Raw genomic sequence first — 72,089 nt, forward strand, 5'->3', positions numbered from 1 at the left:
AACATGGACAAAAGAGCCGAATTCCAGAGGTGAGGTCAGAGTGACTGGCCTTGACATCAAGGCAGCATTTGACTGAGTGTGGTACCAAGGACCCTAGTAAAATTGAAGTCAATGGGGATCAGGGATAAAACTCTCCACTGGCTGGAGTCATCCCTAGCACAAAGGAAGATGGTTGTGGTTGTTGGATGTCAATCATCCAAGGCCCAAGACATCACTGCAGGAGTTCCTCAAGGTTGTGTCCTAGGTCCAACCATCTTCAGCTGCTTCATCAATGACGTTCCCTCCATCATAAGGTCAGAAGTGAGTATGTACGTTTGTAATTGCACTGTGTCAGTTCCATTCGCAACTCCTCAGATAATGAAGCAATCCATGCTCACATGCAACAAGACCTGGATGACATTCATGCTTGGACTGGTAAGTGGCAATTCATATTCATGCCACAAAAGTGTCAATCAATGACTATTTCCAACAAGAGAGAATTTAACCAGCACCCCTTGACATCAACAGCATTACCATTGCCAAATTCCCCACCATCAATAGCCATGGGCTCACCATTGACAAGAAACTTAATTGGATCAGCTACATAACTACTGTGGCTACAAGAGTAGGTTAGAGGCTACGTATTCTGTGGTGAGTGTCTCACCTGCTGACTCCCCAAAGCCTTTCCACCATCTGCAAGCCACAAGTCAGGAGTGTAATGTAATACTCTCCACTTGCCGAGATGAGGGCATTCAAGTACCTCGACACCATCCAGGACAAAGCAGCCCGCTTGATTGGTACCCCATCCATCACCTTAAACATTCACTCCCTCCATCACCAGCGCACCGTGGCTGCAGTGTGTACCATCTACAAGATGCATTGCAGCAATTCGCCACGGCTTCTTCAGCAGTAGATCCCAAACCCGCGACCTCTACCACCTTAGAAGGACAAGGGCAGCAGGCGCATGGGAACACCACCATCTGCAAGTCCCCTCAAAGTCACACACCATCCTGACTTGGAAATATATCGCCATTCCTACATTGTCACTGTATCAAAATCCTGGAACTCCCTCCCAAACAACAGTGTGTGAGTAACCTTCACCACACGGACTGCAGCAGTTCAAGAAGGCGGCTCACCACCACCTTCTCAAGGGCAATTAGGGATGGGCAATAATTGTTGGCCTTGCCAGCGACGCCCACATCCCAAGATTGAATAAATAAATTTTTAAATTCCGTTATTTAAAATCGGGTTACTCACGGGTGATGGACTGGACACTAAATGCTTATTTTTGGTGATAACCCCATTTTCAGCTGTATTAATCAAACTGCACTAGGTTATCACTCTTAAATAAATCAAGGAATATTTTATAATGCAAAAAACATTTTTTTTAATTACATTCTAAAGCGCTTCCCGATGGAAGTTCATGGAAGATTTCCTGTTCATGGAAGATTTCCTGTTCAACAATATATAAATGACTTTGAGCAGAAACTTGAGCAAAAAAAAGACACCTCTAAAAACTAGCAGAGTTTTGAGCGCAATTTACACGTGGATTGCCGATTGCATCCAAAGCGGAAACTCCTGGCCTTTGTTCCTGTCTCCTGTTATGTGCGGCATTGGTGTGGAAATTCCTACATTCTGGGCCCGTACAAAGTTTGTACGGACCCGGGAAGGCATCGGACGATCCGCATCTTGGGAGCGAGGACATTTGTACGGGCAAGATTGCAGTATTTACCCATTATCTTGCCCGGCAAATGTCCTCAAAACTCTTGCACCTGATAGAAGCAGGCGCCTAGCCTACTTTTACAGGCGTAAGAGTTTAAAAACATATCAAAAACATGATTAAAATAACATTTTTTAAAACATATTTATGTTAAAACCCTGCCCACTCGGGTAATGTTATTTTAAACCCTAACCCTAACTTTTTTTTTAAATCAGCAATTTTGTTTTCTTTAAAAAACATTTATAACAACTTTAATTTCTATTAGTGTATTATGTGAGGTGTTTTTTAATTGTTTTATGTAGTGTTTGTGCGTTTTGGGTTTTTTCTCATTCATATTACTATGAATGAGAAAATACTGACCTGCGATTGGGTGTCCAGGCTCACGTGACACCTGCGGACGTCCCAACGTGAACGCGCTGCGACGCACAATCACAAGAGGCCTCCGGGCCGGGATCTCAAGCGGGCGCAGCAGCTTAAGGTAAGTGTGCATTTTATTTCTATTCTACCGTGCTTTGCCCGTGGGAATTCCTCGAGAGGAATTTCTGGGCCACTATCTCAATCAAGAATATCTGTTACTTTGGATCGGCTGTGCCATAGTACAACACAGTTCTGGTCTCCATATTAAAACATAGACTCTGGTGATGGTGCAGACATGATTAACAAGGATGATACCAGAACTGAGAAGTTATAACTATCAGGAAAGATTGAACAGCCTGGGGCTTCTTTTTCCGTAGAGAAGAGAAGGCTGAGAGGTGACCTAATAGAGGTCTTTAAAATTATGAAGGGGTTTGATAGGTAGACGTAGAAAAGATGTTTCTACTTGTGGGGGGGGTCATCAACATAAATATAAGTCACTACTAAATACAGTAAGGAATTCAGGAGAAACGTCGTTACCGAGATTGTGGTTAGAATGTGCAACTCGCTGCCACACGGAGTAGTTGTGGTAAACAGCACAAATGCATTTAAGGGGAATTGAGATAAACACATCAGGGAGAAAGGAATAGAAGGATATGCTGATAGGTTGGGAGAAAGTTGGGTGAGAGGAGGCTCGTGTGGAGTGTAATCAACGGCATGGACTAGTTGGGCCAAATGACCTGTTTCGGTGCTGTAAGTTCCATGTTATTCGATGTAAGATATGTCATATACAGTAAAAAATTGGGTCACATCTAACTCAAAACATAGAAGAAAAAATACGGAAGAGTATCACATTTTTTCATCAGTTTAAAAGAAACATTCTGCAAAGATTGTAACTCTTAAAATCTATTCCTTTACTGTTTTCATCCGTAAAACTGCTTCTCCGATCTTTGGTCTGAAACATTGTGGCTGTATTGCATAGAAATATAGAAAATAGGTGCAGGAGTAGGCCATTCGGCCCTTCGAGCCTGCACCACCATTCAATAAGATCTTAGCTGATCATTCACCTTAGTACCCCTTTCCTGCTTTCTCTCCATACCCCTTGATCCCTTTAGCCGTAAGGGCCATATCTAACTCCCTCTTGAATATATCCAATGAACTGGCATCAACAACTCTCTGCGGTAGGGAATTCCACAGGTTAACAACTCTCTGAGTGAAGACGTTTTTCCTCATCTCAGTCCTAAATGGCTTACCCCTTATCCTTAGACTGTGTCCCTTGGTTCTGGGCTTCCCCAACATCGGGAACATTCTTCCTGTATCTAACCTGTCCAGTCCCGTCAGAATTTTATAAGTTTCAATGAGAACCCCTCTCATCCTTCTAAACTACAGTGAATACAGGCCCAGTCGATCCAGTCTCTCCTCATATGACAGTCCTGCCACCCGAGAATCAGTCTGGTGAACCTTCGCTGCACTCCCTCAATAGCAAGAACGTCCTTCCTCAGATTAGGAGACCAAAACTGAACATAATATTCCAGGTGAGGCCTCACCGAGGCCCTGTACAACTGCAGCAAGACCTCCCTGCTCCTATACTCAAATCCCCTAGCTATGAAGGCCAGCATACCATTTGCCTTCTTCACCATCTGCTGTACTTGCATGCCAACTTTCAATGACTGATGTAACATGACACCCAGGTCTCGTTGCACCTCCCCTTTTCCTAATCTGCCGCTATTCAGATAATATTCTGCCTTTGTGTTTTTGCCACCAAAGTGGATAACCTCACATTTATCCATACACACAGTCAGTTACTCCAGTGGTTAGAAGACATAAAGCACCCTTTACTGACAATTAGGTGACACAGCATTTTACTCCCCTGCAACATGTCACAAAACATGCACTGGGATGAACGGAAGGGAGAAAAGATGTTTGGACTGAAACATAGAAACATAGAAACATAGAAAATAGGTGCAGGAGTAGGCCATTCGGCCCTTCGAGCCTGCACCGCCATTCAATGAGTTCATGGCTGAATATGCAACTTCAGTACCCCATTCCTGCTTTCTCGCCATACCCAGTGATCCCCCTAGTAGTAAGGACTACATCTAACTCCTTTTTGAATATATTTAGTGAATTGGCCTCAACAACTTTCTGTGGTAGAGAATTCCACAGGTTCACCACTTTCTGGGTGAAGAAGTTTCTCCTCATCTCGGTCCTAAATGGCTTACCCCTTATCCTTAGACTATGACCCCTGGTTCTGGACTTCTCCAATATTGGGAACATTCTTCCTGCTTCTAACCTGTCTAAACCCATCAGAATTTTAAACGTTTCTATGAGGTCCCCTCTCATTCTTCTGAACTCCAGTGAATACAAGCCCAGTTGATTCCAGTCTTTCTTGATAGGCCAGTCCCGCCATCCCGGGAATCAGTCTGGTGAACCTTCGCTGCACTCCCTCAATAGCAAGAATGTCCTTCCTCAGGTTAGGAGACCAAAACTGTACACAATACTCCAGGTGTGGCCTCACCAAGGCCCTGTACAACTGTAGCAACACCTCCCTGCCACTGTACTCAAATCCCCTCGCTATGAAGGCCAACATGCCATTTGCTTTCTTAACCGCCTGCTGTACCTGCATGCCAACCTTCAATGACTGATGTACCATGACACCCAGGTCTCGTTGCACCTCCCCTTTTCCTAATCTGTCACCATTCAGATAATAGTCTGTCTCTCTGTTTTTACCACCAAAGTGGATAACCTCACATTTATCCACATTATACTTCATCTGCCGTGCATTTGCCCACTCACCTAACCTATCCAAGTCGCTCTGCAGCCTCATAGCATCCTTCTCGCAGCTCACACTGCCACCTAACTTAGTGTCATCCGCAAATTTGGAGATACTACATTTAATCCCCTCGTCTAAATCATTAATGTACAGTGTAAACAGCTGGGGCCCCAGCATAGAACCTTGCGGTACCCCACTAGTCACTGCCTGCCATTCTGAAAAGTACCCATTTACTCCTACTCTTTGCTTCCTGTCTGACAACCAGTTCTCAATCCATGTCAGCACACTACCCCCAATCCCATGTGCTTTAACTTTGCACATTAATCTCTTGTGTGGGACCTTGTCGAAAGCCTTCTGAAAGTCCAAATATACCACATCAACTGGTTCTCCCTTGTCCACTCTACTGGAACCATCCTCAAAAAATTCCAGAAGATTTGTCAAACATGATTTCCCTTTCACAAATCCATGCTGACTTGGACCTATCATGTCACCTCTTTCCAAATGCGCTGCTATGACATCCTTAATAATTGATTATAATTCCCTGTTTTCTCTCTCCCTCCTTTTTTAAAAAGTGGGGTTACATTGGCTACCCTCCACTCCATAGGAACTGATCCAGAGTCAATGGAATATTGGAAAATGACTGTCAATGCATCCGCTATTTCCAAGGCCACCTCCTTAAGTACTCTGGGATGCAGTCCATCAGGCCCTGGGGATTTATCGGCCTTCAATCCCATCAATTTCCCCAACACAATTTCCCGACTAATAAGGATTTCCCTCAGTTCCTCCTCCTTACTAGACCCTCTGACCCCTTTAAATCCAGAAGGTTGTTAGTGTCCTCCCTAGTGAATACCAAACCAAAGTACTTGTTCAATTGGTCCGCCATTTCTTTGTTCCCCGTTATGACTTCCCCTGATTCTGACTGCAGGGAACCTATGTTTGTCTTTACTAACCTTTTATTTTTTACATATCTATAGAAACTTTTGCAATCCGCCTTAATATTCCCTGCAAGCTTCTTCTCGTACTCCATTTTCCCTGCCCTAATCAAACCCTTTGTCCTCCTCTGCTGAGTTCTAAATTTCTCCCAGTCTCCGGGTTCGCTGCTATTTCTGGCCAATTTGTATGCCACTTCCTTGGCTTTAATACTATCCCTGAGTTCCCTTGATAGTCACGGTTGAGCCACCTTCCCTTTTTTATTTTTACACCAGACAGGAATGTACAATTGTTGTAGTTCATCCATGCGGTCTCTAAATGTCTGCCATTGCCCATCCACTGACAACCCCTTAAGTATCATTCGCCAATCAATCCTAGCCAATTCACGCCTCATACCTTCAAAGTTACCCTTCTTTAAGTTCTAGACCATGGTCTCTGAATTAACTGTTTCATTCTCCATCCTAATGCAGAATTCCACCATATTATGGTCACTCTTCCCCAAGGGGCCTCGCACAACGAGATTGCTAATTAATCCTCTCTCATTACACAACACCCACTCTAAGATGGCCTCCCCCCTAGTTGGTTCCTCGACATATTGGTCTCGAAAACCATCCCTTATGCACTCCAGGAAATCCTCCTCCACCGTATTGTTTCCAGTTTGGTTAGCCCAATCTATGTGCATATTAAAGTCACCCATTATAGCTGCTGCACCCTTATTGCATGCAGCCCTAATTTCCTGTTTGATGCCCTCCCCAACATCACTACTACTCTTTGGAGGTCTGTACACAACTCCCACTCACGTTTTTTGCCCTTTGGTGTTCTTCAGCTCTACCCATATAGATTCCACATCATCCAAGCTAATGTCCTTCCTAACTATTGCATTAATCTCCTCTTTAACCAGCAATGCTACCCCACCTCCTTTTCCTTTTATTCTATCCTTCCTGAATGTTGAATACCCCTGGATGTTGAGTTCCCAGCCCTGATCATCCTGGAGCCACGTCTCCGTAATCCCAATCACATCATATTTGTTAACATCTATTTGCACAGTTAATTCATCCACCTTATTACGGATACTCCTTGCTTTAAGACACAAAGCCTTCAGGCTTGTTTTTTTAACACCCTTTGTCCTTTTAGAATTTTGCTCTACAGTGGCCCTTTTTGTTCTTTGCCTTGGGTTTCTCTGCCCTCCACTTTTCCTCATCTCCTTTCTTTCTTTTGCTTTTGTCTCCTTTTTGTTTCCCTCTCTCTCCCTGCATTGGTTCCCAGCCCCCTGCCATATTAGTTTAACTCCTCCCCAACAGCACTAGCAAACACTCCCCCTAGGACATTGGTTCCAGTCCTGCCCAGGTGCAGACCGTCCGGTCTGTACTGGTCCCACCTCCCCCAGAACCGGTTCCAATGCCCCAGGAATTTGAATCCCTCCCTGCTGCACCACTGCTCAAGCCATGTATTCATCTGTGCTATCCTGCGATTCCTACTCTGACTAGCACGTGGCACTGGTAGCAATCCCGAGATTACTACTTTTGAGGTCCTACTTTTTAATTTAGCTCCTAGCTCCTTAAATCCGTTTCGTAGGACCTCATCCCTTTTTTTACCTATATCGTTGGTACCTATATGTACCACGACAACTGGCAGTTCTCCCTCCCTTTTTAGAATGTCCTTGACCCTTGCACCAGGGAGGCAACATACCATCCTGGAGTCTCGGTTGCGGCCGCAGAAACGCCTATCTATTCACCTCACAATTGAATCCCCTATCACTATCGCTCTCCCACTCTTTTTCCTGCCCTCCTGTGCAGCAGAGCCAGCCACGGTGCCATGAACTTGGCTGCTGCTGCCCTCCCCTGATGAGTCATCCCCCTCAACAGTACTCAAAGCAGTGTATCTGTTTTGCAGGGGGATGACCACAGGGTACCCCTGCACTACCTTCCTTGCACTACTCTTCCTGCTGGTCTTCCATTCCCTATCTGGCTGTGGACCCTTCTCCTGCGGTACGACCAGCTCGCTACTCACGTCATTCTCAGCATCGTGGATGCTCCAGAGTGAATCCACCCTCAGCTCCAACTCCACAACGCGGTCCGTCAGGAGCTGGAGGCGGATACACTTCCTGCACACGTAGTCGTCAGGGACACTGGAGTCGTCCCTGAGTTCCCACATGGTACAGGAGGAGCATCACACGTGACCGAGCTGTCCTGCCATGACTTAACCCTTAGATAAGCAACAACAATGCTAAAGTTTACTCACTGTTATAGAAGAGAAAAAAGAAAACTACTCACCAATCACCAGCCAATCACTTACCCCCTTGGCTGTGACGTCACCTTTCTGTTTCTTTATCTCTAGTCATAAGCTGTGTGCTTCACGGGAGCAATGCAAAAATGCAAAAATAAATCATACAAGGATCGTGTAAATAATCTGGATGAAAGCTAATCATTATCAGCTGCCATTTCAGGATTTTATTTTGTAGCGCATTATTTAACAGTTGGAGTTGTGATTCCCTGGGGGAGGGGTCAGCACTGAGATCAAGCATTCATAGGAACCCAAAAAAATTGGACCGAGATAAAGGATCGAAGTATTGGGAATGAAGCAAAAGGCAAAGTCAAGGTTCCTGACAGAGGGAATGTTTGTGTGTTTGTTGAATAGATTGGAAAACAGAATGGGTAAGCTTAAGGGTAGGTTTAGTGGGGTTTTTTGTCAGAATTGTTTAATTTTTTTCCATGTCTTCTTCCTCCAGTTTGAAGGAATTACGAATTCCTTTGCCTCAACATTGGGATGATCGAAGCCATCACCCTCAGTCCACATCACAAACTCTGCTTCCTTGCCACCTGTGATATATTCTTTACGACATCACAACACACACAGACTCCAAGATGGCTCCATTCCTTTTCTTGTAAACAGCAGAGGCTGCATTACCGCAGCAGTCCACTAGGTGGAGCAGTAGTCCACTAGGTGGATCTATATATTACACTTCTCCCTCCTTAAAGAAGAAGTAATTAAAACAATCATCATACATAACTTGCATGGTTATATATAACAAAAGATATGGACTTATTTTGCCATATTTACAAATCAAACTTAACCACTTGTTTTCTGTTTCGTAGAGGATACCTTCACTCTCGAACAGAACGTCCTAAACATGGTGTCAAACTTAGATTCATTTTAGGCTGATCCTGAGGAAAGTTTTCCTCCAAAGAATGTCCTTTGTTGTGTATGGAGAAAGAGTCAGACTGTGAGCTCAAAGTAAAGTGTGACCTTAGACTTTTATTGCAGGTCTCCAGTGTGCCTCTCCAATCTGTGAAACCTCCTTCAATACCTGTGCTCCCAAGGGATTATGGGGAAGAGCCCTCTGGTGGCTGTACAGAATAAATACAAGTCCACATATATAACAACACTCCCCCGCCCAAAGTCAATAGTATAACTATTTACAATGTGAGTCGATCTGGGGACCTTCTTGCCCTGGTTGATCGTCTCGGTGTGAAAGCTGGTGTTGTTGAATCATTTGTTGGGCCCTCGTTGGGCTGCTGTGTGGCTGGCCTTGCTGGGCTGCCCGGTGTGTTGGACCTGCTGGGCTGCTGTGGATGATGGGTTCTGCTTCCTGGTCAACCGTGGTGCCGGTTGCCACTGGTGTGTATGTTGGTAGGGTCCAAGGTGGGTTGCTCAGCATAGTCCATGAATCTGAGTTTGATTTGGTCCAAGTGTTTCTGGTGAATGAGTCCATTTGAAAGTTTGACCCGAAACACCCTGCTTCCCTCTTTGGCCACGACAGTGCCGGGAAGCCACTTGGGACCTTGTCATTAATTTAATACAAATACAGGATCAGTGATTTCAATCTCGCGTGACACATTTGCGCTATCATGGTATGCACTTTGTTGAAGCCGCCTGCTCTCTACCTATTCATGTAGATCAGGGTGAACTAACAAGAGCCTTGTCTTAAGTGCTCTTTTCATGAGCAGTTCAGCGGGTGGGGTCCCAGTGAGTGAGTGTGGTCTCGTGCGGTAGCTAAGCAGGACTCGGGATAGGCGAGTCTGCAGTGAGCCTTCAGTTACCCTCTTCAAACCTTGCTTGATGGTTTGCACTGCTCTCTCTGCCTGACCATTGGATGCTGGTTTAAACGGGGCAGATATGACATATTTGATCCTGTTACGGATCATGAATTCTTTGAACTCAGCACTGGTAAAATATGACCCATTGTCGCTCACCAGGACATCGGATAAGCTGTGTGTGGCAAACATGGCCCACAGGCTTTCAGTGGTGGCAGTGGAAGTTCAGTCCACTTGGAGTACACGTCTACAACCACAAGGAACATTTTAGCCATGAACGGGCCTGCATAGTCGACGTGTACCCTAGACTACAGTTTGGAGGCCAAGACCATAAACTTAGCATCGCCTCCCTGGGTACATTGCTTAACTGCGAGCATGTATTACATCTGTGAACGGAGGACTCTAAGTCCGCATCGATACCGGGCCACTACACGTGGGATCTAGCTTTCGCTTTCATCATTACGATGCCTGGGTGGGTACTGTGGAGGTCATTGATGAAGGTGTCTCTGCCCTTCTTGGGGACCACTACTCGATTGCCCCACAGAAGGCAGTCTGCCTGCATAGACATTTCATCTTTGCACCACTGGAACGGCTTTATCTCTTCCTGCATTTCCACTGGGACACTGGACCAGCTCCCGTGAAGCACACAGCTTGTGACTAGAGATAATAAGGGGTCCTGGCTTGTCCAGGTTTTGATCTGCCGGGTAGTGATGGGTGATTGCTCACTCTCAAATGTTTTCATAACAATGGCTAGATTTGCAGGCTGTGCCATTTCCACCCCCATGGTGGGCAGTGGCAGCCTACTGAGAGCATCGCCGCAGTGTTCTGTGCCTGGCCTGTCGCAGATGGCGTAGTTGTATGCGGACAACGTGAGCGCCCATCTCTGGATGCGGGCAAATGCGTTGTTATTTATCCCTTTACTCTCGGAAAACAGGGATATGTGGCTTATGGTCAGTTTCCAATTCGAATTTAAGCCCAAACAGGTATTGATGCATTTTCTTTACCCCACAGACACACACTAATGCTTCTTTTTCAATCTTGCTGTCGGCTCTCTCAGCCTTAGACAGACTCCTGGATGCATAAGCAACCAGTTGCAGTTTCCCAAAATCATTAACTTGTTGCAATACACACCCGATGCCAGAAGAACATAAGAATTAGGAACAGGAGTAGGCCATCTATCCCCTCGAGCCTGCTCCGCCATTCAACAAGATCATGGCTGATCTGGCCGTGGATTCAGCTCCACTTACCCGCCTGCTGCCCGTAACCTTTAATTCCCTTATTGGTTAAAAATCTATCTATCTGTGATTTGAATACATTCAATGAGCTAGCCTCAACTGCTTCCTTGGGCAGAGAATTCCACAGATTCACAACCCTCTGGGAGAAGAAATTCCTTCTCAACTTGGTTTTAAATTGGCTCCCCCTTATTTTGAGGCTGTGCCCCCTAGTTCGAGTCTCCCCGACCAGTGAAAACAACCTCTCTGCCTCTATCTTGTCTATCCCTTTCATTATTTTAAATGTTTCTACAAGATCACCCCTCATCCTTCTGAACTCCAACGAGTAAAGACCCAGTCTACTCAATCTATCATCATAAGGTAACCCCCTCATCTCCGGAATCAGCCGAATGAATCGTCTCTGTACCCCCTCCAAAGCTAGTATATCCTTCCTTAAGTAAGGTAACCAAAACTGCACGCAGTACTCCAGGTGCGGCCTCACCAATACCCTATACAGTTGCAGAAGGACCTCCCTGCTTTTGTACTCCATCCCTCTCGCAATGAAGTCCAACATTCCATTCGCCTTCCTGATTACCTGCTGCACCTGCAAACTAACTTTTTGGGATTCATGCACAAGGACCCCCAGGTCCCTCTGCACCGCAGCATGTTGTAATTTCTCCCCATTCAAATAATATTCTCTTTTACTGTTTTTTTTCCCAAGGTGGATGACCTCACATTTTCCGACATTGTATTCCATCTGCCAAACCTTAGCCCATTCGCTTAATCTATCTAAATCTCTTTTCAGCTTCTCTGTGTCCTCTACACAACCCGCTTTCCCACTAACCTTTGTGTCATCTGCAAATTTTGTTACACTACACTCTGTCCCCTCTTCCAGGTCATCTATGTATATTGTAAACAGTTGTGGCCCCAGCACCGATCCCTGTGGCACACCACTAACCACCGATTTCCAACCTGAAAAGGACCCATTTATCCCGACTCTCTGCTTTCTGTCAGCCAGCCAATTCTCAATCCATGCTAATACATTTCCTCTGACTCCGCGTACCTTTATCTTCTGCAGTACCTTTATCTTTTGTGTGGCACCTTATCGAATGCCTTTTGGAAATCTAAATACACCACATCCATCGGTACACCTCCATCCACCATGCTCGTTATATCCTCAAAGAATTCCAGTAAATTAGTTAAACATGATTTCCCCTTCATGAATCCATGTTGCGTCTGCTTGATTGCACTATTCCTATCTCGATGTCCCGCTATTTCTTCCTTAATGATAGCTTCAAGCATTTTCCCCACTACAGATGTTAAACTAACCGGCCTATAGTTACCTGCCTTTTGTCTGCCCCCTTTTTTAAACAGAGGCATTACATTAGCTGCTTTCCAATCCGCTGGTACCTCCCCAGAGTCCAGAGAAATTTGATAGATTATAATGAATGCATCTGCTATAACTTCCGCCATCTCTTTTAATACCCTGGGATGCATTTCATCAGGACCAGTGAACTTGTCTACCTTGAGTCGCATTAGCCTATCCAGCACTACCCCCCGAGTGATAGTGATTATCTCAAGGTCCTCCCTTCCCACATTCCCGTGACCAGCAATTTTTGGCATGGTTTTTGTGTCTTCCACTGTGAAGACCAAAGCAAAATAATTGTTTAAGGTCTCAGCCATTTCCACATTTCCCATTATTAAATTCCACTTCTCATCTTCTAAGGGACCAACATTTACTTTAGTCACTCTTTTCCGTTTTATATATTGGTAAAAGCTTTTACTATCTGTTTTTATATTTTGCGCAAGTTTACTTTCGTAATCTATCTTTCCTTCCTTTATTGCTTTCTTAGTCATTCTTTGCTGTCGTTTAAAATTTTCCCAATCTTCTAGTTTCCCACTAACCTTGGCCACCTTATACGCATTGGTTTTTAATTTGATACTCTCCCTTATTTCCTTGGTTATCCACGGCTGGTTATCCCTTCTCTTACCACCCTTCTTTTTCACTGGAATCTATTTTTGTTGAGCGCTATGAAAGAGCTCCTTAAAAGTCCTCCACTGTTCCTCAATTGTGCCACTGTTTAGTCTGTGTTTCCAGTCTACTTCAGCCAACTCTGCCCTCATCCCACTGTAGTCCCCTTTGTTTAAGCATAGTACGCTCGTTTGAGACACTACTTCCACACCCTCAATCTGTATTACAAATTCAACCATACTGTGATCACTCATTCCGAGAGGATCTTTTACTAGGAGATCGTTTATTATTCCTGTCTCATTACACAGGACCAGATCTAAGATAGTTTGCTCCCTTGTAGATGCTGTAATATACTGTTCTAAGAAAGAATCCCGTATGCATTTTATGAATTCCTCCTCAAGGCTACCCCGTGCGATTTGATTTGACCAATCGATATGTAGGTTAAAATCCCCCATGATTACTGCCGTTCCTTTTTCACATGCCTCCATTATTCCCTTGATTATTGCCCGCCCCACCGTGAAGTTATTATTTGGGGGCCTATAAACTACGCCCACCAGTGACTTTTTCCCCTTACTATCTCTAATCTCCACCCACAATGATTCAACATTTTGTTCATTAGAGCCAATATCGTCTCTCACAACTGTCCTGATATCATCCTTTATTAACAGAGCTACCCCACCTCCTTTCCCTTCTTGCCTATCTTTCCGAATTGTCAGATACCTCTGTATGTTTAATTCTCAGTCTTGGCCCCCCTGCAACCACGTTTCTGTAATGGCCACCAAATCATACCCATTTGTAATGATTTGTGCCATCAACTCATTTACTTTATTTCGAATGCTGCGTGCGTTTAGGTAGAGTGTTTTAATACTAGTTTTTAAACCATGATTTTTAGTTTTGACCCCTCCTGCAGCCCCTTTATATTCATACATATTGTCCCTTCCTGTCACCTTGTGGTTTACACTCACCCCAGTGCTACTCTGCTCTGTTGCCTCCTGCCTTTTACATTCTTTCTTGGGGTCCTGTTCATCTGAGATCTCACCAACTCTAACCAGCTCAGAGCCCTCTCCTGTGTTCTGAATACTACTTGCATTGAGGCACCGAGCTTTCATGCTTGACTTTTTATTACACTTTGATGCTTTAGAATTTTGCTGTACAGTGGCCATTTTTGTTTTTTGCCTTGGGTTTCTCTGCCCTGCACTTTTACTTAACTCCTTCCTATCTTTTGCTTTTGTCTCCATTTTGTTTCCCTCTGTCTCCCTGCATTGGTTCCCATCCCCCTGCCATATTAGTTTAACTCCTCCCTAACAGCACTAACAAACACTCCCTCCTAGGACATTAGTTCCGGTCCTGCCCAGGTGCAGACCGTCCAGTTTGTACTGGTCCCACCTCCCCCAGAACCGGTTCCAATGCCCCAGGAATTTGAATCCCTCCCTGCTGCACCACTGCTCAAGCCATATGACATGTTGGTACCAAACGCTTACATGCAACATACAACACAAGCAATTTGTTTGAGCAGAACAATTTTCTTGCTTTTACAAAGGCATTTTCTTGGCTTTTGCCCTAAATCCTATCGCCCCCTTTTCGTAGTAAGACATGTAGTGATTCTAGCAGTGTGCTGAGACATGGTAAGAAGTTACCAAAGTAGCTCAAGAGTCCCAGAAACGACCGCAGCTCCATCACGTTCTGTGGCCTCGGTGTGTTCTCGATTGCCTCCGTCTTCGCATTGGTGGGCATGATGCCGTCCGCCACAATCCTCCTTCCCAAGAACTCCACTTCAGGCGCCAGGAAAACGCATTTTGAGTGTTTTAACCTGAGCCCCACACGGTTGAGTCGATTAAGAACCTACTCCAGGTTCTGCAAGTGCTCGACTGTGTTCCGACCTGTGACCAAGATGTCGTCCTGGAAGACCACAGTGTGCGGGACCAACTTCAGTAAACTTTCCATGTTTCTCTGGAATATCGCCACCACTGATCGGATTCCAAATGGGCATCTGTTATAAACAAAAAGACATTTGTGCGTGTTGATGCAGGTGAGGGCCATCGATGATTCCTCCAGTTCCTGCGACATATAGGCTGAAGTCAGATCCAACTTCGTGAACGTCTTTCCTCCCGCCAGCATTGCAAAGAGGTCGTCGGCCTTTGGTAGTGGGTATTGGTCCTGCAGGGAGAAATGATTGATAGTTACATTGTAATCGCCACAGATTGCAACGGTGCCGTCTCCCTTGAGGACTGGGACAATAGGACTGGCCCACTCACTGAACTCGATTGGTGAAATGATGCCCTCTCTTTGCAGCCGGTCTAGCTCGATCTCTACCCTTCTCTCATCATGTACGGAACTGCTCTCGCCTTGTGATGGATGGGTCGCGCCCCCGGAATTAGATGGATCTGCATTTTTGTTCCTTGGAATTTCCCTTGCCTGGTTCGAACAGCGAAGGAAATTTGTTTAAGACCTGGGCACACAAAGTGTCATCAGCGGGCAATAGTGCTTGGACGCCGTCCCCATTCCAACGTATCTTTCCCAGCCAGCTCCTGCCATCGCCCGGTACCACCCAGAGTGGTAGCTTGTGCACCGCTCCATCGTAGGAGACCTTTACGGTAGCACTGCCGATTACAGGAATCAGTTTTTTAGTGTAGGTTCTTAGTTTCGTGCGAACTGGAGTTAAGACTGGTCTTGAGACCTTGATGCACCACAACCTTTCGAAAGTCTTTTTGCCCATGGTGAACTGGCTCGCACCCATGTCCAGCTCCATTGACACTGGGAATCCATTTAGTTTAACATTCAGCATTGTCGGGAGATAATTCATGGTGAATGTGTGCACCCCATGTACCTCTGCCTCCTCGATCCGAAGCTCTTGTTCGTCATGATCCTGCGTGGATCTGTCCTCCTCTGCAACATGGTGGTTTGCAGCTTTAACAAGCTTTGCAGCTCGCCTGCACACTCATTGGAGGTGTCCCATTCTTCCACAGCCCTTGAAAACGTACTCTTTGAATCGGCATGAATGGAAACGATGATCACTCCCGCAGTGCCAACAAGTTGTTAATGGCTTTGCAGTCATCACCCTTGATGGTGGACTCTGAGTCATCTGCTGACGTGCAGCTGCAGGTATGTGTCAAATTCGCAATGTCCTGAAAGGCGTCTTAGTTCGGCGCCATAATTCGCCACTTCCTGGCCTTCAGACCTTTTGTAGGTGTAGAACTGGTACCTCGCCATAAGAACACTGTCTTTCGGGTTCAAATGCTCTCGGACCAGTGTGCACAAATCGTCGTACGATTTCTCCGTGGGTTTCGCTGAAGTGAGCAGATTCTTCATGAGGCCATACATTGGTGCCCCACAGACGGTGAGGAGGATCGCCCTTCATTTGGCAACGCTCTCTTCCCCATCTAGCTCGTTGGCCACGAAGTATTGGTCGAGTCGCTCCACAAAGGTTTCCCAATCATCTCCCCCCGAAAATTTCTCCTAAAAATGATCGAAGTTCAGTGACATTCGTGGGAGTGGGTACATTTCTGATTGCATCCAGATTTCCTTTGGTTGGATGTAAACCATCTTTGTCTACTCTGTACCCTAAGTACTCCACTGAGCTTTGAAATAACTCACACATGCGAGCAGTCACTCATACTCTGTGCTTCTCTAGCCGTTTGAGCACATCATTCACTACCTTACTATGGATTTGCCTGTTTGGTGCTGAAATGAGTATGTCATCTAAATAACATACTACCCCTTCAATGCCTGGCAGAATCTGGTTCATCACCCCTTGGAATATGGCGGGGGCGGAAGACACTCCAAATTACCCTATTAAATTGATATAGGCCTAGATGAGTATTTATAGTCAAGCTAGGCTTGGACTCCTCATCTAGTTCAAGTTGTAAGTAGGCATTTGTGAGATCTAACTTTGAGAAGATCTGACCACCTGTCAGTGTTGTGAACAAATCTACATTGAGCAATGTATTGGGTAGATTATCCTCTAGAACCTGGTTTAGGGTTACTTTATAATCACCACACAACCTTACCTTACCATCGGACTTAGGTACAACAACAATGGGTGCAGCCCAATTACATAGAGATAATGTTCTCAGTTTCTATTCTTTTGAGTTCTTGCCCAACTCTCTTCTTGAGTGTATATGGTACGGAACGTAGCTTGCAGTAAACTGGTCTTGTGTCCTTCTGTACCCTGACACTCGCCTTGAAGCCTTGCATCGGACTGCCTGTTTTGCAGAACACCTTCAGATACTTCTTGATGACATCATCTTTCGATGCAAATCTTGTATCAATACACAAAATCTCACTCCAATCCAGCTTCAGTGATAGAAACATAGAAACATAGAAAATAGGTGCAGGAGTAGGCCATTCGGCCCTTCAAGCCTGCACCACCATTCAATAAGATCATGGCTGATCATCACCTCAGTACCCCTTTCCCGCTTTCTCTCCATACCCTCGATCCCTTTAGCCGTAAGGGCCATATCTAACTCCCTCTTGAATATATCCAACGAACTGGCATCAACAACTCTCTGCAGTAGAGAATTCCACAGGTTAACAATTCTCTGAGTGAAGAAGTTTCTCCTCATCTCGGTCTTAAATGGCTTACCCCTTATCCTTAAACTGTGTCCCCTGGTTCTGGACTTTCCCAACATCGGGAACATTCTTCCTGCATCTAACCTGTCCAGTCCCTTCAGAATTTTATATGTTTCTATGAGATTATAGAAACATAGAAACATAGAAAATAGGTGCAGGAGTAGGCCATTCGGCCCTTCGAGCCTTAACAACCATTCAATAAGATCATGGCTGATCATTCACCTCAGTACCCCTTTCCTGCTTTCTCTCCATACCCCTTGATCCCTTTAGCTGTAAGGGCCATATCTAACTCCCTCTTGAATATATCCAATGAACTGGCATCAACAACTCTCTGTGGTAGGGAATTCCACAGGTTAACAACTCTCTGAGTGAAGAAGTTTCTCCTCATCTCAGTCCTAAATGGCCTATCCCTTATCCTAAGACTGTGTCCCCTGATTCTGGACTTCCCCATCATCAGGAAAATTCTTCCCGCATCTAACCTGTCCAGTCCCGTCAGAATCTTATAAGTTTCTATGAAATACTCTCTCATCCTTCTAAACTCCAGTTTATAAAGGCCCAGTTGATCTAGTCTCTCCTCATATGTCAGTCCCGCCATCCTGGGAATCAGTCTGGTGAACCTTCGCTACACTCCCTCAATAGCAAGAATGTCCTTCCTCAGATTAGGAGACCAAAACTGAACACAATATTCCAGGTGAGGCTTCACCAAGGCCCTGTACAACTGCAGTAAGACCTCTCTGCTCCTATATTCAAATCCCCTAGCTATGAAAGCCAGCATACCATTTGCCGCCTTCACTGCCTGCTGTACCTGCATGCCAACTTTCAATGACTGATGAACCATGACACCCAGGTCTCGTTGCACCTCCTCCTTTCCTAATCTGCCGCCATTCAGATAATATTCTGCCTTCGTGTTTTTGCCCCAAAGTGGATAACTTCACATTCATCCACATTATACTGCGTCTGCCATGCATTTGCCCACTCACCTAACCTGTCCAAGTCAACCTGCAGCCTTTTAGCATCCTCCTCACAGCTCACACCGCCCCCAGTTTAGTGTCATCTGCAAACTTGGAGATATTACACTCAATTCCTTCATCTAAATCATTAATGTATATTGTAAAGAGCTGGGGTCCCAGCACTGATCCCTGCAGCACTCCACTAGTCACTGCTTGCCATTCTGAAAAGGACCCATTTATCCCGACTCTCTGCTTCCTGTCTGCCAACCAGTTCTCTATCCATGTCAGTACATTACCTCCAATACTATGTGCTTTGATTTTGCACACCAATCTCTATGTGTGGGACCTTGTCAAAAGCCTTTTGAAAGTCCAAATACACCACATCCACAGGTTCTCCCTTGTCCACTCTACTAGTTACATCCTCAAAAAATTCCAGAAGATTTGTCAAGCATGATTTCCCTTTCATAAATCCATGCTGACTTGGACCAATCCTGTCACTGCTTTCCAAATGCGTTGCTATTTCATCTTTGATAAGTGATTCCAACATTTTCCCCACTACTGATGTCAGGCTAACCGGTCTATAATTACCCGTTTTCTCTCTCCCTCCTTTTTTAAACAGTGGTGTTACATTAGCTACCCTCCAGTCCATAGGAACTGATCCAGATTCGATAGACTGTTGGAAAATGATCACCAATGCATCCACTATTTCTAGGGCCACTTCTTTAAGTACTCTGGGATGCAGACTATCAGGCCCCGGGGATATATCGGCCTTCAATCCCATCAATTTCCTAACACAATTTCTCGCTTTATAAGGATATCCTTCAGTTCCTCTTTCTCACTAGACCCTCGGTCCCCTAGTATTTCCGGAAGGTTATTTGTGTCTTCCTTCGTGAAAACAGAACCAAAGTATTTGTTTAACTGGTCCACCATTTCTTTGTTTCCCATTATAAATTCACCTGAATCTGACTGCAAGGGACCTATTTTTGTTTCCACTAATTTTTTTTTCTTCACATATCTATTGGTCCCAATCAATTTCTTCCTAGTAAGGCAGGCTTGCTTCCTGCCACTACTAAGAGAGGCAAGCTCTGAAATTGATCCTTGTATTTCACTGGTACGGTGATACGACCTACCACAGGAATGTTCTCTCCTGTGTAGTCTCGTAGCTCTATCTTGGATTTTTCCAATGGGAAATCACATAATTTGTCGAGCTATAGCGTTTCCAGTACCACACTCATGCCAGTGTTGATTTCCATGGGTATCTTGGTTCCTGCAACAGCTACTTGAATAATGACACGTTTTGAATCGCTGTTAGATACCCTCGTGCTCCTGATGATGTTTATCTTTATCCTGTTCTTCCACGCTATGTAGTCTCTGGGGATTTCTACTTATAGCCTCTTCAGTTTGCATGCCTTTGCAAGATGTACAGTTTTCCTGCAGAAGAAACACTCTGCCTTCACAGATGGACAACTTTGAGCAATGTGTTGTCCCAGCAACCGATAGCAGGACTTCAATGTATTGTGGCCAGTTGCTGAGGCCTTGGGGCCCAACTGCCTTTTTCTTTTAATCTGCAGCCAATTCACCTCGGATGTCTGATGACTGGAAATGGTACGAAATCCTTCGGAATATTGGTCGGCCACATCCATTGAAATAGCTGACTGACAAGCTCAATCAAAAGTCAAAAATCAACATAGGGGTTGTCAACAGCTTTCTTTTGATTCCTTCATTTTTCATCCCACAAACAACGCAGTCACGCAATGCTCAATCCTGAAAGTTTACGAAATGCTACAATGTACTCACTGATACTTTCATCAAATAACTGATCTCGTATTCTGAAACGATAACTTTCAGCAATTTTCAGGGGCTCAGGACTATAGAGCTGTTCACCTGCTTCAGTGGCGTGTCCTTTGGCTTGATGGGAATAAGCACATTTTTCAGGGTTTTATTCACCTCGGGTCCTGCTTCAGTCAAGAAAATAGCCCGTTTTCTTTCTAACACCCCCCTGCTACGGTTTCCATCATCGGGGACTTCAATGATAATATTCGCAGTGAAAAACATTTCTAGCCACTCCACATACGCTCCGAAAGTCACTCGGTCACATTGAAACTTACCCAAGTGCCCTATTATTCCCATAGGCACAGCCATCTGGACTCAGGGGGCAGTTCAGCCAAATGTGCTTGTAATTTACCTTCGATTGTTAGCTGTTCCACAAACAAAGGACCTCTCTCGTCTCTCTGTTGTTTGGTTGGAATCATCCAACAACAAAAATTTCAGCTAGGGAATCCGATTATCCTATCCTTCATTGTCAATGTGATACATTCTTTACAACAGCACAACACACACGGACTCTAAGATGGCACCATTCCTTTTATTCTTGTTGTAAACAGAAGAGGCTGCATTACCGCAGTTGTCTACCAGGTTGAACATTAGTTCACTTGATGGATCGATATGTTACACCATCAAAGACCCCTCTGCTTCCCTGCCACTGTGTCACTCAAATAGATAATTCACTATCTTGGTACCGTATTTGACTCAAACCTGAGTTTCAGACTCCATATTCTCTCCACCACAAAGACCGTCACTGCCACAGTATTGTCACCCCTATGCCCTTTCACTGCTGAAACCCTCATGCATGTGTTCCATCACCTGCAGACCCCATGGCTCAGTGGGTAGCACACTCACCTCTAAGTCAGAAAGTCGTGGGTTCCAGTCCCACTCCAGACATTTGAACACAAAATTTAGACTAACACTCCAGTGGAGTGCTGCACTGTCAGAGATGCTGTCTTTCAGACTACATGTTAAACTGAGGCCCTGTCTGCTATCTCAGCTGGATGTAAAAGATACCACGGCACTACTTCAAAGGAGAGTTCTCACCTGGTGTCCTGGCCAATATTTACCCCTCAACCAACTCTTAAAAACATTATCTGGTCATTGCCACATTGCTGTTTGTGGGAGTTTGCTGTGTGCAAATTGGCTGCTGCGTTTCCTAGGTTACAACAGTGACGACATTCCAAAAGTATTAAATTAGCTTTAAAGCATTTTGAGATGTCCTGAGCTTGTGATGTAAAAAAGGCTTTATTTTTCTTTATGTCTTTAAATGCCTCCATGGCTTCACTCTACTTCTGCAATTTCCTCTATCGCCAAACATTCGGTTCCGCTGTCACTTGTCCATTCCCCCTCCCTGTATCCCACCATTAACAGCAGTCTTTAGCCACTGGGTCCTACTCTGTGGAACTACCCCCTAAATCTCTCCACCTCCCTCTCCTGTTTCAAAACCCATCTCAAAACCCATCACTTCAGCCAAGTTTTTGGTCATCGCTCTTACAAATCTCGCTATCTAGCTCAGTATCTGACTTCCTTACAACTCTCACTTAGGCACTATGGGATGTTTTTTGCAAAACAGGGAGTGTAGAAATGTAGAGTGCAGAAACGTTGGTGCTTGTATCCTAACTCACACCAAGTCCCGCTCACCAATCACTCCTGTGCTCGCTGACCTACATTGGCTCCCGGACTGACAATCTTTCAATTTTAAAATTCTCAACTTTATTTTCAAATCTCTCCATGGCTTCCCCCCTCCCAATCTCTGTAATCTCCTCCAGCCCCACAATTCCCCAGGATATCTGCGCTCCGCCAATTCTGGCCTCTTGCGCATCTCCGATTTTCATGGCCGCACCTTTGGCAGCCGTGCCTTCAGCTGCTTGGGCCCTATGCTTTGAAATTCCTTCCCTAAACCTCTCCACCTCTCTACCTCTCTCTGCTTCTTTTAAATGATCCTTAAAATGATGCTCCTTAAAAATGATCTCTTTGAGCAAGTTTTTGGTCATCCGCCCTAATATCTCCTTATGTGGCTCGGTGTTAAATTCTGTTTGATAACGTTCCTATGAAGCACTTTAAGATGTTTTACAACTTTAAAAGCGCTATATAAATGCAAGTGTTTGTTGTTCTTGTTTGAACTGTCCTTAACTTCTCAACACAGGGTAAATATTACACAATAAAAACATAAGAAATAGGAGCAGGAGTAGACCATTTGGCCCCTCGAGCCTGTTCCACCATTCAATAAGATCATGGCTGATCTGATCACGGACTCAGCTCCACTTCCTGCCCTCTCCCATTAACACTTTACTCCCTTATCGCTAAAAAATCTATCTATCTCCGCCTTAAATATATTCAATGACCCAGCCTCTACAGCTCTCTGGGGCAGAGAATTCCACAGATTTACAACCCTCTGAGAGAAGAAATTCATCTCAGTTTTAAATGGTGGCCCCTTATTCTGAGACTATGTCCCCTAGTTGTAGTTTCCCCTATGAGTGGAAATTACCTCTTTGCATCCATCTTGTCGAGCCCCCTCATTATCTTATAAGTCTCAATAAGATCACCTCTCATTCTTCTGTACTCCAATGTGTATAGACCCAACCTACTCAACATATCCTCATAACACTGCCTAGGCAGTGGCCTGGTGAAGTGGAACGTCTGCCCATTGTACAGCTCGCACTATTTCCATTCCATTGAATAGTTTACACCCCATTTTATATAAAAAAACACCCTAAGGAAAATTCACCCCTATGACCCAGATGAAAATGGAAGGCAAGCGAGCAATCGGTATTTTAACAATAAACGATTACGATGTGAGTAAGATATGCTTGGTAGCTCTATGTTCAAAACTTGGACTATACTTCCATCAATTTGCCTTCAGTTATTCACTGCGTTTGGCTAATTATTTTTATGATCACACTACAAGCAGTAAGATGCAATATCATCTAGTTGCCAGTAGAGGGTGCTTTATATCTTCTCAACACTGGAGAAATGGACATTTCAATACAGTACTCCAAAATTTCAGGCCAAAGATTAAAGTTTTTTTAATAAATAAAATAATTAAACAACCATGGGTTACAACCACTGCAGAATTCAGCACATTCCTTTTTAACTGGTGAAAAAATGTGATACTTGGCATCTTTTCGCTACTTTTGCTTCTGTGTTAAATGATGGGTGTGAACCAATTTCGCATCCTTGACGTTCTGTGGCACAGCAGTTCCAAGGGAATCTTCTTGATTGAGATAGTGCCACAGAAGATGACAGGAACCTGTAGGATGGTGCTTTTATATTGATTTTCGGCTATAGTACTGCCTTCCTGATTCATCATCCTTTGTTTACAGCATTATATAGGGCTAGAAATTCGGGTACATATCACCAACCAGTAAGGGCACCCGATTCATGAAAAACATGGCGGCTGCCTCACTTCCTGCCCGCCTCTGGCATGGGACTCAGCGGCCGCCATTTTGGTGAGGGCCATAGCAGCGCTGGCCTGAGACATGCAAATCTGCAGGGTGCGATGTCAGTCGTTGTGCAACACTGACTTGACACAACGGTCTGCGAACTTGGACCATTGTGCTGAGTTTAACGCTGGGTCCTAAGCGCGCGCACATCTTTCAGGTAATTTTGCATTTAAGCTTTTGAACTGGATTTTTTACATGTTATTAAAGTAGTGGCTTGGTGCAATAGACGTTAAAAGTTTTCAACGTGTGCAGAGAGTGCTGCTGGATGTTTGCAAGGCCTCGGATGGCAAAGGAAGGCCTCTGAGAAGACAGAAAATGCTGGAAATACTCAACAGGTCTGGCAGCATCCATGGAGAGAGAAACAGAGTTCACGTCTCAAGTCAAGATGCTGCCTGACCTGCTGAGTATTTCCAGCATTTTCTGCTTTTATTTCAGATTTACAACATCCGCTCGAAGACGGACGAGGAAGACGCAGAAGGAAGGATGCAGCCCAGACAGCTCCTTTCTGGCCGGGATATCTTGCATGGAATTATCCACCTGCAGTACCAGTGAGCACAACCCCAATTCCCCTTTCAACATTTGACCCACACCTTCCCTTCCCTCTGTCACTGACCATTGCAGCGTCCTCTTGGCCACGATAAAAGCCACCACAAAGCAAACTTTCCAGTCCAACTTTATACATCAATTCATCCAATATGACATCAAGAAATCAACTAATCACCCTTATGCATTCCCTTAGTGCTTGTCTTGTGTGTGTATTTGCGTATCCTACTGATGTCACGCAGTGCTGCCCAGTAGCTGCAGCAAGGCTGCTGGAAGGCTGCTGACTTTCACCTTGCTGGTCAACCTTGAGGAGCTGGTGGCTCGGAGTGTGAAATTAAGTGATGGTGTTTCTTTTTTTTCTTCTTCTTCTCGTCCTCCTCCTCCACAGTCTTGGGTGTGTGAAATGAGGAAGGCACGTGGGTGAAGTTGTGGTGAGGGGGGGACGACGGGAAAGCAAGAGGCGCATGCCAGAAGGAGGATACCTTATGGAGATCTTGTATCCGTTCATCCCCGCCGCTGGCCAAGGGCTCAGCCATGCCCCTTGCCATGGAATCATACATTGTGCATTACATAGTATAATGTTACTGTCATATAATCATAGGGGTGGGTTTTCAGCATCCCACCGCCCACTGCCACCCACTGCCACTGACATTCCTCCTGAAGACCCCGCCCAGTTTCGGGGTGGCCTGGAGCGGGCGGGAGTGGAGAGCTGCCGGGAAGCGCCCGCTGACGTCAGCGGACGGCCGAGTGGCGCAGCTGAGCTCCCGCCTGCCGAGCTCCAAGATTGCTGTGGGCGGGAGTCAGCGGCAGGACGGGGGGGGTGGACCGTTGTGAGGAGGCCGGTCTGTGCCCGACGGGGAGTCTGAGGAACCCGAAAAAAAAAAGGCAAGTGAACATTTTAAAATTGGTTTTTTATTTTTTTATTTGCTTTTTTTATTTTCAGGTCTTCGACCCTCCTTGGGGCCCGACTCCATCCTCGGCGGCACTTGGGCGGCAAGCGCCTCTGCCGCCGAGAATTCGACCTCCCGCCCGCTGCCGCCCAGATTGGCGACGTACGTCGTCCATTTGCTGCCCGCCGATCTTCGAGGGACCTCGGCCATGAATATCCCGCCCAAAGTACCGTCCCGGTACCTCGGCGGCCATCGGCGGCACTTGGGGGCGGCGGAGGCCTTGCTGTAAGAATCTTACAGCACCATCGTGCCTGTGATGGCTCACTGAAAGTGCTACCCAGCACACCCCGGCTTTTCCCCATAATCCTGCAAATTAGTCCTCTTTGAGTACATGTTAAATCGCCTTTTGCAAGTTCTTATGGAATCAGTTTCCACCACCCTTTCAGGCAGTGCGTTCCTGATCTTAACAACCCTCTGTGTGAAAAAGCTTCTTCTCATTTCCCCTTTCTTTCTTTCGTCATTTATTTTAAATCTATGACCCCTGGTTACTGACCCACTTGCCAGAGAAAACAGTTTCTCCCTAGTTTCTCCAACAAAACTCAACATTTTAAACACTCGGTCTCCCCTTAACCTTCTCTGCTCTAAGGAGAACAATCCCAGCTTCTCCGATCTCTCCACATAACTAAAGTCCCTCATCCCTGGTATAATCATGATAAACCTCCTCTGCACCCGCTCTGCAGGCCTTGACATCCTTCCTAATGTGTGGTGCCCAGAGTTGCACACAGTACTCCAGCTGGGGCTTAAGCAGTGATTTGTAAAGGTTTAGCATGACTTCCTTGTTTTTGCATTCACCGCCCCTATTTACAAAACCAGGTAGCCCATAAGCTGTCTTAACCATCTTATCAACTTTCCCTGCCACCTTCAAAGATTTACAAGTATGTACCCCCAATTAATTATAACATAGCATATTCTCTGATTTACTAAAGGCAATGCCACGAGAGATTTTCGAGTAAAATTAAAGTCTTCCATATAAAACACATCAAACCAAATCTACATCAGAGTGCTATATGTATTTACATGAGCAATTATCGACACACAGTGTGACGTGTAAATAATCCTATCTACTCAATTAAGCTTGCTTAAATATAGTGAAAAAGTACCACTAAAAATGTTACATTTACCCATAAAATTAGTATTAATGTTAGAAGTTTCTCCCATACTGCCAGGCGTTTCTCATTGGGTCTCGGCTTGAGTTCTGCTCAATTCCTGAGTTGAAAATTTCAACAGAACCTTCAGTACTGGGGATTTCCAACTCCTTTTGACAAACTGTGTCTCTGACAGATGCTTTGTAGAAGTTGCAGTTTTCATCTTGCTTCTATATAACTACAACAATTGCAGTACAATTGCATAGAAAATGTCATAGAATAACGCAGCACAGAAGGAGGCCATTCAGCCCATCATGCCTGTGCCGGCTCTTTGAAAGAGCTATCCAGTTAGTCCCACTCCCCTGCTCTTTCCCCATAGCTCTGCAAATTATTATTTCTGAAGTATTTATCCAATTCCCTTTTGAAAGTAACTATTGAATCTGCTTCCACCACTCTTTCAGGCAGTGCATTCCAGATCACGACAACTCTCATCTCCCTTCTGGTTCTCTTGCCAGTTACCTTAAATCTGTGTCCTCTGCTTACCAACCCTCCTGCCACTCTCTCAAAACCCCTCACAATTTTGACCGCATCTATCAAATCTCCCCTTTAATCTTCTCTGTTCTGAAGAGAACAATTCCAGCTTCTCTAGTCTCTTCACATAACTGAAGTCACTCATCCCTGGTACCATTCCAGTAAACCTTCTCTGCACCCTCTCCAAGGCCTTGACATCCTTCCTACTGTGGCCTCTTCCACATGACAACCAGGCAGAACATTTACAAATAAGAACTGTGAAGTACGTGGTAGGAAACACCAAAAGTACAGCTTCATCGTGGGCCACCCCGATCGGTTTGGGAACACTACCGCAGGTCGGGGCTATAAATAGAGCTGGAGCGCTGGGCCCTGGAACATCGTGGGCAAAGATGCGGCGAATGAGGGTATGGGGCCCAGAAGAGCCGAGGGCCCAGGGGCAGCACGGGCCAGCCCACACTGCGATATGTGCGTGCACTAGGTCCATGCAGCAGAGCAAGTCTCCAGTCGTCCTGGTTCAACCCTTGCCACTGGACAAAGGCCCAGCTCTGTCAAGCCCGTGTGGTGGCTGATGTGCAACGGCCACCACACGTTAAAAAAATCCACGCACAGGCATCTTCCACCCCCTCAACTGGAGTTCAGGACTGGAACATGGGGTCCTTCATTGAAACATCTGTGAACTCATGTGGAAACAAGTCATCCTCACTCAAGGGACCGCCTATGATGATGATACATTAAAAATGTGTGCACTTCCTGTCATTTCCCATTATAACTTTTATTTATAATGAAAATTGGCTGCATAAACTTGTGCTGCTGTATTTACACTCTCCTGCCAGAGGAGGAGCTGCAGCCTCGGGAAGAATGGTACAATTCGGTGTGACAAGTTTATATTGGCAATCTCCATTATAAATGTGGACATAGGGATTTATAATCAAAATATGAAAATAAGGACTTCAAAAAGGGAATAAAGTTACATCTGTGCATGAGGTCTAATTATCCCCCACCCAATAACCCTCCACAGACTTGATGTATTGAAGTATTGAAAGCTCCCCTAGCCTTATGCTCCCCTCCCACATCTTTGATCCTCTGACACTGGTAATCTGCACATAAGCACCCATTCATTCCTCCCACCCCCTGTAAATCACTTTGAGCTGGTTTGTCTATGTTTCAGTCAATGTGCTGTTGTACATTGTTGCAGTTGTAGTCACTGGGGTACTGATGTATGTGGCGGGCAGGGAGGAGCACGCTTCCCTTATGAGATATTCGATGCTGAGCTCAGTCATTGTGGCAGAGTCATTCAGTCAGACCCAGTTTAAGATCCTGGTCACTGGAGATTCAACAATGGGATATCCCTCTCTGGTGCGCTATTGTGTTGAAATAGAATCATAGAATGGTTACAGCACGGAAGGCGGCCATTCGGCCCGTCGAGCCCGTGCTGCTAGTCCCACTCCACCGCCCATTCCCTGTAGCCCTGCAATTTTCTTTCCCTTCAGATACTTATCCAACTCCCTTTTGAAAGATAAAATTGAGCCTGCATCCACCACCCCTTAAGACACTGTATTCCAGATCTTAACCACTCGCTGCGTATGAATATTTTTTCTTGCGTCGCCTTTGGTTCTTTCAGCAATCACTCATCTTCAGCAATCCACTATGGGAAGAATAGAGGAGCAAAAATATATTTTATAATGATGCCGGGAACTAAGAAACATAAGTCCAATCTAGCACACACGTGCATGTATTAAGTCTACGAAAGTCTACAAAACCCTGTTTCAGTTCTGTTTCCTAATAAGGGTTTTTTTTTCATTCTTCACCACTTGGAATACTAATCTATCTGCAAGAGTGTAGCCAGTGTAAATATCATATTCAGCATGGGTGGGGTGGATTCAGTTTGAGTCAGTTTCCTTCTTGTAGCAAAATGCATTGAGAATTCAACAGTGCAGAATTTGCTTTGCCGACACACTAAATAGCCCACAGAAAGAATATATGTCAACATTTAACTTCAGTAAGGAGAGCAATTTGCCGTATTTTAAATCCGTATTTATCAAAAGGACTATGTATGGAAGTGGGTCCCGAATTTGCACGACCCGCTATTCCAACATTATGCCGAGATCGTGCCCATTGGTGCCTTCTGTGTCAGCTGTGGCTCAGTGGGTAGCACCCTCGCCTCTGAGTCAGAAGGTTGTGGATTCAATGCCCACTCCAGGGACTTGAGCACAAAAATCTAGGCTGACACTCCAGTGCAGTGCTGAGGGAGAGCTGCAGTGTCGGAAGTGGCGTCTTTCAGATGAGACATTAAACCGAGGCCCCATCTGCTCTCTCAAGTGGACGTAAAAAGATGCACAAAAATCTAGGCTGACACTCCAGTGCAGTGCTGAGGGAGAGCTGCAGTGTCGGAAGTGGCGTCTTTCAGATGAGACATTAAACCGAGGCCCCGTCTGCTCTCTCAAGTGGACGTAAAAAGATCCCATGGTATTATTTCGAAGAATATCCCCAGTGTCCTGTCCAATATTGGTCCCTCAATCAACTGTCCTCTGAAATGGCCTAGCAACCCACTCAGTTGTTCCAATCCGCTACGGCAAAGTCAGCACGGTGGGAGAACCTTCACCACACGGACAGCAGCGGTTCAAGAAGGCGGCTCACCACCACCTTCTCATGGGCAATTAGGGATGGGCAATAAATTCCGGCCTTGCTAGCAACGCCCACATCCCGTGAACACATTTTTTTTTAAAATAAGGCTGTCTCTTGCTAGGTCACCATGAAAACCATTTTGAAACATTTTACGATAAGGGATCACAAGCGGCCAAGTTGACTATTATTTTTTGATGAATCCTCAGTGCTTCCCCACATCAACATAACTAAAGATCAGGGGGACCTCAGTGTGTAGAGGGGCACAATCGTGGTATACGCTTTTTTTCTCTATGTTCTGTCAAACTTCAGTTTCTCCTTGCCCTTCGGTAACATTAACTGCAGGCATGTGGTCAACACCCAGTTCCAATCTTTGTGGTGGTAGAGCTTGGGGATTGAACAAAACGCCAAGATTGTAAGTTGGTCCAGATGAGCCTGAGACAGTGACTGGAGCAACAGCAAGAATTCGGGGGCAAGGATTACAGTCTGTGGCAGGGGCCGAAGATGATAGCTTCAGACGCCCGGGTGCTGAGTCGAAAGAACATGGGATTCACACAAGACCAAATGTTGGACAAATGGCTTGACAGCAAAGAGGCAGTTGAGGAATCAAGCAAATTGGTAGACAGTTAGCATAGTGGTTATGTTACTGCATTAGTAATCCAGAGACCTAGACTAATAATCCAGAGATGTGACTTCAAATCCCATCACAGCAGCTGGGGAATTTAAATTCAGTTAATTGACTAAAAAGCTAGCATGAAACTAATGGATTGTTGTAAAAACCCATCTGGTTCACTAATGTCCTTTTGGAAAAGAAATCTGCTGTCCTTACCTGGTCTGGCAATGTGGTTGACTCTTAACTGCCCTCTGAAATGACCTAGCAAGCCATTCAGTTGTGTTCAAGAGGGCAGTTAGGAATGAGCAAAAAATACTGGCCTTGCTGGCCACGTCCACATCCTGTGAATGAATAACGCAAAAAAAGAAAGACAAGGAGCAAAGAATAGATTATTTGCTTCTGTAAAGAAGCTGACAGAGTAAAAATAGAGCAGTGAGTGTAGAGCAAGTAAACAAAAAAGATGTAGAGCAGTGTTACTGTTATGTATGTAAACTTTATAATAGTGTAAGACTTGCCAGCAGGGGGAGCAACTGTTGGCGGCCCAAGGGTCTCATGCAAACAAGTATAAAAGGTTGTCTGCCATGTTGCTTCTTCATTCTGGAGTTTGATTAAAGAGACTAAGGTCACATCAGTTTACAGCACACAGTCTTGTGGAGTTATTCTGAACATAACAGTTACAGTGTCAGGATGGGCAATAAATATGGCCTTACCACCAGCACCCACATCCTAAGAATGAATGATATACAGAACAAATATGCACTGATCTTTTATGTCCTTATAAGATACAAACAGTTTCTCTTGATCAAAGTACTTGCCTGTTATTGTACGATGGAACCGACCTGTAATCAGGTTGTTTTAGAGAAAACTGGTCTCCTTACACTGGTGCAGGTCTGACTCCTTCATTTATTTGGGAGGGTTAATATTAAGTAGACTCTGTAAACAAGATGTCTCTGTCATTGGCCTTTGTACTTCAAGGACAAACAGTTTTGTTCACTGTGGCGTGTAAGCACAAATGTTGGTCCTTTCATATACTTTATTGGATATTATCCTCTCACTCTCTCACTTAGCTGCCTAAATAAAATAGTTTATCTATTATATTAAAGTTCTCTCCTTTGCCAGGCAGATGATTTTTTTTCTTCCAGTGTCTTTTGTTCTCTAGTTTGTTCTTTTTTCAGAAGATGTACCAGTCCTGTGTGCATTGTTTATAGTGTCCTGAAACAGGTTTGTTCCATGACAGATGGGTCACGATCATCTAAAAAAATCCATATTGGATTGAGTCCACCCCTTTTTTACTTCTATAAAATCTCTTCCACACTTATAGTCCAACACCTTTGATATTGAGCATCTCATTTACTGTTCAGGCGATATCCATGGTGTTAGTGCGGATAGTGAGAAGCTGGAATCCAGGGACAAAGAGATGCCAAAGTTATGAAATATTTACTAAACCAATAAAACAACACTGAAGTCTCATGGCTGAATACTTGGAAAAGCTGAACATCAATATCAACTGATGACACTTATGTCGTGTCTTTAAAGATAGTGAAATTTCCCAATTAACATCATAAGCAAGGGAGAAAAATCACACACCAAGCAAGAACTGCTGAAGAGGCAATGCTGATTCAGGAAAAGAAGATCATGCTTCACTAATCTGGTGAAGTTCTTCAAAGAATCTAACCTATTGTGGGAGAACCATCACTACAAGGATCACAGAGGCTCAAGGAAAAAGCCTTTCACCACCTGGGGAACGGCAGCATAGTGGTTATGGGCCCAATTTTGGCCATGACTTGCATCAATCTTTTTGGAGAAAGTTGTTTTTTCTGGCGTAAGTTAAAAAATGCCATTTCCCCCCCAAAACTTGCTCCAGAGTAAGTCAGTTAGGTACGATTTTTTTTAGTTCAGTTTTTTTTTCAAAAGGGGGTGGTCCCAGACACTTACACCAGTTTTGGCCATTTATGCCACTTTGGCCAGCTAAAACTTACTGCAAATCCACTTAGGTCAGCGTATGTGGCCAGCTCTGAAAACCCTTGTGAGCAGTTAAGAATTCGGCGCAGGTTAGTACATTTAAAGCACCAAGACTTACAAAGCACTAAACAAAGCATAAAAATAAGCATTCAACAACAAATACAAAATACAAGGAAGCTGAGAGGACCTGCACTAAGACTTACAAAGCACTAAACAAACCACAAAAAGTAATAAGCAATCAATAACAAATAAAAAATAGAAGTCCTACCTTTATGCCAGAATCAAGTTTTTTTTTAAAGCCCCCCCCACCCTAATCAAAACACTCTTTCTCCCCCCACCCCCCAAAACACACTTTCTCCCCCCACCCCCCTCCGCAAACACTCTTTCTCCCCCCCCACCAAAACACTCTTTCTCCCCCCCACCAAAACACTCTTTCTCTCCCCCCCCCCCACCAAAACACTCTTTCTCCGCCTCCCGCAAAACACTTTCTTCCCCCTCCCCCCGAATCAAAACTCTCAAGCACAACCATCAATAAATAAAAAATAAAACTGAAGTCCTACCTCGGCCCGGGAAGTCAGCAGGCCGGCCGGCCCGTGCGGGAGTCCACTCGGCCGGGGATAAGGTGCGGCGAGATCGGGGCATCCCTTTGGCCGGGGATAGGGGCTGTGAGCATCGGGTCCTGCTCACATCCCGCAGGACACGCTGGGAGGGCAGGAGCATGCGCGCAGACTTCACTGCGCATGCGCACAGCTGCCAGCAGTGCTTTCTGCGCTGGCCTGTTGCTCCATACCCCCACTGCACACTGGAACTCTGGGAACTCGGAAGAGCGGCCAGGATGGGCCGACTTTTTTCCGGCACCGTTTCCAATGCGCAACGTCGGCGGGCGCACTTAAGGTAAGTGCGCCAACAAAAGGATTGGGCAAAATTGAGCCGTTAGTTACTAGACTGGTCCAGAGACATGAGTTCAAATCCCATCACGGCAACTGGGGAAATGTAACTTCAGTCAATTAAATAAATCTGGAATTAAAAAGCTAGTATCTGTAATGATGACCATGAAACTACTGGTCCAAGGGTCAAGGATGGCTCAGAGCCGGTGCAGGACATTCCGAAAAGGGAGGGTGAACAGCCAGTTCTCGTGCTGCATATAGGTACCAACGATATAGGTAAAAAACGAGATGTGGTCCTACGAGGTGAATTTAGGGAGCTAGGAGTTAAATTAAAAAGTAGGACCTCAAAAGTAGTAATCTCGGGATTGCTATCAGTACCACGTGCTAGTCAGAGTAGGAATCGCAGAATAGCTCAGATGAATATGTGGCTCGAGGAGTGCTGCAGGAGGGAGGGATTCAAATTCCTGGGACCTTGGAACCGGTCCTGGGGGAGGTGGGACCAGTACAAACCGGACGGTCTGCACCTGGGCAGGACCGGAACCAATGTCCTAGGGGGAGTGTTTGCTAGTGCTGTTGGGGAGGCGTTAAACTAATATGGCAGGGGATGGGAACCTATGCAGGGAGACAGAGGGAAATAAAATGCAGTCAGAAGCAAAATATAGAAAGGAGAATAGTAAAAATGGAGGGTCGAGAAACCAAAAGAGCACATTAGAGCAAAATTCTAAAGAGGCAAAGTGTGTTAAAAAAACAAGCCTGAACACTCTGTGCCTCAATGCGAGGAGTATTTGGAATAAGGTGGATGAATTAACTGCGCAGATAATATGGTAGAATTCCTTATTAAGGTGGAGAGTGACAAAGTTAATTCGGAAACTAGGGTCCTGAACTTAAGGAAAGGTAACTTCGACGGTATGAGGCGTGAATTGGCTAGAATAGACTGGCAAAGGATACTCAAAGGTTTGACAGTGGATAGGCAATGGCAAACAGTTAAACATCACATGGATGAACTTCAGCAATTATTCATCCCTGTCTGGAGTAAAAATAAAACTGGGAAGGTGGCTCAACCATGGCTAACAAAGGAAATTAAGGATAGTGTTAAAGCCAAGGAAGAGGCATATAAATTGGCTAGAAAAAGCAACAAACCTGAGGACTGGGAGAAATTTAGAATTCAACAGAGGAGGACTAAGGGTTTAATTAGGAGGGAGAAAATAGAGTGTGAGAGGAAGCTTGCAGGGAACATAAAAACTGACTGCAAAAGCTTCTATAAATATGTGAAGAGAAAAAGATTAGTAAAGACAAATGTAAGTCCCTTGCAGTCGGATTCAGGTGAATTTATAATGGGGAACAAAGAAATGGCAGACCAATTGAACCAATACTTCGGTTCTGTCTTCACAAAGGAAGATACAAATAACCTTCTGAAGGTACTAGGGAACAGTGGGTCCAGTAAGAAGGAGGAACTGAAGGATATCCTTATTAGGCAGAAAATTGTGTTAGGGAAATCGATGGGATTGAAGGCCGATAAATCCCCGGGGCCTGATAGTCTGCATCCCAGCGTACTCAAGGAAGTGGCCCTAGAAATAGTGGATGCATTGGTGATCATTTTCCAACAGTCTATTGACTCTGGATCAGTTCCTATGGACTGGAGGGTAGCTAATGTAACACCACTTTTTTAAAAAGGAGGGAGAGAGAAAACGGGTAATTATAGACCGGTTAGCCTGACATCAGTAGTGGGGAAAATGTTGGAATCAATCATTAAGGATGAAATAGCAGCGCATTTGGAAAGCAGTGACAGGATCGGTCCAAGTCAGCATGGATTTATGAAAGGGAAATCATACTTGACGAATCTTCTGGAATTTTTTGAGAATGTAACTAGTAGAGTGGTCAAGGGAGAACCAGTGGATGTGGTGTATTCGGACTTTCAAAAGGCTTTTGACAAGGTCCCGCACAAGAGATTGGTGTGCAAAATCAAAGCACATGGTATTGGGGGTAATATACTGATTTGGATAGAGAACTGGTTGGCAGACAGGAAGCAGAGAGTCGGGATAAACGGGTCCTTTTCAGAATGGCAGGCAGTTACTAGTGAAGAGCCGCAGGGCTCAGTGCTGGGACCCCAGCTCTTTACAATATACATCAACGATTTAGATGAAGGAATAGAGTGTAATATCTCCAAGTTTGCGGATGACACTAAACTGGGTGGCTGTGTGAGCTGTGAGGAGGACGCTAAGAGGCTGCAGGGTGACTTGGACAGGTTAGGTGAGTGGGCAAATACATGGCAGATGCAGTATAATGTGGATAAATGTGAGGTTATCCATTTTGGGGGCAAAAACACGAAGGCAGAATATTATCTGAATGGCGGCAGACTAGGAAAAGGGGAGGTGCAACGAGACCTGGGTGTCATGGTCCATCGGTCACTGAAAGTTGGCATGCAGGTGCAGCAGGCGGTGAAGAAGGCAAATGGTATGTTGGCCTTCATAGCTAGGGGATTTGAATATAGAAGCAAGGAGGTCTTAATGCAGCTGTACAAGGCCTTGGTGAGGCCTCACCTGGAAGATTGTGTTCAGTTTTGGTCTCTTAGTCTGAGGAAGGACATTCTTGCTATTGAGGGAGTGCAGCGAAGGTTCACCAGACTGATTCCAGGGATGGCTGGGCTGACGTATTTGGAGAGACTGGATCAATTGGGCCTTTATTCACTGGAGTTTCGAAGGATGAGAGGGGATCTCATAGAAACATGTAAGATTCTGACGGGACTGGACAGGATAGTTGCGGGAGGAATGTCCCCGATGTTGGGGAAGTCCAGAACCAGGGTACATAGTCTTAGGATAAAGGATATGCCATTTAGGACTGAGATGAGGAGAAACCTCTTCACTCAGAGAGTTGTTAACCTGTGGAATTCCCTGCGGCAGATAGTTGTTGATGCCAGTTCACTGGATATATTCAAGAGGGAGTTAGATATGGCCCTTATGGTTAAGGGGATCAAGGGGTATGGAGAGAAAGCAGGAAAGGGGTACTGAAGGAATGATCAGCCATGATCTTATTGAATGGCGGTGCAAGCTCGAGGGGCCGAATGGCCTACTCCTGCACCTATTTTCTATGTTTCTATGTTTCTATATTGTCGAAAAAACACATCTGGTTCACTGATGTGAAACAGGAAATCTGCTGTTCTTACCCGGTCTGGCCTATATGTGACTCCAGACCCACAGCAATGTGGTTAATTTTTAACTGCCCTCTGAAATGGCCCAGCGAACCACTCAATACCAAACCGCTACAACAATGTCAGCTCTGTGAAAGCACCTTCACCACACGGACTTCGGGTTCAAGAAGGCAGCTCACCACCACCTTCTAGAACATAAGAATATAAGAAATAGGAACAGGAGTAGGCCATACGCCCCCTTGAGCCTGCTCCGCCATTCAATAAGATCATGGCTGATCTGATCATAGACTCAGGTCCGCTTCCCTGCCCACTACCCATAACCCCTTATCCCCTTATCGTTTCAGAACCTGTCTATTTCTGTCTTAAATTTATTCAATGTCCCAGTTTCCACAGCTCTCTGAGGCAGCGAATTCCACAGATTTACAACCCTCTGAGAGAAGAAATTTCTCCTCATCTCAGTTTTAAATGGGCGGCCCTTTATTCTAAGATAATGCTCTCTAGTTCCAGTCTCTCTCATAAGTGGAAACAACCTCTCTGCATCCACCTTGTCAAGCCCTCTGATAATCTTCTCTGAACTGCCTCCAAAACAAATATATCCTTTCGTAAATATGGAAACCAAAATTCGAGGAAATCAAATGAATTCTCAAGGGCAATTCAGGATGGCCTTGCCAGAGATGTGCACATCTCATGAACAAATAAATTTTAAAAACTAGGGATTGCAACTATGCATCACCACATCCCGAGAACAACTTTTAAAATAATGTTTGCATGTTAAAGGCCAAGAGTGTAAAGGTCATGGTGCTTCCTGCACGATCTTGAGGAAAGAGCAGGATAATTGACTGCAATAAATGATTATTAAAATGGTATCTGTAGCAGGAAATTGACTGTAGACACTTGGAAAACTTTCTTGGGTGGAAAAAGCTTATTCAAGATGAATGGGTTGCACATAACCAAATGGGAGAATATGCTATTGGTGCTAAATGTGAAATCAATATTTAAGATTAATTAAAACTAGATTTAGAGGGGATGGCACCTTGGTGATGTAACCAAATGATTGTGGCAGATTATGGGGTGATAACATTCATGGAAAGAACAGAAATGCAAAATAACAAAGAGAACAAATAAGAATAGGGTTAAGTGTTTTGATGTTAAGTAATAAAATATTAATACTAAACTGAGAAAATGCTGTAAATATGAGCAGGGTAGCTAAGGTCGAGCAGAAAACCAGCTTAATGTCTAAGGGTAGAACACCTCATCAGAGCTCAGAATGTCATCTCATCACTCTCATAACTAAAAGGCAGTTTCATTAAAGAGCCTGACTATCCAATCAATCGACATGCCACGTGTAGGTCAGAATTAATCCTTTTACATTACGGCCCATTTCACACTCCAGCACTTCGATTGGGGAGCGCATTACGGACAATCAGAACCATGCCACGGCAATTTCCCGCTCCGCATTCTGTGTGAGTGCGGCCCTGCGCTGGAAGTAAGGAATCGGCCCTATAATGTAAAATGATTCATTCTAATTCATACATAGCATATATAATGGTACAGGTTTTGATACCACAATTTTCCATCCATTAACTTAAATGGGTGAAACCTCACAGTCTGTGTGCCCGCGGTTTCCTGCCACACATTCCCTGGGTAAGCCCCCCCCCTTCCCAAACGCTGGGAAAGCCGTACTATTCGAAATGGAAGGACTTTCGACAGCCCTGGCATGCCCTCAAGTGACGTAATGAATAGGCCTCCTTCACACCATGGCAACTTAAATTACTATAGGACTCTTCATAAAACGATAGATTTTTTAAAAATTCATTCACGGGAAGTGGGCGTCGCTGGCAAGGCCGGCATTTATTGCCCATCCCTAATTGCCCTCGAGAAGGTGGTGGTGAGCCGCCTTCTTGTTGCACTGTAGTCCATGTGGTGATATTTCTTTGCAGTGGTTTGGTACGGACATGGTGGGACAAACTGGCCTCCTTCCGTGCTATAAATTTCTATGATTCTATGAAATCAGAGGACAGTTAAGAGTCAACCTCTTTGCTGTGGGCCTGGAGTCACGTATAGGCCAAGCCGGGTAAGGACGGTAGATTTTCTTCCCTAAAGGAAGGAAATGAGTGAGCCAAAGGGGTTTTTACAACAATCCGGTAGTTTTATGGTAACCATTTCTGATACTAGCTTTTTATTCCCCAGCTGCCGTGGTGGGATTTGAACTCATGTCTCCAGATCATTAGTCCAGGCCACTGGATTACTAGTCCAGTAACATAACCACTATGCTTCCGTTACTGATATCTCAAGTTTGACAGGATGGGTGACAAAGGTGAGCAATAGAGAAACGAGGAACAGAAATTAAGAGTCCTGAAAGCATCATCATCATCATAGGCAGTCCCTCGGAATCGAGGAAGACTTGCTTCTACTCTAAAAGTGAGTTCTCAGGTGACTGAACAGTCCAATGTGGGAATTACAGTCTCTGCCACAGGTGGGGCGGGCAGTGGTTGAAGGAAAGGGTGGGTGGGGAGCCTGATTTGCCCCACACTGTCTGCACTTCATTTCCGCATGCACTTGCCGACGAGACTCGAGGTGCTCAGCGCCCTCCCGGAAGCTCTTCCTCCACTTTGGGCAGTCTTGGGCCAGGAATGCCCAGGTGCCGGCAGGGAATGCCGCACTTTATCAAATCTGGCACCAATCTTATGGTCTACAGGGCAGTAGTGATACCCGCCCTCCTACATGGCTCATAGATGTTGGCTATATACAGCAGACACCTCAAAGCGCTGGAGAAGTACCACCAGCGCTGCCGCCGCAAGATCCTGCAAATCCACTGGGAGGATAGACGCACCAACGTCGGTGTTCTCGCCCAGGCCAACGTCCCCAGCATCGAAGTACTGACCACACTCGACCAGCTCCGTTTTGCGGGCCACATTGTCTGCATGCCCGACACGAGACTGCGTAAGCAAGCGCTCTACTCGAAGCTCCAACACGGCGAGCCCCAGGTGGACAGAGGAAATGTTTCAAGGACACCCTCAAAGCCTCCTGAAAGCATGGTTAAAGTGAAAGATTTGTGGTAGGCTTCTGAAAGAAATGAGACTAGCAACAGGGCAATGATTAATACCGCCATGATTAATGGAGTCAGGTCGGCCAATGGCCTATTTTCTTTTAGTTATCTCTGCAAAAGTGGGGACCATGGAAGTTGTATTTGGTATTTAGGCCATCAGAAAGCCCAAAATCTTCAGAAATATTTGGAACCTTTTGATCAAATTCTGCACATAGTCTTGTGGGGTTGGTCACGTTCGGGATTGAGCTGGAACTAATATAATCGTGTCAGATGAGTGTTATCTGGAAGCAGAGCTTATTACGAGTAGTCATCTTCTGTAGACATTCATATTCATAAATATAGAATCATAAAATGATACAGCACACAAGGAGGTCATTCAGCCCATTGTGCCTGTGTCAGCACTTTGAAAGAGCTATCTAATCAGACCCATCTAATCAGACCCACGTCCCTGTTTTGCCCCTAGCCCTGAAAATGTTTCATTTTCAAGTATTGGCCCCATTCCCTTTTGTAAGTCACGACTGAATCTGCTTCCACACCCTTTCAGGCAGTGCATTCCACATCATAGCATTAAAAAATGTCTCCTCATCTCCCCCTGGCTTTTTTGCCAATTATCTGAAGTCTGTGTCCTCTGGTTACCGACCCTCCTGTCAGTGGAAACAGTTTCTCCCTACCTAAGTTATCAAAACCCTTCAGAATTTTGAACACTTCATATATTCAAAAATGTTCATTTGCCATGTCACCTTTCATATTTCTCACAAATTGCTCTGTTGTGTCATCATCATCATTATCATGTAAATAACTGACAAACTGAGCCAGGAGAAATGGAACTTAACTTAACTGTGCTTTTATACAACCCAAAAATGGAGTCCCAAACCGGCATGAACCAGCATGAGTACAGCAACTGTGGATAGCTCCCGCAGGATCCTAATGCCCATCCAGTGAGCTGTAACAAATAAATAGAGTATGAACACAACATGCTCCAATGTCGGGGCCATAAAAGGAGTGGGGGGAGACCACTACAAGGTACAACGCGAGCTGGTGCAGGTGCAGGAGGACGACGGTTGTGAAGAGTGACGTCATCAAGATCCAGGTCGGCGATTGGAGCGTGAGCAGATACAGCAGGAGCAGCGAGATCGGGGCGAAGGAGCGGCGAGAGACTGTGGAGGGACATGATCGGGGCCCAGGGGAGGTGCGCGTTCAGGGCCAGGGGCCCAGGGGCAGCACAGACCAGCCCACACTAGGTCCATGCAGCAGAGCTGGTTTCCAGTTGTCTTGGGTAATCCTTGCCACTGGACCAAGACCTAGTTCTGTCAAGCCCGTGTGGTGGCTGGTGTGCAACGGCCACCCCACGTTAAAAAAAGATGCACACACAGGCATCTTCCACCCTTCAGGATGTAGTTCGGGTCCTTCACTGAAACACCTGTGAACTCGTCCTTTTTTTGACGTGGAAGCAAGTCATCCTCGTTTTGAGGGACCGCCTATGATGATGATAAGGTCTAGTGCTCTATAAGTAAGCACATTTCCACATCACTGAGGCTCAGGCCAGGCAATATATTACAAGACTGCATGAATGAGGAGAGGAAATATAAACTAAAGGGTACAATCCTGAAACAGGTGCACGAACAGAGAGACCTGGGGGTATATGTGCACAAATCATTGAAGTGGCAGGGCAAGTTGAGAAAGTGGTTAAAAAGGCTTGCAGGACCCTGCGCTTCATGCATAGAGTGCAAAAGCAAGGACATAATGCTGACCTGTATAAAACACTTGTTTGGCCTCAACTGGAGTTTTGTGTCCAATTCTGGGCACCGCATTTTAGGAAGGATGTGAAAGCCTTCGAGAGGGTGCAGAAAAGATTTACGAGAATGGTTCCAAGGATGAGGAACTTCAGTTATGTGGATAGAATGGAGAAGCTGGGGTGATTCTGCCTGGAGCAGAGAGATTGAGATGAGATTTGACGGAGCTGATCAAAATCATGAGGGGTCTAGACAGAGTAGATAGCGAGAAACCGTTCCCATTGGTGGAAGGGTCGAGAAGCAGAGGACACAGATTGGCAGAATCACACTAATAGGGTTAGTCTACAGACCACCGAATAGTGGAAGGGAGGTGGAGGAAGAAATAGACAAACAAATTAGGGAAATTAGTAAAAAACATAAATTAATAATAATGGGGGATTTCAACTACCCAGATATTAAGTGGACAGAAGAGGCAGATAAAGGGGATAAGGGAATTGAGTTCCTACAATGTGTACAGACTCCTTTCTAACCCATTATGTAAAAAGCCCAACAAGGGAGGATTCGCTATTGGATCTGGTAATGGGGAATGAACCAGAGCAGTTAAGAGAAGTAAAAGTAGGGGAACATCTAGGCAATAGTGACCATAGTATAATAAGCTTTAACATAATAATTGAGAGGGACGTGGTTATGACGAAGACCAGGGTAATAGATAGGAGAAAAGCTGATTTTGACGGGCTGAGACTAGCACTTCGGAAAATAAAATTGACAACAATATTGGCAAACAATGTTGTAGAACAGCAATGGGAAACATTTAACATGGTGTTCAACAGAGTCCAGGAAAAATAAATTCTGCTCATAAACAAGAAAAAGCTAAACAGTAATGAGACATCGTGGATTAATAAAGCCATAAGGGAAAAATTGAGGGTAAGGAAAGAGGCATACATTAAGTACATGAACAGCAGGGGAGAACATGATAAGGGAGAATATGAAGGGATTAGGAGAGAAGTTAAAAAAACAATTAGGAAGGCAAAGAGGAACTATGAAATTTAATTATCAAGGAACATAAAACATAAAACAAAAAAGGAAGGTCGGGATGGGAATAGGGCCACTTAGGGATGGAGAGGATAATACCACAGGCAGCAATAGAGAGATGGCAGGGGTATTAAATCATGACTTTGCTTCAGTATTTACCAGGGAGATAGAACAGGTGGACATGACATTGGATGATGAGATTAGTTATGAGTTAACTACATTTAAAATAAAATGTGGCGATAGATTAAATAAACTAATGAAACTCAAAGAGGATAAAATCCTGGTCCGGACGGATTCCATCCATGCATTTTAAAAGAATCTAGGGAAGAAATAGCAGAGGCATTACTATACATATTTAGTAATTCTTTAGAAAAATGTGTAGTACCAGATGACTGGTTAATAACTAATGTAATACCTATATTTAAGAAGGGAAATAGAACATGTCCAGGGAACTATAGGCTGGTCAGCCTAACATCGATGGTAGGAAAATTAATGGAATCCTTACTAAAGGAGAAAATAGAACTTCTAGAAACAAAAAATATAATAATAAATATTCAGCATGGATTTCAAAAGGGAAAGTTTGCTTGACCAATCTAATTGAATTTTTTGAAGAGGTAACAGATAAAGGGTAATACAATAGATGTAATTTATCTAGATTTTCAAAAGGCCCTTGATAAAGTACCATATAATAGACTGATGAATAAAGTCAGGGAATGCAGAGTCAGGGGACAAGTAGCAGAATGGATCGCTAGCTGGCTTCAAGACAGAAAGCAGAGAGTGGGGGTAAAGGGTGACTATTCACAGTGGCAGAAGGTGGGCAGTGGTGTTCCACAAGGATCAGTGCTGGGACCACCGTTGTTCACAATTTATATTAACGATTCAGACTTTAGAATCAAAGGGCCCGAATTTGGTGGACTTACTGTCAGCTTCTCTCCTGGTTTCTAGGTGCTCTCCCCTTTGAGCGAGTTTGGTCAGGTCCTCATGCCGGGGTGCTGGGGGGGGCGGGGGGGCGTGAGAGAAGACCGCTGGGGTGCGTCCGCTAGCGTGCGCCGGCGTGCAACACCGACAAAAGTCCTCCCGCCCGCTCACTCCCCAGATTGGTCCGGGCGGTCCTCCACTCCAGTGGCAGAAGAGACCGTCGTGTGGAGACAGGTCTTACCTAAACGGTAAGTATGAAGACCTGCAAGAAAAGATTAGTGCACTTGTTTTATTCATTTCTCTTGCAGCGATTTTGGTGGATAGGGTCCTCTGAAGGATTTAGAAGTTTTTTTTCCATTTGTTTAAAAAAAAATCCCGTTCCCCCCTCCTTGGGCCCGACTCTATCCTCGGCGTTACTTTGCCGAGCATGGTATTGGCTGCCCAGAATCCGACCTACTGCCCGTTGCCACCCAGAATCGGCGTGTAAGGCCCATTTTTTCCGCCGGGCTGTTTTTTCACATTTTCCCACCAAACTTCTGCCCCAAAGTATCGTCAGGGTCTTAGCGGTCCTTTCGACGGTAAATGGGCGGAACTTAGATTTGACCAAACACGGGCCCAAAGAGACACAATTTCTAAATTTGCGGACGACACCAAATTGGGAGTGGGTGGGGGGGAGGCATGTAGCCAATACTGAGGAGGACTGCAACAAATTATCAGAAGACATTAATACACTTGTAGAATGGGCATATAATTGACAATAAATTTCAACACCAATAAATGTGAGTTATTCCATTTTGGTAAGAAATATAGGAAGGTCACATATTATTTGGAAAATAAGAATCTAAATGGGATAGAGAAGCAAATACAAACATCACTACAAGTATCGACACAGGTTAACAAGGCCATAAAAAGAGCAAACCAAGCACTAGGGTTTATTTCTAGACAGATAGAATTGAAAACTAGTCTGAGGAAGGACGTTCTTGCTATTGAGGGAGTGCAGCGAAGGTTCACCAGACTGATTCCCGGGGTGGCAGGACTGACAAATGAGGAGAGACTGGATCAACTGGGCCTTTATACACTGGAGTTTAGAAGGATGAGAGGGGATCTCATAGATTGTGACGGGACGGGACAGGTTAGATGCGGGAAGAATTTTCCCGTTTTTGGGAAAGTCCAGAACCAGGGGATAAGGGGTAGGCCATTTAGGACTGAGATGAGGAGAAACTTCTTCACTCAGAGAGTTGTTAACCTGTGGAATTCCCTGCCGCAGAGAGTTGTTGATGCCAGTTCATTGGTTATATTTAAGAGGGAGTTAGATATGGCCCTTACGGCTAAGGGGATCAAGGGTTATGGTGAGAAAGCAGGAAAGGGGTACTGAGGGAAGGATCAGCCATGATCTTATTGAATGGCAGTGCAGGCTCGAAGGGCTGAATGGCCTACTCCTGCACCTATTTTCTATGTTTCTATGTTCCTTTGTAGTGAAGTTATGCTAAACTTGTATCAAATGTTGGTTCGACCACACTTGGAATATTGTGTGCAATTCCAGCTGCCATATTATAAAAAGGATATAGAGGCACAGGAGAGGATACAGGAAGATTTACAAGGATGATACCAGAAATGCTAGGGTACGCCGACCATGAAATGATGAACAGGCTGAGAAGAGACGGCGGGAGGGGTAACCTAATAGAGGTCTTTAAAATCATGAGAGGTTTTGATAGAGTAGATGAAGAGGCCACGAATTCGGCAACAGTGGCGAGACCAGTGCGGCCGCCATCGGTGGCATGTGGGGAACGTGCTCCCGGCTCCATCCTGCCTGCTCAACACAATCTTCCGTTCATTGGGGTTTGTTAAGCCCGCCCTGCGAGGTTCCCAGCCAATTAACAGGAAGCGGGTCTGATGACGTCATCTGCCGATGCGTCATCAGACAGTTTCCTTAAAGGGACCGTGGCCAACTTTTTTTTTAAGTGCTGCAAACACTGACAAGCACTGCACAAAGGTGCATTGCTGCACCCAGGCTCTCCCATGACTCCCTCCACCTGTTTATAGAGGGAATCATAGCACGAAGGGAGGTTCTCTTCCCTTCCAATGGGCGGAAGAGACCTCCCCAGGACATCAACGCAGCCTGGTTGCACATTGTATAAGAAGGCACAAGCAAGGATATCGTCAGAAGCACCTGGCTGCAGTGGCGCAAACCTTTCAATAATATCAGTAGATCACGAAACGCTACTGCAAAGCCACACTCAACCTCATCCTACTGTGCCACTCATCACAGTCCCATTACTCTGCGTTCCCTACCCGACTCCTGGACATCCTTACTCACACCAACTTAACTTGCACCTCCACCCATCCATCTCTCTATCTATATTGTCATTTTCCCATTTCACAAGCCACACCTCACATTCACCCTCAGCCTTGTCCATTCATACCAACTAACAACACATGAAGATAGGCACTTGGCTGTTTTAGTCAATGTTCATGTAGAGTTTCTGTTAATGTGTTGTCAAACATTGACATTTTTATTTTGAACATTGTGTGAACTTGGACAGATTTGTGTGCAACTTTGGAAATGGCGTAATGAGTTGTAGTGAGTGGTGAGACGTAACGGTTCCCCCAGCAATGGTGATGAATGTGAAAGGAATGGCTTTGGTATCACAGGGATGCTTTATGGAGCTGGTGTGGGGTGGTGCCATCCTGGCACATCATCGTGCACAAACAGCGCAAAATGAATTAAATATGGCCATGGTGAGGCCATCCCTGGCCTCCCAGGCAGCAATGTGGTCAGGTGCTAATGTCTTATGTCCTGTGCAGCATCATGTGATTGCGGAGAAGATTGGTGTTGTTGTTGTTGGTGCTGCTGGTGTGTTTAGTGATGTTGGTGTTGGGGCTGATTGTGGTGGGATTCTGAGGGCCAAGGTGAAATTTTTTTTCAAGGGCACCAATGCTGCTAGATTAGATGGCAGGTGAGATTGAGATGGCAGGAGCGATCTGTCAATGGTGAGAGAGGTTGCTCCAAGGAGGTGACAGTGAATAGAGAGCTCACTGCAAACACTTCCAAACTGCATGCAGCTCAAAAGTTTCTTCCAAATCCTGAAGACTTCAGCTTCTGACATTGGAAAGTGAACAGCTGTGAAATGGTAGCTGTTATACCACTTCTGCAGCTGTCAACTAGACAAAGCAATGGAGAGTAATTGAGAAGCTGACACACTTACCTGGGGTAAAACCTGAGGGACGGAAAACTTGTTGAAAACTTGGTAAAATGTTAAGTGCCTGGATAAAATCCTTTTAAATACCTTTAAATTACCTCTTAAGCATCTTAGTTGACTGGCCCACCACTTGGTGTCGGGTCTGCGATCTACATGCAGACCCAACAGTTGAGAAACTGACACGGAGGCGGGTTCAGAGTGGACTTCCGGCCCACTGTCAATCACGGCCATTTTGACTGTGAGTCCGCCTCCAAACCTGCACTCGCAGGACTGGAAATGTTTCCACTTGTGGGGGAAGAGCAAAACTAGAGGCCATCAATATAAGATAGTCACCAAGAAATCAAATAGGGAGTTCAGAAGAAACATCTTTACCCAGAGACTGGTGACAATATGGAACACGCTACCACAGAGAGTGGTTGAAGTGAATGGTATAGATGCATTTAAGGGGCGGTTAGATAAGCATATGAGGGAGAAGGGAATCGAGGGTTTTGCTGATACAGTTAGATGAGGAAAGACGGAAGGGGGCTCGAGTGGAGCATACACACTGGCATAGACTGGTTGGGCCGAATGGCCTGTTTCTGTGCCGTATATCCTATGTAATCCTATGTAATCCATACTTTCAGCCAACTTGTTTTACATATACATTTTTATATATCCTATTTTGATGTAGTTACATTGACCATAACTGGATGCAATGCTCCCAAGCGTGACCTTCAGATATTTCCTTTGAATGTGTGAATTGGTCTATGTGCTGGCCCCTGTGTCTATAATGAAAATATACCATTTCAATTATAGGACTTTCACCCAAACTCCACATGGGCTTACCTTAATGTGTCTCTGTTCTTATCAAAAAAAAACTCTTTGTTCTGATAGAAAGAAGGTCTTGCACTTATTTGTCAGGTTATCTTAAGGGGAAGCGAGATAAACACATGATGGAGAAATGAATGGCGGGATATGTTGATAGGGTGAGAGGAAGTAGGGTGGGAGGAGTTGCGTGTGGAGCACGGACGTTGGGCCCGAATGGTTCGGTTTCTGTGCCGTACATTTGATGCAATTTTATGTAATATCTCATCTGTGATAGATATCCCTGAGAGCTTGAGTAAAAAATAAATGACTTTGAATCTCTCTTCATAATTTAACCCTTGGAGTCCAAGTATCATTCTCGTAAACCTACACAGCCTGGGAGCGAAAGCCCGTATTTCTGAAACGCTTCTCTTCGATGCAGTCTGGGGACTGGGCCGAAAGGGTTAAATGTTGAAGCAGCCTTCTGATTGAAGTTTCACAAAACAGGCTGCTAGACAATATGGAACCATTTAGCCATTCAAATGTGATCACCTGCGTGTTTACAGTATTTCATGGCAGGGGTCAATTTGTGGCAATGTGACTTGATTTCAGGATAATGGCTACCTGGTCATTTAGTCTACATCATCTGTATCATCATAGGCAGTCCCTCGAAATCGAGGAAGACTTGCTTCCATTCTAAAAGTGAGTTCTCAGGTGACTGAACAGTCTAATACGAGAATTACAGTCTCTGTCACAGGTGGAACAGACAGTCATTGAAGGAAAGGGAGGGTGGGACTGGTTTTCCGCACGCTCTTTCCGCTGCCTGTGCTTGATTTCTGCACTCGCTCGGCGATGAGACTCGAGGTGCTCAGCGCCCTCCCGGATGCTCTTCCTCCACTTAGGGCAGTCTTTGGCCAAGGATTCCCAGGTGTCGGTGGGGATGTTGCACTTTAACACGGAGGCTTTGAGGGGGTCCTTGAAACGTTTCTTCTGCCCACCTGGGGCTCGTTTGGTGTGCAGGAGTTCCGAGTAGAGCACTTGTTTTGGGAGTCTTGTGTCAGGCATGCGAACAATGTGGCCTGCCCAACAGAGCTGGTCGAGTGTGGTCAGTGCTTCGATGCTGGGGATGTTGGTGCGTCTGTCCTCCCAGGGGATTTGCAGGATCTTGCGAAGACATCATTGGTGGTATTTCTCCAGTGATTTGAGGTGTCTACTGTATATGGTGTCTCTGAGCCATACAGGAGGGCAGGTATCACTACAGCCCTGTAGACCATAAAGCTTGGTGCCAGATTTGAGGGCCTGATTTTCGAAGACTCTCTTCCTCAGGTAGCCGAAGGCTGCGCTGGTGTATTGGAGGCGGTGTTGAACCTTGTCAATGTCTGCCCTCGCTGATAATAGGTTCTTGAGGTATGGAAAGTGGTCCACGTTGTCCAGGGCCAGGCCGTGGATCTTGATGACTGGGGGGCAGTGCTGTGTGGCGGGGTCAGGTTGGTGGAGGACCTTTGTCTTACGGATGTTTAGCGTAAGGCCATGCTTTCGTACGCCTCAGTGAAGATGTTGGCTATGACTTGGAGTTCAGTCTCTGAATGTGTGCAGAAGCAAGCATCATTCATGTACTGTAGCTTGACGATAGAGGATGGGACGGTCTTGGATCTGGTTTGGAGACGACGAAGATTGAACAGGTTCCCACTGGTTCTGTAATTTAGTTCCACTCCAGCGGGGAGCTTTTTGAGTATGAGGTGGAGCATTGCAATGGGTAGCTGGTCAGTTAGTCTGCATCATCTGTATGTACCATTGATACTATGCAAGGAAACGAGAGTTCAAAGGCCTTATTTGGTATAAGAGATGTGAGAGAAGTCTGTTTGATAGACACTGTAAATCGGAAAAAGCAGAGAACTGGCTTTGTGAAGTGTCTCAGTAGCTTTCATACTGGGTTTGTATAAGTATGAAGGTTTAAATAAAAGACCTGATCCTGCCATTACTACAACTGAGTGTGTGTGTAATTCGACGTTTAAAGCAACGAAGTGAAACGAGTAAGAAAGCTGTCCAACACTCAGCACCAGCTTCGGACACAACAATGGAACACCCAGCCCAGTCGATCCTGCAATGTCCTCCTCCAAAACCAATATATCCTTCCTAGCTGTGATACTCCGAACTACACACAGTACTCCAGGTGTGGTGAAACCAGGGCTTTGTATAGCCAGAGAATTACTTCTAAGTATTCTAGTCCTCTAGATATAAAGGTCAGCATTCCATTAGCCTTTTTGATTACTTTTTAGTGCCTGTCCATGACATCAGGAGTAGCAGGGGAAATGCTAGAATCTATTATTAAGGACATGGTAACAGGGAATTTGTAAAATCACATTATGATTAGGCAGAGTATTTTAAGGGTAAACTAGCAGGGTAGATAAGGGGGAAGCAGTGGATATAGTATATTTGCATTTTCAGAAGACATTCAATAAGGTGCCACACAGGAGATTGTTACACAAGATTAGGGCTCATGGAATTGGGGTAATATATTAGCATGGATTGAGGAGTGATTAACGGACAGAAAACAGAGAGTAGAAATAAACGGGTCATATTCGGGTTGGCAGGGTGTAACTAGTGGAGTGCCGCAAGGATCAGTGCTTGAGCCCCAGCTATTTACAATTTTTATCAATCACTTAGATGAGGGGACCAAGTGTAATATATCCAAGTTTGCTAATGATACAAAGCTAGTTGGGAAGTAAGCTGTGAGGAAGATGTAAAGAGTTTACAAAGGGATATAGATCGATTAAGCGATTGGGCAAGAAGGTGGCAGATGGAGTACAATGTGGGGAAATATGAAATTATCCACTTTGGTAGGAAGAATGGAAAAGCAGAATATTTTTAGAAGGTGAGAGACTAGTAAATGTTGGAATTCAAAGGGATTTGGGGTCCTTGTACATAGATCACAGACAGTTAACATGCAAGCAATTACGAAGACAATTGGTATGTTAACCTTTATTGCAAGGGTGTTGGCGTATAAGTGTAAGGAAGTCTTGCTGCAATTATATAGGACTTTGGTGAGACCACGCCTGGAGTACTGTATATAGTTTCTGTCCAATTGCCCAAGGAAGGATATACTTGCCCTAGGAGGGGTGCAATGAAAGTTCACTAAATTCTTGGGATGAGAGAATGTCTGTTTAGAAGAATGAAACATAGAAACATAGAAAATAGGTGCCCTTCGAGCCTGCACCACCATTCAATAAGATCATGGCAGATCATTCCCTCAGTAACCCTTTCCTACTTTCTCTCCATACCCCTTGATCCCTTTAGCCGTAAGAGCCATATCTAACTCCCTCTTGAATATATCCAATGAACTGGCATCAACAACTCTCTGCGGTAGGGAATTCCACAGGTTAACAACTCCCTGAGGGAAGAAGTTTCTCATCATCTCAGTCCTAAATGGCCTACCCCTTATCCTAAGACTGTGTCCCCTGGTTCTGGACTTCCCCATCATCGGGAACATTCTTCCCTCATCTAACCGGTCCAGTCCCGTCAGAATCTTATATGTTTCTATGAGATCCCCTCTCATCCATTTAAACTCCAGTGTATAAAGGCCAAGTTGATCCAGTCTCTCCTCATATGTCAGTAACGCCATCCCGGGAATCAGTCTGGTGAACCTGCGCTGCACTCAATAGCAAGAACGTCCTTCCTCAGATTAGGATACCAAAACTGAACACAATATTCCAGGTGAGGCCTCACCAAGGCCCTGTACAACTGCAGTAAGACCTCCCTGCTCCTATACTCAATATGAAGGGCAACATACCATTTGCCTTCTTCACCGCCTGCTGTACCTGCATGCCAACTTTCAATGACTGATGAACCATGACACCCAGGTCTCGTTGCACCTCCCCATTTCCTAATCTGCCGGCATTCAGATAATATTCTGCCTTTGTTATTTGCTCCCCAAAGTGGATAACCTCATATTTATCCACATTATACTGCATCTGCCATCACCTAACCTGGCCAAGTCACCTGTAGCCTCTTAGCGTCCTCCTCACAGCTCACACCGCCACCCAGCTTAGTGTCATCAGCAAACTTGGAGATATTACACTCAATTCCTTTATCTAAATCATTAATGTATATTGTAAAGAGCTGGGGTCACAGCACTGAGCCCTGCGGCACTCCACTAGTCACTGCCTGCCATTCTGAAAAGGACCCGTTTATCCCGACTCTCTGCTTCCTGTCTGCCAACCAGTTCTCTATCTATGCCAGTACTTTACCCCCAATACCATGTGCTTTGATTTTGCACACCAATCTCTTGTGTGGGACCTTGTCAAAAGCCTTTTGAAAGTCCAAATACACCACATCCACTGGTACTCCCTTTTCCACTCTACTAATTACATTCTTACTATTCTCAAAAAATTCCAGAAGATTCGTCAAGCATGATTTCCCTTTCGTAAATCCATGCTGACTTGGACCGATCCTGTCACTGCTTTCCAAATGCGCTGCTATTTCATCCTTAATAATTGATTCCAACATTTTCCCCACTACTGATGTCAGGCTAACCAGTCTATAATTACCCGTTTTCTCTCCCACTCCTTTTTTTAAAAATGGTGTTACATTAGCTACCCTCCAGTCCATAGGAACTGATCCAGAGTCGATAAACTGTTAGAAAATGATCACCAATGCATCCACTATTTCTAGGGCCACTTCCTTAAGCACTCTGAGATGCAGACTATCAGGCCCCGGGGATTTATCGGCCTTCAATCCTATCAATTTCCCCAACACAAGTTCCCGCTTTATAAGGATATCCTTCAGTTCCTCCTTCTCACTAGACCCTCGGTCCCTTAGTATTTCCGGAAGATTATTTGTGTCTTCCTTCATGAAAACAGAACCAAAGTATTTGTTCAACTGGTCTGCAATTTCTTTGTTCCCTATTATAAATTCACCTGAATCTGGCTGCAAGGGACCTACGTTTGTTTTCACTAATGTTTTACTCTTCACATATCTATAGAAGCTTTTGCAGTCAATTTTTATGTTCCCAGCAAGCTTCCTCTCATACTCTATTTCCCCCCTCCTAATTAAACCCTTTGTCCTCCTCTGCTGTATTACAAAATTCTCCCAGTCCTCAGGTTTGCTGCTTTTTCTGGCCAATTTATATGCCTCTTCCTTGGATTTAACACTAGCCTTAATTTCCCTTGTTAGCCACGGTTGAGCCACCTTCCCCATTTTATTTTTACTCCAGACAGGGATGTACAATTGTTGAAGTTCATCCATGTGATCTTTAAATGTTTGCCATTGCCTATCCACCGTCAACCCTTTAAGTATCACTCGCCAGTCTATTCTAGCCAATTCACGTCTCATACCACCGAAGTTACCTTTCCTTAAGTTCAGGACCCTTGTCTCTGAATTAACTGTGTCACTCTCCATCTTAATAAAGAATTCTACCATATTATGGTCACTCTTCCCCAAGGATGCCTCGCATAACAAGACTGTTAATTAGTCCTTTCTCATTACACATCACCCAGTCTAGGATGGCCAGCCCTCTAATTGGTTCTTCGACATATTGGTCTAGAAAACTATCCCTAACACTCCAAGAAATCCTCCTCCACCGCATTGCTACCAGTTTGGTTAGCACAGTTAATATGTAGATTAAAGTCGCCCATGATAACTGCTGTACTTTTATTGCACACATCTCTAATTTCTTGTTTGATGCTGTCCCCATCCTCACGTTTACTGTTTGGTGGTCTGTACACAACTCCCACTAGTGTTTTCTGCCTTTATGTTCCGTAGCTCCATCCATACAGATTCCACTTCATCCAAGCTAATGTCCTTCCTTACTATTGCATGAGAGGTGATATCATTGAAATATATCAAATTCTTAGAGGGCTTAACAGGGTGACTGCTGAGTGGTTGTTTCCCCTAGCTGGAGAGTCTAGAATTAGGGGTTATAGAAACATAGAAATTTACAGCGCAGGAGGAGGCCATTTCGGCCCATCGTGTCCGCGCCAGCCGACAAAGAGCCACACGGCCCTCGGTCAGCAGCCCTGAAGGTTACATATAAACCTATGAACACTGAACGATGGCAGACAGGTAAAGAGCATCCGGCCCAACCAGTCCACCCCACACAACTGCTACATCATCATCATAGGCAGTCCCTCGGAATCGAGGAAGACTTGCTTCCACTCCTGAAGTGAGTTCTTTGGTGGCTGTACAGTCCAATACGAGAGCCACAGACTCTGTCACAGGTGGGACAGATAGTCGTTGAGGGAAGGGGTAGGTGGGACAGGTTCGCCGCATGCTCTTTCTGCTGTCTGCGCTTGATTTCTTCACGCTCTCGGCGTTGAGACTCGAGGTGCTCAGCGCCCTCTCGAATGCACTTCCTCCACTTAGGGCGATCTTGGGCCAGGGACGCCGAGATGTCAGTGGGGATGTCACACTTTATCAGGGAGGCTTTGAGGGTGTCCTTGTAGCGTTTCCGCTGCCCACCTTTGGCTCGTTTGCCATGAATGAGCTCCAAGTAGAGCACTTGCTTTGGGAGTCTCGTGTCTGGCATGCGGACCATGTGGCCTGCCCAGCGGAGCTGATCGAGTGTGGTCAGTGCTTCATTGCTGGGGATGTTAGCCTGAGTGAGGACACTGATGTTGGTGCGCCTATCCTCCCAGGGGATTTGTAGCATCTTGTGGAGACATCGTTGGTGATATTTCTCCAGCAACTTGAGGTGTCTACTCTACATGGTCCATGTCTCTGAGGCATACAGGAGGGCAGGTATTACTACAGCCCTGTAGACCAGGAGCTTGCTGGCAGTTTGGAGGACCTGGTCTTCAAACACACTTTTCCTCAGGCGACCAAAGGCTGCACTGGCGCACTGGAGGCGGTGTTGGATCTCATCGTCGATGCCTGCTCCCGAGATATGGGAAGTGGTTCACGGTGTCCAGGGCCGCGCCATGGATCTTGATGACTGGGGGGCAGTGCTGTGCGGCGAGGACAGGCTGGTGGAGGACCTTTGTCTTACGGATGTTTAGCGTAAGGCCCATGCTTTCGTACGCCTCAGTAAATACGTCGACTATGTCCTGGAGTGCGGCCTCTGTATGTGCGCAGACGCAGGCGTCGTCCGCATACTGTAGCTCGACAACAGAGGTTGGGGTGGTCTTGCACCGCAACATTCTACACTCCACCCCACCTGGAACCATGCGATCTCCTGGGAGAGGCAAAAAAAACAGATAAAAACCCAGGCCAATTGGGGAAAAAAATCTGGGAAAATTCCTCTCCGACTAAACTAGTCCATGAGAAAACTCTGGGCGTATTCGATTCCCTGCAGCACTTACTATCGTATCAGCACCAACCAACAAGAGGTTATCCAGTCTATTCCCACTTACCAGCTCTAGGTCCGTAACCCTGCAAGTTACGGCACTTCAAGTGCCCATCCAAGCACCTTTTAAATGTGGCAAATGTTTCTGCCTCTACCAACCTTTCCAGACAGTGAGTTCCAGACCCCCACAACCCACTGCATGAAGAAATACCTCTTTGTAATTTTATGCTTCCATCAACACTGCTTACAACGCCACCTATTTTGTGTCATCGGCAAACTTGGATATGTGGCTTTCTATCCCATTATCTAAGTCATTAATAAATATGGTGAATAGTTTAGACCTCATGTGGGACACCACTAGTCACAACCTGCCAATTTGAGTACCTGCCCATTATCCCTACTCTCGGTCTCCTGCTGCTCAACCAATCTCCTAACAGTCTTATTGTGTATGTAGGCACTGTGTTAATGACTCCATGAGGCAGAGATATGGCACTTGAACCGTACAGACTGTAGTCCTTTATTGCAGTTCCTAGAGTGAGGACACCATGAGTTGAGCTCCCTTTTATACTGGGTTACCTGCAGTGTACAGGTGACCCTTAGGTCTCCAGCAGCAGCACCCTCTGGTGTACAGGTAAGGTATATACAGGGTGAAGGTACATTCAGGTCTAGTGTTACAGTACATCAGTACATCATTGGCATGCATACATAACAAGTCTCTTATGAGGTGACTTTATTGAATGCCTTCTGGAAATCTATATAAATAACATCTATAGACATTCCCCCAATCACTATTTTCGTCATCTCTTCCAAAAAAATCAACCAGGTTCATCAGGCATGACCTACCCTTTACAAATTTATGCTAGCTCTCTCTGATCAGCTGAAAATGTTCAAGGTGGTCAGTCACTCCATCCTTAATTATAGACTCTAGTAATTTCTTGACAATAGATGTTAGGCTAACCTGATTAATTCTTTGGTTTCAATCTCTCACCTTTCTTAAATAGCAGAGTGACTTGGCAATATTTCAATCTAAAGGAATGGTTCTTGAATCAACAGAATTTTGGAAGATCAGAGTTAGGACATCTGCAATGTTATCACTTACTTCCTTATCTTCCAGACTGATTCCCGGGATGGCAGGACTGACATGTCAAGAAAGACTGGATCAACTGGGCTTGTATTCACTGGAGTTCAGAAGAATGAGAGGAGATCTCATAGAAACGTTTAAAATTCTGACGGGTTTAGACATGTTAGATGCAGGAAGAATGTTCCCAATGTTGGGGAAGTCCAGAACCAGGGGTCACAGTCTAAGGATAAGGGGTAAGCTATTTAGGATCGAGATGAGGAGAAACTTCTTCACCCAGAGAGTGGTGAACCTGTGGAATTCTCTACCACAGAAAGTTGTTGAGGCCAATTCACTAAATATATTCAACAAGGAGTTAGATGTAGTCCTTACTACTAGGGGGATCAAGGGGTATGGCGAGAAAGCAGGAATGGGGTACTGAAGTTGCATGTTCAGCCATGAACTCATTGAAGGTGGTGCAGGCTCGAAGGGCCGAATGGCCTACTCCTGCACCTATTTTCTATGTTTCTATCTTATATTAGGTTTAGCATAACTTCCTTGCTTTTGTACTCTATGCCTCTATTAATAAAGCCAAGGATCCGTTATGTTATTTAACAGCCTACTTAACTTGTACCGTCGCCTTTGAAGACCCCCCAGATATCTCTGTTCTTGCACCCCCTTTTAAATTGTACCATTTAGTTCTTATTGACACTCCTCATTCTTCCGACCAAAATTAATCACTTCACACTTCTCTGCGTTAAATTTCATCCGCCACGTGTCTGCCAATTGTAATTATAATATTTTACCACAAATTTCTTCAAGGTTCACCCAGACTTCATTTTTTCTTTGCGTATGCTTTTCTTAGTGAATTCATTTACATTTTCCTGGTGTTCAGTAATCAAACTGTTTTGTGATAGTCTGAAAGGACAAAAAGAAAATAGAGAGGTGAACTGGTCACGTTATTATTGATGGTTTGCAAAAGTGTAATATTTGCATCTTGTGACCATATGAGCCATGATGTGTTCAATGCTACTTGATAGTTATTTCAGTTCACATTTCATGCTGTTTCTCGCAGTGGCAAGTTTAGCAGATAAACGATCTGGAATTTTTTTTAAAAGCAATTCAGATATTTTCTAAGGCTTGTTTAAATTTCCACGCAAGTTCTTGAATAGGTTAATACAGCTTTATTGCAAAGAGGAAGAGAATTGCCTGTGCAATGTTGCAAAAATATGATTACAACAGCTACAAAAAATATATGTTAATGAATATCGCCAAGTAAAACGGAAAGTGTGCTGCAATCACAAATAATTAAACAAAAAGACTTTGAGCTAAAAAGTTGGACCAAGGGCTGACACTTGTCCCTGCATCCTTCAGCTCAAAGTATTAGTTCCCACAAAGTTGCTGAAAGTACAAGCTGCTAACGGCACAGTGAGAGGGAACAGGGCATCTGGGACCTGAGTGGACAGGGCACCCAACAGGGTACCTCCAGAACCAATGAAACTTATGGATTGGGAAATAACCAGTGGAAGGACTTAGAAGGAGGAAGAATTAAAGGGGTGAATTCAATGTCATATCAGATATAGAAAGGGAAATAAAGAGAGGGAAAGATTGGATTATGAGAGAGAGAAAATAGAGACAGAAAGGAAAAGTAAGAAACAATTAAATTTAAAATTTGACATTTTTTTTAAATCTCCTAAAACAATTCACAACCCGAATGAATGAGACGCCACACTTGTAATAGTTAATTTTCTGTGCCAGAGATGATGATTGGCAGTCATCAACACTTACAACTTTGTTAAAAGGCTACTTATGCTTGTAATCACAGGCACAACGTCTCAAATCTGGTAACCTCAGGATTGAGACCAGGCCAATTTTTGGATTTTTCCAGATTTCGGACAAGAAAATCAAGAGCGAACGTATGCTACCAAGACAGACAAAGTACTAATGGTGCGTGGGTCAGGTCAGGTCGGGCCGGATTGAAGGTCAATCGGCAAAGCTCTGACCGCCATTAAAAACATAGAGGTGAAGCCAATAACTAGTCTGGCCTGCCGGATTTTGGATAATAATTCTGGATTTTATTTTACTGGATATCAAATGGGATTTTCTCAAAAATGTCCAATTTTCGAACAGCCAGATTTGAGACGTTGTATCTGAGGCCCCGAGTTTCCACATGATTTGCTCCTGATTTTTAGGAGCAACTGGTGGAGAACGGAGTATCTTAGAAATCGGAATTCTCCACATTTAAGTTTTCTGCAGTTCTAGTCAGGTAGAACAGTTTCACTTTTGAACAGAATTTTTTTTTCAAAAGGGGGCGTGTCCGGCCACTGACGCCTGATTTGAAAGTTTCCACAGTGAAAACATACTCCAAACTAACTTAGAATGGAGCAAGTGAAGATTTTTGTAGGCCTGAAAAAACCTTGTCTACACATTAAAAAATCAGGCGCAGGTTACAAATTAGGCGTCGGGAACAAGGTGGGGGGGGGAGGGGAAGGGAAGTCATTACATTCTACAATCAATCCTTAGTTATACTTATACAAATATTATACAAATAATTCCAACCTGAATAAAAATTTATAAGCAAAGAAAAGATTAAATAAACCATGTTCCTACCTGTGTGAAAGTGCTTCAGGCAGGGAGGAGGCTGCAGGAAGCCTCAGAAGTTGAGGCAGCCATTCCCGACGGCAAGGGGGGGGGAGGCAGTGAGGGCCCGACCGACGGCAGCGGGGGGCAGGCAGGGAGGAGGCAGCCGTTCCCGACGGCAGGGGGGGTGGGGAGGCAGTGAGGGCCCGACCGACCTCAGCGGGGGGCAGGCAGGGAGGAGGCTGCAGGAAGCCTCAGAAGTTGAGGCAGCCATTCCCAACGGCAGGGGGTGGGGGGAGGCCCCCCTGCCATCAGTCAGGCCCGTCGGGAAACGGCTGCCTCGACTTCTGAGGCTTCCTGCAGCCTTCTCACTGCTGCAAGAAGCCTCAGTGCTGATCATGGAAGGGCAATGTGGTTTTATTAAAAAATGTTAAAAATTGAACAGCTACAAAGAACTACAAAAATGGCCGAGTGCCAATGTTTCCTTCACACTGCGCATGCGCAAACGCTCCAACGCGCACGCGCAGGGTTGCCGGCACGAAAAAAACTCATTTAAATGGTACCCGCCCCCTCCTACTTACAAAATCAGCGCGAGTGATAGGCTCCGCCCCCTGGGCGCCTCGCCAAGCTGATATCGAGCTGCAAAGCGCTCGAGAATAGCGCATATTTTTTCAGGCGCCGTTTTCGGCGCGAAAAATGGGCGCCCAGCTCGGAGGGGCGCCTGTTTTGCCGCGTGTGGAAACTTGGGGCCTGAATATCTGCAGCGGGTTTAGTTCATGTCTACTATGCAAATACCACAACTTCACGCCATTCAATGCATTTCAATGTCGAGGCAGACAGCAAGATGTTATTTTCATGAAGCGAACAGCAGCTTTTGAACAGTCACATTAAACCTCGCATCAGCCCCTTGCGTCTGAAGTTGCTGCACCATTTATGCATAAATAATGGTGAGTGACATAAGCCTCACCGTTATTTTGACAGCAAAATCTGGCTCAATATTTTTCTCTTATTTGCTGTAAACACAGTATATTGCCATAGCAAATAGAAAACAAGTCACATGGAAACATAGAAACATAGAAAATAGGTGCAGGAGTAGACCATTCGGCCCTTCGAGCCTGCACCGCCATTCAATGAGTTCATGGCTGAACATGCAACTTCAGTACCCCATTCCTGCTTTCTCGCCATACCCCTTGATCCCCCGAGTAGTAAGGACTTCATCTAACTCCTTTTTGAATATATTTAGTGAATTGGCCTCAACAACTTTCTGTGGTAGAGAATTCCACAGGTTCACCACTCTCTGGGTGAAGAAGTTCCTCCTCATCTCGATCCTAAATGTCTTACCCCTTATCCTTAGACTGTGACCCCTGGTTCTGGACTTTCCCAACATTGAGAACATTCTTCCTGCATCTAACCTGTTTAAACCCGTCAGAATTTTAAACATTTCTATGAGGTCCCCTCTCATTCTTCTGAACTCCAGTGAACACAAGCCCAGTTGATCCAGTCTTTCTTGATAGGTCAGTCCCGCCATCCCGGGAATCAGTCTGGTGAATCTTCGCTGCACTCCCTCAATAGCAAGAATGTCCTTCCTCAGGTTAGGAGACCAAAACTGTACACAATACTCCAGGTGTGGCCTCACCAAGGCCCTGTACAACTGTAGCAACACCTCCCTGCCCCTGTACTCAAATCCGCTCGCTATGAAGGCCAACATGCCATTTGCTTTCTTAACCGCCTTAAAGACATGATGTTTTTAAAGATGCCATACCTCTTTTTAAACTGACGTAACCTCAATCAATTAGGCAGTGGTTTGAACTTCAAACACATAATTTGTATCTGAAGAATGACAGCTAAACATTTTGAAGCTTGTTTGCAAAGTAACATAAGAAAATATGTAATGAAGAAAAGGGGAGTCCTTCCATCATGCCCATTCCTCACATACCACATGCAACTGACGCAATGCCCAGACTCAATTTATTTAACCTCCTGACTGAATGCTCTACAAAATTCTTCCTTGATCTCCAAGGTCTTCGAGATGAAACTCCAAAATATCTATCTCCCCACACCTTACAACAGACATTAGCTACCTTTGACATACTGGAAACACTCAGTAGGTCAGGCAGCATCTGTGGCGAGAGAAACAAAGTTAACACTTCAGGTCGATGACCTTTCTTCAGAAAGTTCATTCGTTACTGTCATGTATTCAACTGTCATTGTAATCCATGTATAAACTGACCTAAGTTGTACACCGTGAGAACACTGACCACTAGGTGGTAACTTGTGGGAGACACTCCTAACCTGGACTTTCAGGTATAAAAGTGGAAGCTCCACCTACCTTCATCACTTCAGTGCTGGCAAATAAAGATTACTGGTCACAGAGTGATATTCTCTCTAGTATGGGCCTCGTATGCATTTGTACTGTATAGTAAGGACATATTATTGGCGACGAGAAACTGGGATTCAAACCACGCGAGCATGGCCACTAGCAGCACAGAAGAGAGGTACTGTGTTGGTGATGATTGGGACGATTTTATTGAGAGATTACAGCAAAGTTTCGTCACTAAGGAATGGCTGGGACAGGATTCGGCCGACAAACGCAGGGCTCATTTCCTGGCAGTTTGTGGATCCAGGACATACTCCCTGATGAAGGACCTCCTAGTGCCAGAGAAGCCGGCGGACAAGACTTTTGAAGAGCTCAGTAAGTTGATCGGGGATCACTTTAAACCGGCGAGCAGCAAGCACATGGCGAGACACCGGTTTTACACGCACCGGCGGCGAGAAGACCAAAACGTTCCAGACTTCGTGGCAGACCTCCGACAACTGGCGAGCCTATGTAAGTTAACAAATGCATGCAGAGCGGAGATGCTGCGAGGCTTTTTTATTGAGGGCATCGAGCAAGCTGGGGTTTTCAGGAAACTGATTGAGACCAAAGACTTGACCCTGGAAACGACGGCTTTGATGGCCCAGACATTTATCTCAGGGGAGGAAGAGACCAGAATGATGTTTGACAAAAATCTTGGTTTAAATGCAGCAAATGGACAGGGAGTCAACATTGTTAACGCGGCACACAGTTCTCTAGGCAGACAAGGGCAATCGGACATGCCCGAGCATGTTGTCGAACCCAAAGGGGGAATTCAACTGAGACAATGGCTAGCTGAACGGTGATTCATGCCATCGCAAGGGACAATGTGGCCAGTAATGGGGCCATCAACACCTGTCAATGGCGTTTTTAAGGACAGTTACAGAGACAGTCAGAGACGGTCGATTGGTAATGGACCTTTTGTTTCCAACAATGGCTCATGTTGGAGGTGTGGAGGCAAACACACAGCCAGAGTTTACAGGTATCAGCAATATACCTGCAGAAATTGCAACGTCAGCGGTCACTTGGCGCGTATGTGCAGGAAGCCTGCAGCCAGGTTTTGTACGAGGAGGACGGGCCCAATGTAAGCCCTAGGAGGCCAAATGGACACTGGGGGAAATCGCTAGAAGCTGAAGTTCAGTGAGTTCATGTGAAGCACGTATACAGTTCATACACCAGGACGCCACCGATAATGATGAAAGTGCTCCTCAATGGCATCCAGTATCAATGGAGCTAGACACAGGGGCCAGCCAGTCCCTGATGAATATCAAACAGTTTGACAAGTTGTGGGCGTCCAAGGCCAGGAGGCCAAAATTATTGCCGATTGACGCACAGCTACGGACATATACAAAAGAGATCATTCCGGTGCTAGGCAGCGCCACGGTAGTCGTGACCCGCAAAGATTCGGAGAACAGGTTGCCACTCTGGATTGTCCCGGGGGACAGTCCCGCACTGCTGGGGAGGAGTTGGCTTGCTGTCATGAACTGGAAATGGGGCGATATCAATGCAATTTCTTCTGTGGAGCGAATATCATGGTCCTGGACAAATTTGACTCACTATTTCAACCAGGCATCAGAACTTTCATGGGGACCAAGGTAGTGATTCACATAAACTCAGACGCCAGGTCAGTACACCAAAAGGCAAGAGCTGTGCCGTACGTGATGCAGGAAAAGATAGAAGGCGAATTGGACTGCCTGCTGAGGGAAGGCATCATCTTGCCAGTCGAATTCAGTGACTGGGCGAGCCCGATTGTGCTGGTGCTCAAGGCGGATAGGTCGGTCAGGATATGTGGTGATTACAAGGCCACCATCAATCGGGTGTCACTCCAAGACCAGAATCCACTCCCGAGTGGAGGACCTCTTTGCGACGCTATCCGGTGGCAAACTTTTTTCAAAATTGGACCTGACCTCAGCTTACATGACCTAGGAGCTGGCGAGTGAGTCGAAGAAGCTGACCACCATCACGACACACAAGGGGTTGTTTGACTACAACAGATGTCCGTTCGGGATTCACTCGGCCTCTGCGATCTTTCAAAAAAACATGGAAAGTCTCCTCAAGTCGATTCCAAGGACGGTGGTTTTTCAAGACGACATCCTCATCACGGGTTGCGATACTGAAGAACACATCCACAACCTGGAGGAGGTGCTACGCAGACTGGACCGGGTAGGTCTGCGACTGAAAAAGGTGAAGTGCGTCTTCCTAGCTCCAAAGGTAGAATTCCTGGGGATGAGGGTAGCAGCAGGCGGGATCAGACCTACTGCGTCCAAAACAGAAGTGATCCAGAGAGCACCCAGACCCTGTAACACGATGGAGCTGCATTTGTTCCTGGGGCCCCTGAACTATTTTGGTAACTTTCTTCCCAAATTGAGCACGCTGTTAGAGCCGCTACACATGCTCCTACGCAAAGGTCGCGAATGGGTCTGGGGGGACAGCCAGCAAAGGGCTTTTGATAGACCACGCAATTTGTTATGCTCCAACAAGTCAACACTATATGACCCATGTAAGAAACTTGTGTTAACGTGCGATGCGTCGTCCTATGGTGTCATGTTAATGCCAAGGGTCAGTTACAGCCGGTAGCTTATGCCTCCAGAAGTCTGTCCCAGGCAGAAAGGGGCTATGGGATAGTAGAAAAGGAAGTGCTTGCATGTGTATATGCAGTAAAAAAAATACACCAGTACCTGTTTGGCAAGAAATTTGAGCTGGAGACAGATCACAAACCCCTAACGTCCCTTTTGGCCGACAACAAGGCCATAAATGCAAATGCGTCGGCCCGCATACAGAGGTGGGTACTCACGTTAGCCGTCAATGACTATACAATTCAGCACAGACCGGGCACTGAAAACTGCGCGCCGATGCACTCAGCAAGCTCCCACGAGCCACCACTGAAGGGGCTACCGAGCATGCTGCTGAGATGGTCATGGCTGTTGAAGCTTTCGAAAGTGAAGGCTCACCCGTGACAGCCGGTCAGATCAAAGTCTGAACAAATAGAGACCCGCTATTGTCTTTAGTCAAGAAATGTGTCCTGAATGGGGACTGGGCAGCCACGTACAGGGCATGCCCTGAGGAATTTAAAACATTTCACAGGCGCAAGGATGAACCCTCGATTCAGGCCGATTGCCTACTATGGGGAAACCGAGTAGTCATGCCCCAGATGGGCAGAGAGGCGTTCATCCGAGAACTCCACAATGAGCACCCGGGCATTGTCATGATGAAGGCAATTGCCAGGTCACACGTTTGGTGGCCAGGGATAGATGCAGACCTGGAACTTTGGGTTCGCAGGTGCAACATGTGTGCTCAGCTGGGCAATGCGCCATGGGAAGCCCCCCTTAGCCCCTGGTCCTGGCCCGCCAAGCCATGATCATGCATACATGTGGACTACGCAGGTCTTTTCATGGGAAAAATGTTTTTGGTTGTAGTAGATGCCTACTCCAAATGGATCGAGTGTGACATTCTCAATTCAAGCACATCCTCTGCCACGGTAGAAAGTCTACGGGCAATGTTCGCCGCCCATGGTCTACCAGACGTCTTGGTCAGCGACAATGGCCCGTGCTTTACAAGCATTGAGTTCAAGGACTTCATGGCAGGTAATGGTATCAACCATGTCAGAACGGCACCGTTCAAGCCGGCTCAAACGGCCAGGCGGAACGAGCAGTGCAGATAATCAAACAGGGGATGCTCAGAATCCAACGGAGTTCCCTACAAAGCCACTTATTACGCCTCCTGTTGGCCAATAGATCCCAACCACACTCGCTTACAGGGGTTCCACCCGCAGAGTTGCTAATGAAAAGGACACTCAAAATCAGGTTATCCCTCATACACCCCACCATGAAAGAAATTGTTGAGAGCAGGTGCCAGTCACAATGTGACTACCATGACAGGAATGCGAGGGCGTGATGTATTGATGTCAATGACCCTGTCTTTGTCCTCAACTACGCTGCAGGGCCCAAAGCGCTCGCAGGCACTGTGATTGGGAAAGAGGGGAATAGGATTCTGGTAGTTAAACTTACCAATGGACAAATCTGCCGCAAACATGTGGATCAAACAAAAAGGAGGTTCAGCAACCCCATAGAAGAAGCAGAGGAAGAACACGATGTAGAGTTCACTCCACCACAGGTGTCCGAAAACTGGAACCAAGTGGAGGAGAGCCCAGTCACTGTGGGCAGTCCGGACAGGCTTGAGGCATCGCAAATGGGATTGGGGGTAGTGTGCTGACATGGATTGAGAACTGGTTGGCAGACAGAAGCAAAGAATAGTAGTAAATGGGTACTTTTCAGAATGGCAGGCAGTGACTAGTGGGGTACCGCAAGGTTCTGTGCTGGGGCCCCAGCTGTTTACATTGTACATTAATGATTTAGACGAGGGGATTAAATGTAGTATCTCCAAATTTGCGGATGACACTAAGTTGGGTGGCAGTGTGAGCTGCGAGGAGGATGCTATGAGGCTGCAGAGTGATTTGAATAGGTTAGGTGAGTGGGCAAATGCAGTGCAGATGAAGTATAATGTGGATAAATGTGAGGTTATTCACTTTGGTGGTAAAAACAGAGAGACAGACTATTATCTGAATGGTGACAGATTAGGAAAAGGGGAGGTGCAATGAGACCTGGGTGTCATGGTACATCAGTCATGGAAGGTTGGCATGCAGGTACAGCAGGCGGTTAAGAAAGCAAATGGCATGTTGGCCTTCATAGCGAGGGGATTTGAGTACAGGGGCAGGGAAGTGTTACTACAGTTGTACAGGGCCTTGGTGAGGCCACACCTGGAGTATTGTGTACAGTTTTGGTCTCCTAACTTGAGGAAGGACATTCTTGCTATTGAGGGAGTGCAGCAAAGGTTCACCAGACTGATTCCCAGGATGGCGGGACTGACATATCAAGAAAGACTGGATCAACTGGGCTTGTATTCACTGGAGTTCAAAAGAATGAGAGGGGATCTCATAGAAACATTTAAAATTCTGACGGGTTTAGACAGGTTAGATGCAGGAAGAATGTTCCCAATGTTGGGGAAGTCCAGAACCAGGGATCACAGTCTAAGGATAAGGGGTAAGCCATTTAGGACCGAGATGAGGAGAAACTTCTTCCCCCAGAGAGTGGTGAATCTGTGGAATTCTCTACCACAGAAAGTTGTTGTGGCCAATTCACTAAATATATTCAAAAAGGAATTAGATGTAGTCCTTACTACTAGGGGGATCAAGGGGTATGGCGAGAAAGCAGGAATGGGGTACTGAAGTTGCATGTTCAGCCATGAATTCATTGAATGGCGGTGCAGGCTCGTAGGGCCGAATGGCCTACTCCTGCACCTATTTTCCATGTTTCTATGTTTCTAAACAGCAGACACTCAGGCCAGCGCCCAACAATCGGAGCCCCAACTCAGGCGCTCTACAAGGGAGCGTAAACCACCAGAGAGACTTAACCTGTGATCCCAATAAGACTTTGGAGGGAGGTGATGTCATGTATTCAACTGTCATTGTAATCCATGTTTAAACTGACCTAAGTTGTACACCATGAGAACACTGACCACTAGGTGGTGAACTTGTGGGAGACACTCCTAACCTGGACTTTCAGGTATAAAAGGGGAAGCTCCACCCACCTTCATCACTTCAGTGCTGGCAAGTAAAGGTTACTGGTCACAGAGTGACCTTCTCTCTAATATGGACCTCGTGTGTATTTGTACTGTATAGTAAGGACATTTAGTTACCTTTGGTTGTTTTTGTATGCTGTTATATTTTCAAAGGCTCTGATAGCTCAGGAACCATTCTACAGAGTATTTCCCTTCTGTCTATATTTAATTAACCAAGCTTATGGTCGACAGGGCAGTAGTTATAACTGCCCTCCTGTATGGCTCAGAGACGTGGACTATATACAGCAGTAACCTCAAATCGCTGGAGAAATACCACCAGCGATGTCACCGCAGGATCCTGCAAATCCCCTGGGAGGACAGACGCACCAATGTCAGTTCTCGCTCAGGCCAACATCCCCAGCATCGAAGCACTGACCACACTCGACCAGCTCCGCTGGGTAGGCCACATTGTTCGCATGCCCGACACAAGACTCCCAAAGCCAGTGCTCTACTCAGAACTCCTAGAAGGCAAGCGAGCCAAAGGCAGGCAGAGGAAACGTTTCAAGGACACCCTCAAAGCCTCCTTGATAAAGTGCAACATCCCCACCGACACCTGGGAGTCCCTGGCCAAAGACCGCCCTAACTGGAGGAAGAGCATCCGGGAGGGCGCTGAGCACCTCGAGTCTCATCGCCGAGAGCATGCAGAAAACAACCGCAGGCAGCGGAAGGAGCGTGCGGCAAACCAGACTCCCCACCCACCCTTTCCTTCAACCACTGTCTGTCCCACCTGTGACAGAGACTGTAATTCCCGTATTGGACTGTACAGTCACTGAGAACTCACTTTTAGAGTGGAAGCAAGTCTTCCTCAATTTCAAGGGGCTGCCTCTGATCATGATGGTTAATTTTAGAAATTTCAGTCCCATTACTAATCAGCTATTTTCGTGTCTTTTTGTTTTTAAAAAGTTAATCACACAAAATTACTGGGAGCATGTTCTATGCATCCACTGTTCTGTGGAAAAATGTCTTCTGATTTCTCGTCTTTTAGATTGGTGCTGGTTCCAGCGAGATCTGTTTTTAGCTGCGTGAGTAATTAAGGATATTTCACCACCATGAATTGCCTTTACACTTTTACCCAGAATACTACTCATTCAGGGGATTTCCCCCCTCCCACTAACTTCTCCTTTTAGTGTTCGATATGACAAAAAATGGTTTTGGAATGATTTGCAGTAAGTTTCAAATACAATTTTCTCCTGTAGTGCAGTATCTATGTTGATTGGTTGGGGAGTTCCCTGAATATCATCATAGGCGGTCCCTCGAACGAGGATGACCCTTCCACATGAGTTCACCGATGTTTCGATGAATGACCCGATGTTCCAGTCCTGAACTGCAGTTGAAAGGGTGGAAGATGTCTGCGAATGAATTTTTTTGACGTGTGGTGACCGTTGCACATCAGCCACCACACGGGTTTGACAGAGCTCGGCCTTTATCCAGTGGCAAGGGTTAACCAAGACGACTGGACGGACCTAGTGCGCACACATATCGCGGTGTGGGCTGGGCCCGTGCTGCCCCTGGGCCCTCGCCTCTTCTGGGCCCCATCCCTCATTCGCCGCACCTCCGCCACGATGGTGGCCCCCCCCCGACCTGCGAGAGAACGGGTCGGGAAGTATAAGAGTTAGAGTGGCAAACCACTACAATTTCCAGCGCGAGCTGCTCCAGTGTGCGACAGCTTCGAGGTAGGCGATTGGGTGATGTCATCAGGACCCAGCTCGCTGTTTGGAGTGCGGGCAGGAGCATCAGCAGGGCCCAGGTACAGCAAAGGAGTGGGAAGGTCATGACGGAGGTGCAGCGAGTGATCGAGGTGGAGGTGCGGCGAGTGATCGAGACGGAGGTGGGGCGAATGATCGAGGCGGAGGTGGGGCGAGCGGTCGAGGTGGAGGAGCGCCGATCGATCGAGGCGGCGGAGCGGCGAGTGATCGAGGCGGAGGTGGGGCGAGTGATCGAGGCGGAGGTGGGGCGAGTGATCGAGGCGGAGGTGGGGCGAGTGATCGAGGCGGAGGTGGGGCGAGTGATCGAGGCGGAGGTGGGGCGAATGATCGAGGCGGAGGAGCGGCGAGTGATCGAGGCGGAGGTGGGGCGAGCGATCGAGGTGGCGGAGCGGCGAGTGATCGAGGCGGAGGTGGGGTGAGCGATCGAGGTGGCGGAGCGGCGAGTGATCGAGGCGGAGGTGGGGCGAGTGATCGAGGCGGAGGAGCGGCGAGTGATCGAGGCGGAGGTGGGGCGAGCGATCGAGGTGGCGGAGCGGCGAGTGATCGAGGCGGAGGTGGAGCGAGTGATCGAGGCGGAGGTGGGGCGAGTGATCGAGGCGGAGGTGGGGCGAGTGATCGAGGTGGAGGAGCGGCGAGTGATCGAGGCGGCGGAGCGGCGAGTGATCGAGGCGGAGGTGGGGCGAGTGATCGAGGCGGAGGTGGGGCGAGTGATCGAGGCGGAGCGGCGAGTGATCGAGGCGGAGGTGGGGCGAGTGATCGAGGTGGAGGAGCGGCGAGTGATCGAGGCGGAGGTGGGGCGAGTGATCGAGGGGCAATGGGGCGAGTAATCGAGGCGGAGGAGCGGCGAGTGATCGAGGCAGAGGTGGGGCGAGTGATCGAGGCAGAGGAGCGGTGAGTGATCGAGGCGGAGGTGGGGTGAGTGATCGAGGTGGAGGTGGGGCGAGTGATCGAGGCAGAGGAGCGGCGAGTGATCGAGGCGGAAGTGGGGCGAGTGATCGAGGCGGAAGTGGGGCGAGTGATCGAGGCAGAGGAGCGGTGAGTGATCGAGGCGGAGGTGGGGTGAGTGATCGAGGTGGAGGTGGGGCGAGTGATCAAGGCGGAGGTGGGGCGAGTGATCGAGGCGGAGGAGCGGCGAGTGATCGAGGTGGCGGAGCGGCGAGTGATCGAGGCGGAGGTGGGGCGAGTGATCGAGGCGGAGGAGCGGCGAGTGATCGAGGCGGAGGTGGGGCGAGTGATCGAGGCGGAGGAGCGGCGAGTGATCGAGGTGGCGGAGCGGCGAGTGATCGAGGCGGAGGTGGGGCGAGTGATCGAGGCGGAGGAGCGGCGAGTGATCGAGGCGGAGGTGGGGCGAGTGATAGAGGTGGAGGTGGGGCGAGTGATCGAGGCGGAGGTGGGGCGAGTGATCGAGGCGGAGGAGCGGCGAGTGATCGAGGCGGAGGTGGGGCGAGTGATCGAGGCGGAGGAGCGGCGAGTGATCGAGGCGGAGGTGGGGCGAGTGATCGAGGCGGAGGTGGGGCGAGTGATCGAGGCGGAGGAGCGGCGAGTGATCGAGGCAGAGGAGCGGCGAGTGATCGAGGCGGAGGTGGGGTGAGTGATCGAGGCGGAGGTGGGGCGAGTGATCGAGGCGGAGGTGGGGCGAGTGATCGAGGCGGAGGAGCGGCGAGTGATCGAGGCAGAGGAGCGGCGAGTGATCGAGGCGGAGGTGGGGCGAGTGATCGAGGCGGAGGAGCGGCGAGTGATCGAGGCGGAGGTGGGGCGAGTGATCGAGGCGGAGGAGCGGCGAGTGATCGAGGCGGAAGTGGGGCGAGTGATCGAGGCAGAGGAGCGGCGAGTGATCGAGGCGGAGGAGCGGCGAGTGATCGAGGCGGAAGTGGGGCGAGTGATCGAGGCAGAGGAGCGGCGAGTGATCGAGGCGGAGGAGCGTTCCGGGATCGTGGCTGAGATTTGGTGGGTGATCGTGGCGGAGGTGCGGTGAGTGTTTTGTGGCGGAGAAGTGGCGAGAGATCCCTGAATAACCACTAAAATCATAAGATACATTGGAAAAGATACCCGTCAGCCTGGCCTTCCAGTAATAGAAACACAGAAACTAGGAGTAAGCCATTCGACCCTTCGAGCCTGCACCACCATTCAATATGATCATGGCTGATCATTCCCTCAGTACCCCATTCCTGCTTTCTCTCCATACCCCTTGATCCCTTTAGCGGTAAGGGCTACATCTAACTCCTTTTTGAATATATTTAGTGAATTGGCCTCAACAACTTTCTGTGGTAGAGAATTCCACAGGTTCACCACTCTCTGGGTGAAGAAGTTTCTCCTCATCTCGGTCCTAAATGGCTTACCCCTTATCCTTAGACTGTGACCCCTGGTTCTGGACTTCCCCAACATTGGGAAAATTCTTCCTGCATCTAACCTGTCTAAACCCGTCAGAATTTTTTCCTTGGTGGCTTGTCCATTTTAAAAAAACGTATATATATTATTCTTGGGGGAGGGGGGGGGGGTCGTGAAGACAACTGAAGCCCATTGAAACCCTCAAGATAAAAGGGAGAGGGGGGGGGGGCGGTGATGTGGGGGTTGAGTGGGTGAGGAGAAGCACATTGAAACCTTCAAAGGGAAAGAAGGAGGGGCGGAATTGGGTTGCTGAACTAGGTCGAGTGCTTGCTCTGAGCACTGGGCTGTGAGTTTGGAGGATTTACGGTAAGGTGAACCACTCGCAACTGGGATCAGGTGATTTACGAGTCTCGAACGCCGTATCTGCTTGTGTACAATGGGAAATTGGACATTTTAAAACCATTCCGGCCTCTTTCATTTAAAAAAAATATATATACACAAAAATATTTATTTTTAAAAAGGAACCTTCACCAGCAGCATTGTTTGGCGGTGGGAGGAATTGCAAGCGTGAGGATGAGGCGCTGATTGAAGCGGTTTGTTGGGGAGGGAGGCCCGGTGGGAGCTAACATGGGGATGTGCTACAGCCTGCGACCGCGGCTCTTCAGCGACTCTATCGCGGCTGTGTCCAGCGCCAGCCCGGACTCGGAGTTGCCAGCACCGCCTGTACCTCCTCCGGCAGCGGCAGGGGCGGTAGGAGCGCACCGCGGGGACAGCGACCAGCCACACCAGGGAGACACCGGAGGGAGAGTGCCGAGTGCCGGCTGCCTCCGCGATGGGCAGCAGCCACAGCCACAGCCGCAGCAGCAGAACGGGGCAGACCGCGACCGGCTGGAGCTCCAGCTGCCCCCACAGCAACACAGCAGCAAAAGTCCCCCCGACAAACACAACAAGAACTGGGACAAGCTGCGGGCAGAGGAGAAAGAAGCGGAGCGAGAGGCGAAGAAAGTCAGCAAATACATTGACAAAATCTTGAAGGAACAGAAACGCGAATACAAGCAGACCCACCGCCTGCTTCTGCTGGGTAAGGTCACCGCATCGCGCCCACCCTCCTGTTATTAAAGGGACAACCCCTCCCAAAGAGCGAGGCTTTTCAATTAATGTGCTGTTTGTTTGTACACGACCCAATTCCGACTTGCAACATGGTTTTTATAATGTGTGTGTGTGTGTGTGTATCTGTACATGCAGACAAGTTCAGTTTATGATGCTACTCCACTTTCACAATTTGCATTTTCCACACCTCGTCATTTTTATTGAAGTTTGAGGCAGACGTTTCAAACTTTCAACCTCAGAATTTGTGTCGGGGTGAAAATGACCTTCAATCAGCACTGTACCAAGTAGAAAGACTGCAAAATGCTGGAAATCTGAAACACCCATCGAAAAATGCTGGCAATACACCGCATCAAAGACAAGTTAGCATTTTGGGTGGAACACCTCAAACTCTTGTCTTCTCATTTTCGTGTGCTGACGGACCTGTTGTGTGTTTCTCCAGTATTTTCTGTTTTAAATTACCCATTTTCTAAATTACCCATAGTTTCATCCGAGGGCTGCTTTCCTCCTGCAAAAAAAATTAAGAGTCATATTTGAAATTCTTTGTGCTTTACTTCAGTTTATTCAGCTTTCCACTCCACAGTAAAATAAGTCAGATTATAAGCCACATGTTTCGATTCAAATGTATTTTATTTTTAAATAAGTACATGCCAGATATTTAAATGTGTGCGCTTTGGGATTTTGAGTGAAACGGATAAGCCCTTGCCGTTCAAAATCTAATGACAGATGATAAAAGGCCTCGCCTCCCCTTTCCCCTCCCCATCCAGAATACCAACCCTACACCATTTAGCCCTTTCCAGTGTCCTGGTCTAACCTACTATTGGCAACATTCCAGCTGTTGACTTGTGTAAATAGATACTTCCTGATGTAAGCCCTCAGCTCGTCATTCTCATGGGATGGATGAACCATATCGCAGGGTAATGAGCGAGTCAGGGACGAGAATTGTAAAACAGTCATGGTCATTTTGAGGAACTCAGTAAAAATGCAGAAGGTTCCAACTGATTAGAAATGTGAAAATATAGTTCCATATTTTAAGGCAGTGAAGTCATACCTGCAGCAATAGACCTAGTACTCCAATCTTCATTTGTAACCTAGTCAAATCAATACTTGGAAGCAAAATGAAAGAATACGTATAGGAAAATAAACGAATAAATGATGGCCAACAAATAGATCTTGGCCAACCCACCTCAGACTCTTTTCAGGAGACAGACATCCCAAAGTGGGGTAAATCAATATAATGTTGTGTAC

This window comes from Pristiophorus japonicus, chromosome 1 (genome assembly GCF_044704955.1).
Source record: "Pristiophorus japonicus isolate sPriJap1 chromosome 1, sPriJap1.hap1, whole genome shotgun sequence".
Taxonomy (NCBI): Eukaryota; Metazoa; Chordata; class Chondrichthyes; family Pristiophoridae; genus Pristiophorus; species Pristiophorus japonicus.